At 35.5% G+C, this 72,089-nt stretch overlaps 2 protein-coding genes and 1 long non-coding RNA gene across 5 annotated transcripts; all 3 read right to left on the bottom strand.

Moving 5' to 3' along the window:
• Positions 1 to 2,421: 2,421 nt before the first annotated feature.
• Positions 2,422 to 3,128, bottom strand: LOC106669159. Its single transcript, XR_001340890.2, has 3 exons — positions 2,941 to 3,128; positions 2,840 to 2,881; positions 2,422 to 2,747 (listed from the first exon to the last, which is right to left on the bottom strand). It is a non-coding gene; the product is annotated as an uncharacterized LOC106669159 (long non-coding RNA).
• Positions 3,129 to 4,800: 1,672 nt separating this feature from the next.
• On the bottom strand, positions 4,801 to 6,992 carry LOC106669152 (MDS1 and EVI1 complex locus protein EVI1-A). Its single transcript, XM_014398455.2, has 4 exons — positions 6,711 to 6,992; positions 5,178 to 6,004; positions 5,006 to 5,119; positions 4,801 to 4,933 (listed from the first exon to the last, which is right to left on the bottom strand). Exons 1-4 carry the CDS (start codon positions 6,798 to 6,800, stop codon positions 4,846 to 4,848), a joined length of 1,119 nt encoding a protein of 372 aa, XP_014253941.1. The 5' UTR covers positions 6,801 to 6,992; the 3' UTR covers positions 4,801 to 4,845.
• Positions 6,993 to 10,124: 3,132 nt separating this feature from the next.
• LOC106669178 (radial spoke head protein 3 homolog B) lies at positions 10,125 to 45,296 on the bottom strand. Of its 3 annotated transcripts, XR_001340897.2 has the most exons (9): positions 35,068 to 35,757; positions 31,182 to 31,278; positions 22,308 to 22,478; positions 21,907 to 22,239; positions 20,855 to 21,017; positions 19,261 to 19,347; positions 18,767 to 19,009; positions 13,994 to 14,034; positions 10,125 to 10,218 (listed from the first exon to the last, which is right to left on the bottom strand). XR_001340897.2 is itself a non-coding variant. In XM_014398486.2 (8 exons), exons 1-7 carry the CDS (start codon positions 44,936 to 44,938, stop codon positions 18,783 to 18,785), a joined length of 1,215 nt encoding a protein of 404 aa, XP_014253972.1. In that variant the 5' UTR covers positions 44,939 to 45,296; the 3' UTR covers positions 10,125 to 10,218; positions 18,767 to 18,782. The 3 variants fall into 3 exon arrangements, 2 of the variants coding, with proteins under 2 accessions (XP_014253972.1, XP_014253971.1); XM_014398486.2 differs by lacking the exons at positions 13,994 to 14,034; positions 35,068 to 35,757 and adding an exon at positions 44,802 to 45,296; XM_014398485.2 differs by lacking the exon at positions 13,994 to 14,034.
• Between the last annotated feature and the right edge of the window lie 26,793 nt (positions 45,297 to 72,089).

A 72,089-nucleotide genomic window follows, 5' to 3' on the forward strand; every position in this document is an offset into this window, starting at 1 on the left:
AGAACGAGCAAAGTCCTTCATACAATCGCCTTCATTAGGACTTTGAAAAAATCGTTATACTATATGAACAGGTACATGTGTGGATATCGGATAGCTGGTAGAACCGCTCCATTATCCACACATGTACCTGTTCATATAGTATAACAATTTTTTTCGAAGTCCTGAGGAAGGCTGCCATAAGCTCGACAAGAAAATAAATGTTGTTTTTGTCTTCCTGGCCTCATCTCCAATCTACCTTTTGGAAAGAAAAATATTGCTTGCTGAGAAGGCTGATCAATCACCAAAGAAAATATATTGGTTCTGTAAGTTGATCCTTATCAGTTTTCTTGGTCTTTCTATCTACTATGGTTTAGTCTGTCAGATGTGTTTCAACATTTTGCCGTCTTCAGTGTCAGCGTGGATAGGAGGACAAGATGGCAAGGGTCAATTTTCAGGTTCATCACTCCGCAGACCATAGAAGGATATATCATGATTTAAATTGATTCTTCTTGATCCTGTACTCCTGTACCTACGAGAGACTTACTTTTGGCAAGGACTTCAAATGGAAATTTCCCTTATTAACAGAATGCTTGCCCTAGTCTTGCTACTCCTCTATAATAGACTTTTTGCTGTAGTGAGCAGTTCTGCAGAGGGAACAATGTATCTCTTATAACTATCTAATTCAGAGGTTTTCTTTTGGCTGCCTGATCCTCTTCATCGTTCCCTAGCAGTCCACAGTGCAACTGATCAGTGGTTGGCTGGCAATCATTCATAGCTTTAAGTATTCTGTGGATGCGCTCCCCAGCTTTCATATGCAATGTACTTCATTTCAGATTAGTTAGAGTTAAGTGCTTTTTACTAGTAAAATCTTATGTGTGTTCTTATTGAACGTTGTTTCACAATTGGTTGAAGTCGTGAGAAGCGGTCAAGAATGAGGTATTTTAGAAAAACACCTTTTTCATTGTTTTGCCAACGTTTCAACATTTATTCGGGGCATCTTCCGGGCATAAAGTGTGGTGCTATTATTGTGGTGTCATATTGGTTTTGTCACAACACTTTCACACAAAACCAATATGATACCACAAGAATAGCACTACTCTTTATGCCCTAAAGATGACCAGAATAAAAGTCAAAACGTCGGCAAAAAATGAAAAAGGTGTTCTTCTAAACTACCTCATTCTTGACGACTTCAACAAATTGTAAAATCTTATTAATAAAATGCGTTTTTAGCCTACCCTTTGTCCACCTTCTATTTGTGAACAGAACTAAAAAGCATTATGTAGGTTAATTCTATCCCAAGTTCAGAGCCTTGTGCAGTGAATAATGTGTGGTGATTATTGACCGTTAGTCGATAATTATTCAGAAATCGTGAGATGTGGTCTGGTGTGATATAGGTTTCAGAAAAAGATTTTCTTTATTGTGCCAACGCTTCGATCTTTATTGAGATCATCTTCAGGGCCTGGGATTTACAAATCATTGTTTAATACAATACATTGTTTAAATTTAACAATACATGTAAGATGTGGAAAAAGTGAATTTATACAATGCAGAAAATATATTTTTTATATTCAATCAAAGTATTTCTACTCACTCAAAGTGTTTGTTTTCTGCGTAAATGTGCCATTCTTGCGTGCCATGTTGAGACACTGGCACTCTCAACACGACACGCAAGAATGGCACACTTACGCAGAAAACAAACATAACTTATGATTTTTCCTTCTTGAAGGTGGGATAATAGGTCATGATAATGACATAATATTGACCTATTGCCCCACCTTTAAGAATGAAAAATCATAAGTTAAACTGTTGAGATAGAAAACAAACACTTTGAGTGATAGAAATACTTTGATTGAATATAAAAAATATATTTTTTCATTGTATAAATTCACTTTTTTCCACATCCTACATGTGTTTGTAAATCCCAGGCCCTGAAGATGATCTCAATAAAGGTCAAAACGTTGGCACGATAAAGAAAATGTTTTTCTGAAACCTACATCTCACCAGACCGCATCTCACAATTTCTAAATAAGCAGTGAATAATTTCTGTTTGAAGAAAATCTATTGCATCTTCTAGTTTAGAAGACTTGACATACAAAAGAAATTGGTTCATTACTAATTATAACAACTGTCTCTTACATCAAGCAAAACTACCTTTTCAATAGCCCTCTCCTTCATCTCATGAGGACTGCAAACTGTATCTTATTTGCATTTCATAACCTCACCTTACTCATGACAGAATAAATAAATATTAATTGAATGTTAATGTAAATAAATCAAAAGAGTTTACTACATACTTACAATTACCAGGTTGATGCTTTACCATTGAATTTTATTAGTAGTATTTTTAATTGATAATTGTTGGACAGTATTGCTGAGAGTAACAGAAGACATCTGTGGACATGTAATTAAAAAACATTATGTACTTTAGTATTGCTTTATTTCTCAAATGCAAATACATGCAAATGGATCAATCAACCATAGTCTTCTTGATAACCAAGCTTCACCAAAAAGTTAATTTCAATTCTACCCCTTTTAATTTTTGATTTAATATTTGAGAACTTCACAAGTTATAACTCCAAAAGATCTGACTTTGTTTTATTAATTCTGGAGTTCCACAGTGGTCTATCTTAGGTCCTAGTAAACTATTTTCCTTGTACAATGTACATTCTTCTTTTATTTCCCTTTCGTTCCATCTATATGCAGATGATATCAGCTATATTACGCTGGTCTGTCCCTCTTCAATTTTAACGTTGAATTTAGCCACATATCTGAATGTACAAAAATAATTTCTTAAATAATTATCCAACCAGAACAGAAGCAATTGTTGTTTATAATAAAAAACTCATTATCGGTGACTTACCTAGGATTATTATCCAAAATATTGCAATCTTTTTCTGATTCTCTAAAGAAACTTGGAAATATGTTAATTGATCAATTAGTAAAGCATTCCCCTCTACTTACAAACTTTACTTATAAAGTCTCTGATTTTTCCATTTTTTACTTATGGATGCCGTTTATTTATATTTTTATTTTGTATCCCTGTAATAAGTATGTAAGATATGTTTTAAACTTAGCCATGAGTGTAGTAAGTACATGTGTTTTCTCAATTTAAAACCAATTTTTAAATTTATTTATAGCAATAAATTTTTTGTATATTCCTATTTAGAAAATAATTTAAAATTTAGCTTATTAATAGATTTATAATGCAACAACAGCAGTAGATTTGATTTGGTCAGATGGCATTTGGGTCAATAAAATGGACTTTCTAATATAGATATTTAATTTTGTTTAAGAAATTATTTATAAATTAAAATATTTATTTAGTTGTTACAAGTTGTTATATATATATAAAGCCTATTTGCTGAGGGCAAGCATTTAGCCCTCTAGTTTAAAGTATTCTAGCTTAAAGGCTTATCGCTATGCAAGGCTGGAATGGCCTTCCTTTGGCACTGTGATCATTGCCTTCCAGCTCTTCAAGGCTGCTGTTATAGAAATATTAAGTTATAATCCTCCATTCTTCCTTTCCTTACTCCCAACCATTTCTCTTACATTTTCCCACATTGTCAGGTCACTTTATTTATTACATTTTAAACTTATATTAAACTTTCACTGTGAAGGGTTGTCACTATGTCCCTTAAGCCAAATGTCTAGGAGATCATGCTTCCCAACCAATATGGGTTAGATTCGAATGGGGGCTTTCAACAGTTAGGTCATTTCACATGCAAAATATAATCTAGCCTAAAACTAACTTCTCTAGTATAGTCACTCAAATAAATTCATTCACATCTATGAACATATGCACTCCTTATTAGTTAATGGAGTACTCGATATTCTTCCTTTGTATAACATTAATTGAAGGCATCTAAGCAGACACTAGGGTGGAAGCTATATTTCACCATCAGCCCCTCATCAATCACAGTACTCGAACAAAACACATAATCACAAAACACATAAAACAGAACTATATACAATAAAAAATCCATACCATCCAAAAAGAGGAACCGGATCCAGCAACTTGCTACTGTGCTTGAGAACTATTCATAAATTCGGCAGCATGACTTCATGCTCCCTGCAAGGAACCAGGGCATGACAAGCTTTTATTATGCTGGACACGTCAAACAACCTTTCTTTTTATAAGGGGCACTTACGCATGCTCTGGTCCAGGAGCAGGGGTCCATGTGTCAACCACATATGACTTATTTTTAATTGGGTAAGGATGGTTACTCATTTCTGGCTCAGGTTCTCTGAGGGCTTTAAACTTACATTAAATACCTATATTATTTTATATCACACTTTTTTATTTTACTTTGCTCTTTAGTATAATATATGAATGTTACCTTTTAAATATCGATATATTTTGCTTGATTTTTGTCTTGGTCAATGTTCATAATCTTATTCATAGCTACACCAAAAAGATTTTAAGACTTATGTATTTTGTTATTATTTGCAATATGGAATGAAGGTCAAATAATTGCATTCACCCAAATCATACATTATAATCAATTAACCAACCACTCGGGGTTATTCTGTCTTGGAACTTGAAAATGCGTATATGTAGTCTAGGTCCTTAGTTGCATGCATTACTTAAATATCTTTTGCTTCTTCAGTTGTTTTTGATATTAATTTAATAGCAGTGAAGCCTGTCATATTTTGCCTTTAAAGAAGTAAATAAGCCAATGGAAAAATAAAAATATTATAATGGAACGATGATACAGGCTAATTTATAAATTATCATAGTTATATAAAAAAATAATTTCTTTGATAAAACTTTTACAGTATTTACAAATATTCACTAACAAAGACTAGTATACAAGGAATCACTGTTTGTTGAGTTTTTGGTGGTTTAGACAATAATTCATTTTTTTTTTAGAAATCTTCTTCGACGTCATGTCTCGATTTCATGTGCCTTTCCAGATCCCTCCTCCTGACAAGCATTTTTCCGCAGAGCCTGCATCTGGAAAAGTACGATTATAATTAGCTCGCCTGAAAACAGGAACAAATTTTGAATATTAACCATTTCCTGTACCTATACGGAGTATCAGTATCTGCATGCAACCTGACGTGCTTATTTAGGTTACTGGGGTCCCCGAACGGCCTCAGGCAAAATTTACATTTGAGCGGTTTAAACCCCGTGTGCGTCCTGCAAATTTTATAGATATAATATTGTCTTTGTTTTGGTTTAAGAGTTTTTAAATTACCTGATGTGGATTTTTAGCCCGTATTTTCTTGAATAGATCTTGCCGCAGTAAAGGCACAGATGGCCTTGTTTCGACTGGCCGAGGTTGCTCACGAGCGTTTCGATTTCGGCGGCTTGTTGGTTTAGGTAGTGCTCTTTGGTGACAAGCTCGGGAATTTGGACTCTTTCCACGTTCATCATGGGTTCTTTTTCAAAAAGGGATATTTCTTTGAATTCTTCAGTCGGTGGAGGGTTAAGATAAGGTCTGAATGCCGAGCTCCTGGGCGGTTCCGACGAGGGGCGTGTCTCTTCGGTCTGAGGTTCGCATCGGTCCGGAGACGGGTTCGAATAAGAGCTGAAGACGGGCGAAGGCGATTTATAATTTTTGATATCGCTCAAAGCAGGTTTTCTTTTTTTGAGTGACAGCCTGAAAATAAACTCTGGCCCTTCTCTCGGGGCATTTATCGACAGTGAAGCCCGTAGTCTTTTCCATAGATCCCTCCTTTTCAGAACGCCGCAGTCCAGGCCCAGGTGGATCTTGAGGGGGTTGGGGAATTCGAATGTCCTCCCGCACCGATGACACGTGTAGTTCTTCTCGCCTAATATGTTTATCGGGTTAAGGAATGGTATGTCCATTGCGGCAAGGAGGTCCTGGGTAAACCACATGTACATCTCGTCTCCTTTCCGGATGGTTCTGGTCGTGTGCAATCTGACTGTACCTGCGATAGATCCTCGCTCAAGGACACAGTTGCAACCGTGGATGTCGTCCGAAAATTTTATGTGGTGGACCAGGGTTTCATCATCACCGCATGTTATCCTTCCTTGAGCTGTTTGCTTAAGGGTAATAACCTGAAAACAGAATAATCAATATTACATAAAATAAACAAAAAACAGTGTTTTACCGATCTACTTACTCTTAGCCTTATCTAAATAATTTTTGATTTATGAAAATTCTTTACTAGTAGATTAATTTGGTCCTAGCATTCTTGCCAGTCTTCATTTATTTAATATCAATAGATTTGTGTAAATATATGATTTCATTGCAAATCAACAATCTTAAAGTTCGATTTGAAGTTTTTATGCAAAGTAAAGTTTTATCCCAAGATAATTCACAATTATCTTAATACTGTTGTGCACGATCGCTTTCAGAATGTCTTTGCAAACCATAAAACAAGTTAGCAAAGTTAAGTTAAACAACAACCTAGGTGGCCCATAAAACAAATTAAAAATAAGTAAAAAGCTCCAAGTTTATGTTAGATCAAATGATAACCAGTTAGTGTTCAGATTTTTTGCCAGCTAATCGACCTTGGATATACCGGCAAGACCAATCCTAATCCTAACCAATTTTGAAGGAATCCCTCAAACTAAAACCATGAGTCTACAGAGCTTTCTTGTGATATTGGACATTACTGACGTAGTAAGATGACCATAGGTCATACCTTAAGCTATTGCTGTAGAAACCTACAATATGCTTGAAGGTTTCAATTAAGTTAAAGAAAATGATGACTTGAAAACTGAGTGGTTGAAAGTGCTTAACGAAATTTAAAGTACTTACTTTTGTTGTTAATGCAGATGAGACGGGGTTGATAGATATGTCGTAAGAGGTCGCTCCTTGAGGTAGATCCTGACCCGCGACGACTTTCATTTTCCGACCTGCGTCTGGACGCACTCGTGACAGATTCAAGAATGAATACGCCGCCCTATACTCAGCTCATTATATATTAGTTTGTACAATTACTGTGGAGGGGTGAGGAGGTGCTGTACAAGGGGGTGAGAGGGCATATTGTGGTGGACACCCCACAGCATCCGACCAACCCTCTTGCTGTAATAGTTTTTAATAAAATAAGCCCCTCCCCTATACACTGGATCGGTCGGTGACTAATACCGATGCACCTGACTTAATCACCGCTTTCTTTCAATATTATCTGCTTTTGGGATCGTCCAAATTGTCAAAGGAACCCCCGCTCTTTATAATAGGGAATCACACTTAATAATCAACATACTCACAGAAGTAATTCATCGTGAATAATAGAGCCAATTGCAAAATTATTTTCTGTGAATATCACTTGATGGTATTTCAAGTTTTATTCACGAAAATCAGTTAAATCGTAAAAGAAAATAAGAGTCAGCGAGGCGAAAAATAGATTCAGATCAAAAGTTTGTAAAACTGAAGAGTTTCATGCCATCGAAGCGTAAACACACCTTTGAAAACACAAATCAAATTAAAAAACGTCGTTGGGTATACAAAGTATCGTGAAAGAGGTCAGGACATAAGTGGTGCGGTACAAACAGTCTACAAGCTAGCTGCTCCATTCCCGAAGATATTATTCCTTGGATTGGAAAGTGTACTAAACTAATTGTTATGACTATCAATGTATGAAATGTTTTTAGCCAAAAAAGTGTCATTGCTTGAAAGGGGTGGCATGACCTCGAAAGTGGCGGGTGCGGTATGCAGTCTACAGGCTGACGGTACCCCTTTCCTTCTTGGATTGGATTGAAAGTCTGCACGACTACCAATGTATGAATGTTATTTACTTAAGAAAGTTACTCTTTGTTGGAAGAAGTGGTAGTCTGAAGGGGCGACAATAGAACAATCCTCTCCGCGTCAAGAGGAAACAGTTCCATTCTCTGATACCTTTTTAAAAATGAAAAACCTCCTACTCCAGCTCTTTCTTCTACTAATGTTTGCAATTGTTTAACCAAAGAAAGGGATTAAAGAACGCAGTGTGGAGGAGTCAGGCTTTTTTTTTAGCTTAAGAAAGGGCCATTGCTCAGAAGAGGTAGAAGTCTGATGGAGTGTCGACAGAACAACAGATAGTTGCAAGGAAACTTTCAATCCCTGATTTCATGGCGATAACAATCATTGCATTTTCAATGAAAAACAAACCCCATACTCCGTTTTTCGTCTACAAATGTACGAAATGTTTTTAAATTAAGTCATTGCTTCAAAGCGATGGTAGTCTAAAGGAGCAAGGTCAGGACTTAGGTGAATGTAACACAAGTGCCCAATTACATGGATTGGATTGAAAGACTATTCATCAGTTGTTCAATTGATTCCCTGGCTATAACGATCCTTGTATTTTGGCAAAAATTTTAATATAAGGGATTTTACATCTACGAATTTATGAAATGTATTTACTCGCAGAGAGAGCCCCATTGCTCAGAGTCTTTAAGGAGCTAGGACATGCCTGTAGACTGCTTAAAGATGAGCTGTTCAATTTGGCCTATTAATCCTTAATAAGATGGCCATTGTTGAACTTATTAAATCCGTTATATTTCGTGGTCCGATTGACCACATTACTTCTTTCAATTAATTAATGTTATGTAAGGTATTGGTTGAAATGAAAAGTTAGTGTCACGATCGGGATTCGAACACGACCTTCGGCTAAATACGCCGCTGCTCTACCACTTGAGCTATCTGACTTCGATCCACTCGGATGAACCTTTGACTGAAGGTTAACAGCGGAACTTAGTGGAACCAGCAGAGGAATCTTAATTTTTTAAAAATTAATATGAATTAATAATAAACTTGTTTGTAACACAATATTTCCATCGTGTGACAAGCACCAATAATTGAAGTTGAAGTAAAAACAGCGAGTATAGACGGACCGTGTTGATTACAATCTGCAAACCATAATCCGATATTTTCCTTTACTCGTTTTACTCGTTAAACAAAACACCATCGGTTTATTGGTTTTGCCCAGACGTGGAGCCGGAGGTACAATGGATACCTTCACCTGGCTGATCCGAGATAAGGGGACATTCAAATTATGTATGGCGGAAGAAAGAATGGGCTTAATTCGGATGGAGCACTTGTACCCCTGCGACGGGGATTATGCACAATGTGTGTGGGCGAGGCGTCAGCTGCTTGCGTCAATCCTGCCTAACGCGCCACCCCTAAATCCTGCGGGCAAATTGGAGAGGTTTAAAAAAAGAATTGATATACAGATCCGCCGATGGATTTAGTATAAAAATTATTACGTCAGAATTTAAAAAATGCACAACTTTAGGACGTCTAACAACTATTTTGATACAATCTATTTTATCTCTAAACAAGCTAATTTCATTACAAAAAGGCCAGTAATTTTACGTTGGTTTATCATATTTTAATAGGCAGAAAATGTATTCAGGTGGTTTATGTCATGAGGGTGTATTCCTTAAGCCATGATTACACAAATAGAAAAATCGTGCTTACAAATTTTTAGTTAGGAACATTTCATTTATGACAAATATATGATAAGATGGAGATTAACGTGGGATTGTTAACAATAAGACAAAAAAATCAACCCACATTTTGTATGGATATTAACTAAGTCTCCCCCATCTGGGTAAATCTTGTTCAGTCCATCTTACGGCATATTTGTCATAAGTAAAATGTTCCTAACATATTGGAAATTACTTACGATTTTGCTATTTGTGTCATGGCTTATGATTATGAATATTCTTCAACTCTGTATTATAATTCAGTATTCCCCCTTGATTTCGTCCCGGGTAGATTTTCTTTCAAACCGTGTACCATAGAGACCTTTCTCAGTTATACAATTTAGCACAAGTCATCCACGTCGATCTTATCGCAAGGAAGGTTTAGCATAATACACTCTTAGAATTACAGGCGAACCACTGATGCCATATTGTGTTGTGAGCTATTAGGCCAATTTGTGGTTATTGTATTTGAAATGAAGCACTTGTTGTCGGTTCTTTGTTGGGTGCGGAATGCCGCTGTGAAGCATATGCCGCATGGGGTGGCAGGCACGTGTCTTCCACTTGATACATCCTCTCCTAATAGCCCTGTAAAACTGTTTTATCACAGGAGGTGATTAACTTCGAGTAAATTTTGTATTTATTTTTATTAAATGTGCGCGTACATCTAAAATCACTAAGTCTGAAAATATAATGAACGATCTACATTTTTGATTTTTTTTTGGACAATAGTTAATTTTTAATATAAGATATAATTTTTAATACAGTGTAATATAAAATTTATTTATTTTATAAACTATATAGGCACCAGAAATAACAAAAGGGAACGGAAAGTAGTGTTTAATCCATGTCGGTATTATCACCTGAAACAGAAAAAATGTATAAGATTATCGGATTGCAGAAAGTAGGGGAAATAAACTCTAGACTGATGAATTAAATATAAACTTAGCAAACACAACGTTTAAGTCATTCACGAGAATAGTATTCCTCTTAACGAAGGGCTAACGAACTTTGCTAGGCAACCGACAAACAAACTGATCCGAAGCTCTAGGATGAAAGGAAACCCTAATTACTAATTAATTATTCTTTATTATCAATTTATAAAATTAATTATGTAATTAATAAATTTTAAAGTGAATAAGACTAGCGCCGGGAATTGTAAGTATTTGTATATCTATCATCATCTTTACTGCTCTATTCCCAAAACCGCAAATCAAATCATACACTAGACGAACTTGGTTTATCAACTATCAATTATAAGAGCAATAATATTAAATTATTTGAGGACGGATATCAAACTTTTGAGAAAAGGAAAGATTACTTTTTTTTAACAATAGATACGCATTTTACGATAAACCATTTCTCTCTCCCTCTCTCTTTCACAAACACACACACGCACGCACACACACGCACGCACGCACACACACACACACACACAAACACACACACACACACACACACACACACTCACCACACCACACCACACCACATACACAAAATCTTGTACTCTCAATTAATTTGTCAAAATCACCCAAAGATTTTTTTATCTCTCCCTCCCTCCTTTCACACACTCTCTCTCTCTTTGAGTCTTCCTTTCTCTCTCTTATACAATCTGACACAAATACGCACACATACACAAAATCTCGATGCATTTGTCAAAATTTCTCTCCAACTCTGTCTATCTGTTTTACTCTATCTTTCTTTTTTTCACGCCCCTTCTCTCTTTTACAGTCTAAAACAAATACCCAAAATCTCTCTTTCTCTCTCTCTCTCTCTCTCTCTCTCTCTCTCTCTCTCTCTGAATCTTCCTTTCTCTCTCTTATACAATCTGATACAAATACGCACACATACACAAAATCTCGATGCATTTGTCAAAATTTCTCTTAAACTCTATCTATCTGTTTTACTCTATCTCTCTCTTTTTCACTCGCCCTCTCTCTTTTACAGTCTAAAATAAATACCCAAAATCTCTCTCTCACTCTCTCTAACCACACACAACTCTGGATATTAGTTTTCTTATATACTTAATTGATATATATTAACTTAATCATTGTGGTGTATTGTACATCTTAAAACTATCTAGTTAAAATTTAGGATAAAGTAGTAACTTTTATTTACTTTGTATGATTTCTATGTCTTACAAATAATTGTAAAATTGAATATTCCAAGAATTTGCTTTGTGGTTTTAGGAACTTACAGGAACAACAACTTAGGAAGTTAAAGGAATGAAAATCACACAAAATGTCGTAAAATCTAAAATTGTGTTAATTTAGTGATTGTGTTTGCTTAGATGCTGGCTTGTTACTTGTTAGAATAATTCAAACAATTCAGTAAAAGTTCAAAGATTTGTAATCTGTACACAGTTGTAAAGAAAAAAAATAGGGTTTAATATAATCCGAGCTTATTAGCCAGTGTTGTTTCAGCGAGAGTATCGTGTAATATCCATCTGTGTTTACACAAAGGGTGGTTTTACAACTTAAAAATATTTCCCTTTTACTTTCGGTATTAATTCAAATGAACCCGCTTTAAATTTGAATTTAATAAAGCCGGCCGGGCGGGTCGGATCCCCGTCAGGGGTGGCGGAGAGAATGCGGTCGGTTACAAAAGCGAGGGGCGATACGCTAAATTGAGATTAAATTATATCCGGGTTTTGTGGGTGTATTGCAGCTGCACCTTGCGGCCCCTCAGCACTTGTGATATGACAGCCCTGCAAGTCGGCAGTGGAAAAGGGTGCCGGCCAACCCCTCCTCCACCGGCGAGAGGCGTCCTTTTAATTGAATTAGTCAGACTTTATCTCGACCCACTCGAGACCCAATCCAGTTCCCCGTTTGACGGGTTTTTGGGTCTGATTGCATCTCCGATGTCGGCCCGAGGGCCAGTTTTATTAACTGTCAGTCTAATTTCGGCCTATTGATTAAATTTATAAAACGCCTGACTAACAAAACCACGCGTCCCAATTTTATCCGCATCCTCTATTGGAAAAACAATTTAAATTCCTATCATCATTCCCACATATGCGCACGATACAGTAATTTTGTCTCCTAACCTGAATCCTATTCAAGTAACCTCTCTAACACTGTCGGAAAAAGTGAAGGACAGGACTGAAAGAGGAAAAAGTACTGTATATTTCAATTGAATGCACAGTCTACTTTCTGTTACCTCAACAAATAAAGAAGGTATATTTTAGGCCAATACAAGCTCGGGGTTCCACAAGGGAGCGTTCTTGGTCCCATCATGTATACCAATTAAATTGTTCACTAACACCATCCACCTATACGGATGACATTGCAATTCTGACTTCTTACCCGAATCCAATCTAAGCAATCTTCAACATCCAAAGACAATCAACCAGATACCTGCAAACCCGTCATATCCCTTTAGCAGTTCTTCAAGCGATGGAAGATGACAATAAACATACAAAAATATGAACAATATTGTACTATGTAATTACGTTAGTACTCGGGTTTGTCTGTAGTTTGATCGCATGTGACAAATTTTTCCAATGCTTATAGAGACGTTGCGTTAAATACAGTGCTCGAATAAACTTGTTTTGAAAGGATCGGCACTTCGATTTTAAATCCGGTCTAAAAAGTTATGATTTTTCAAAAACACAGAAAAGTGTTTTTCTATTAAATTTTAAAAACCAAAGTAAGCACTAGGCGTCGCTTGTTTGTGGGCCGGGGATTCTAAAATTTAAAGCTTACTTCATTATCTGTTTGAACAATTAAGTAATTCCCTTGATTTAAATCCAAACCGAGGAGGGGGTTAGGTGGATTAATTTCAATAGTGATTGACACAATGCGTATTACGAACAATGAACTCGTTGAAATGGGGGCCGGATGGATGTCTCTGCCCAAGTGGTTTCCGAGGGGTTTCGGACTAAGAGATTACACGGATGAACGAATTGTATCAGGCACTTCATGACCCCCGGTTCAATAAAACTGGCCCTTTCGACATTCCAGGTGTTGAAATATTAATATCGAAAGGGAAAAAATTGGTCGAACCATGAAGACAATCAAAGAATGGTTGGAGTTTTGCACGTTTTACACTTGCTTTCACTCCTTAACGATTTTCCACGATGAATGGGCAAATTAGAATGCCGACCTGGGGCTAACATGAGGCTAGGATACACGCAAACTTCTGCCTTATCTGGGATAATTTTCTCAAAATGTTTTAAACGTCAAATTTCCTTTTCTGCGTGATAACATTCTAGCTTATTTCAGATAATTAATTTAATAGGTCTGTTAGCCAAAGCCATAGAATTTAGCACATTCTTCATAATAATAAACATGTAAATCTATACTGTGTCTATACTTGCGAAATGAATCTTTAGGGCTGTTTGCTTAAACAAAAAGAAAAAATGTACCATAAGGCATTTTACATTAACATTTCGAGACTATTATCATTAGCAACTTAAACAAAAATAGAAGAAAAAAAATACTCTTTGGTACGTTCAGACTTGCAATTGATTTTTCCGCTTGTCCTGTTGTTTGTGCAGTTTATGTATTTTTATAGTTAAGACGCTAATTCGTTTATTGTTTATTATTGTGTTATAGAATTTTAATATAGATATGGTAATAGCAGATTTTAACATTCCCTTGTCTATCTATACGTTATCATTTACGTTTAGCTATTTACCATGTTCATTGGTTGTCAACATGTTTCCCTCGTGCACCCACCTTAAGCAAAAATAATACAATGTAAATGAATAATTGTTAAAATTGTAGTTTTATATTTTAATGGAACGTGATTTAATAATATATGTATCGTATAACCTTTCTTAGATTACTTGCGTGGATCGTCATATTCTCATCAATTGGCTTTTAATTATGATTTAAATTAGTAAAATATTGATTTACCGATAAGACTTTTTATGATGAATCGATGACCATAACAAAATTTAAGCTACACATCACTTTCCAAATCTCCTGGACTGCCTATCATGGCTGGTTTAGTCTGTCAGACGCGTTTCGGCATTTGCCATCCTCAATGGTTGATTTGTGCGATTTTTGTTTGAGTTCGAATCCCGGCATATCCCATGGAATTTTAATTAAGAATACAATTTAAAAAGTATTAAGTAAAAAGGAGGGAAAACTCATAAGGTGGGGTTGAGATGGGGAGTTGATGTCCGAGTGGATCGAGGTCACGATAGCTCAGGTGGTAGAGCAGCGGCGTATCTAGCCGAAGGTCGTGGGTTCGAATCCCTCTCGTGCCATTAGCTTTTTTTCGTCTCAACTAAAAACCTTAATTAATTTTAAAAAGTACTGTAAACTAGTTTAACCCCTGTTCGGGTCAAAAACAACTGATCTACTTTTTTTGCTACAGTTTGCGTATTAAATCTTCTTATAATGTGGTGGAATATGATGTAAGTCCATTCTGAAATGACTATAATCTTGATATTGGACCATTTTATGCGAATAATTACTTTTTAAAGTAATAAAATGTCTGTAAAGGCAATTTGAAAGATCAAGTTTAGGCTGATGCTTAACGGGGTGTGCCTTATTTATTGATGTGTCCTTGTAACAAAATACAATCCTATCTATTCGTGGTAGTTAAAACCCTTTTTTTAAGAAGACGAGTTTATATAGTAACAGTCAGTTCTCATATAGTAATGCCCAGATTCTGGTACTACAAAATCTGGCACTAGGTTGCGAAAAATCGTTACCTTCCTAGTCGTGACCGTCTGCCCAATAGTTCTGCGGAGGCAACTGCTTCTTTAATCTCTTGGGAAGATTATCTGGATAGTACGGGATGTTAAGCTTAAAGTCAAGGAATTTTGGTATAACGAAAGGGATTTGTGGAATTTTATGTGTCAGGATTTGATGACATCTTTCACAAAAAGAATGAATGAACATTGTGGATTGCGTGATGGGATACATAAAGAGCTTTATTTTCTTATATATGAGTCGTTTGTTGTGAAGCCGTTTTGATCCTTTCTCTAGAAGTCATGAAAGTGTTTTATAACGTCTGGTCAGTTTCCGCATTTTTTAGTGTAGTATGTGGATTCCATGTTAATCTTTAGCCGATATATTGCACGAAGAAGTGGGCAAGACAAACTAAAAGTGGTAACGTATGATGCCTTGTTGGCTTTTGCAACATTTATTTCAATCAGCAAGGATCTGTATTGGAAAGGTGAGCTTGTACGGAGCGATGTGAAAGAAAAGTTCTTGGGCTTCCGCAGCAAACCTGTGCCAGACCCTATCAACGACTTGAATCACTTAAAGGAAAGTACCCGAAGAAGTCTATGTAGTCAATAATGTGTTATGTAGTTATATCTTAGATGGCAGAAGAGTCCTTTAAATTGTAATCGATTCAAGAGTAGTTAAGAGCTTTTTTTTTAAAAAAGTAAAAGTGTTTTAGTAATCGCCAGTTACCATCATCTTTGCTAGTGGCATTGTCTATGTAGTTACCAGCAGCGAAGGTGGTGTCATGCCAAAACGCGTCTGATGGACCAAATCTGTGAGGATAGGCATACCAAAATGATCGGAAATGAAGCTTTCATTAATTTCAATTTTATTTAGCTAGAATTGTCTAGCAGTTTAGTAACATCAGAGGAAAGTCGGCTCTTCGTGTCTGGTCGATAAAAATTAAAAGCCCACTGACAATTTGTAAGCGTTTGTTTACGTTTCCTAGGGTGGGCCCGGAAATATGGCCAAGGACGGAAAATATTGATACAATTGGCAAGTGTCGGCCTCTCCCTCCGTCGGTGGGAGGACGGCCTGGTGTTTGGCGAGGGTGGATGCAGTGAACGGTCAATTAAGACATTTCGTCATCGGCCGGGGGATGGAAGCGATGATGGATGAATGGGACAGCTGAGGTTTGGGAATGGAGACAGGTGACATCAATGTTTGCTCAGCCCCTCGTTAGAATTCACCAGAGATAACATCTTCTTTCCGCACTGCCGCACTTACTTACTGTCCCGGCCAGCCTTAGTCAAGTGATCCTCTTGTTTATCTGATTAAACGTTTATGACCACTTTGTATTTCAGAAAGGGAGATTTCAAGCTCCGCTGCGGCCAGAAATAAGCGTCTGCTATTAATCTTTAATCAATAAATTTTTAGATATGAAATATTAAATTCATTGTCACATCTTTATACATTTAAACAAAAACACTTGGGTGACAAGTCATCGACAAACTTAACATTTTCATGTGAGATTTCATCGTAGGGTCTGCGAGGATATGAAAGCATGTTTCTTATTTTTACGTAATAAAATAGTCGTTCGTCATTCTTTCATGGCTTATTGTTTAGTACTAGATCGCTGAAAATGTGAGTAAAAGTGGCAAAAATACCCTGGCTTGTGTATATTGTGACTTTTTGTATTGAGACGAGATGTTTTTTAATTCCGTATTACTGATCATGGCTGTATTGCCGGTAGTAAGCACTCATTTTCAGTCTGGTAAATCCTTTTTCAAGTTCGTCTTTCTTCAAGCTAAATAAACGATAGTGAATGTTTAGTGTCACCAGCTGGTTTAATCAGGTGTATGTTCAAAAGTAAGATTCCTGAATAAAAAGTAGTAATCACAACTTCAGAAGACAAGATTCTGAGAATGTCTGTCGACTCATGATCCCAAATTTCAGATGTAGAAAGAAATTTCAAATTATAATGCTCGATAGAGCAGACTGGTTGAATGGCTCCCACACCTCTATGTCTCGAAGAAAGTGTATAGATAAGCAAGTTTCTTTGGAAATAAATCAAGTTCTAGAATTAAATCTTGGGCAATATTATATTGTTTTTCCAGCGGAGACTTTGTCTATTGATTACTGCAGATGGAAAGGCAAGAACAGAATAGCTTTGCATTCGGACAGCCTGGCAGCACTAAAATAGTAACTGACTGTAACTGCAACTAGGGCACAAAAGGCAGATGGGTAACCGGCCAAGTAAAGTTTGATTAGGACACCTAACGACCCTTTTGGGGCCCAAAAACGAAGGTTCATGAGTAAATGGGTACAATATGTTCTCGGTTCAATGAGATGTATGAGAGTATCGGAAAAATTGATTAAAGGACCATCGTAGAAACTAAGGTCAGAACAACTAAACGTATGATGTGTCAGGACTAGAACAATAATCAACAATCAAGTTCTTTTAATTTATATTCCCTTCATGCAAGAAGAAATATGTCCGATATAATATTTATCCACGGTCTAATTAATAATAATAATATTGACTCCCCAGAATTGTTATCGTATCTCAGTTTTAGGTTTGTGAACTAGTCATTGCCACGTTAACGTTAAACTGCCTTTACAGTTCATTTACATCAGTTATGATCAAGTCAATATAACAATTATGATAGATTTTCCAACGCTCCAGGAGCGCGTTTTCGGGATCAAATCCTGGTTCAGCCCATGGAATTAATAATTATTGGAATTAGTGGATTATTGAAATTATTGTTATTGGATTATTGAATTATTGGAATTAATAATATGTTAAACGCGTTGTAGCACTTCGTCCAGGACACCCAATATTTTATAACTATTGAGAGAGGGGGTTTCTATCTGTTCATTTATTTTATATTGTAAGTGAACTAAAACTTGAACCCGTAATTTCTGAAAAAGAAGTAATTAGCAGGACCAACTGGTTTGGAAAGGTCATCACTTAATCAGCACCTACTCAAGTCAGCTTAAAAAAAAAGATATCCATCATTACTGGATCTCTTAATAGATATTTTTGGTTCACATAATGGTTAGAGGCTATTATTGTTGATGTATTTTGATACTGATAAAGAGCATTATTTCCATTACATCAGTTATATCAAGTAGGTTTTCCACCTCTCCATTTATTTAGAAGAGTGCGGTTTTCGGATTCAAATCCCGGCACAGCCCATGGAATTTTAATTGATAATATGCTAAAGGCACAACCCTTTCGCACCAAACCAATATGACACAACAAGAATAACACCTCACTTTATGCCCCGATTAAAGGTCAAAACGTCGGCAAAAAAAATGAAAAATGTGTTTTTCTAAACTACTCATTCTTGACCGCTCCTCACGACTTATACAAATTATGTCCATTAGTTTATCATCAAAGATCATATTCTCATGTAATATTTCAAGAATTCTCATAATGGGTAGGCGGAGACGATTTATGTAAAATATTTTTGCAATTTGAAAATTTAGTAATAAACTATTGTCGCAATATCTGCTTTAGAGGGCTTGAAAGACGATCAGGGACTTTTAAACTTTTCATAAAGCCGGCATTATTTACCAATGGGTTTCGAGGGTGGAAGGTCCCTCGACCAGATATTGTGATAGAACCATGACGGAGAATCTGTCCGTAACAAATCTGCACGTGTCCCAATACAATACTCATAACTAGTCGTATCCACAGCATGGCGTCACCCTCCTCACATGGTACACCCCAACCCAAACAGAAAAAAAACCAGAATTAATTTCTAATTTGGTATCAACGTACCTATCTTCCTCGGCTCCTAAGCCATTGTCGGTTTGACGTCGGCGTCCGCAGGCTGGTTCTCTTCGTCGAGAGTCTCTTCTCCGAGGCCTTCTTCTTCGCCTTCTTCTGCCATTTCTTCAAGGGGCAGAGGGCCTATTTCTTCCTCTTCGGCCTCCAACTCCGGCATGCCGCGCATTCTCTCTTCTCGTTCCCCGAGAGCTTGGTAGACCTCAGCGCGCGTCTCGATTATCTCCTTAAGTATTTCTAAAATGGAGGGTGAAAAACAATATATTCGTTAATATCGTCCGTCATAAACGGCCGTGCGTGAATTCGGAAACATCTGCCTCCGTCTAAATCAGGAAAATAATATTCTCCCCTTTTATCGTTTACCGTCATTAGTGACGTTATGTCCGAATCGGATAAGTGTATATTATTCTCCCCTCGGTGGTACATTACGTTAACGACTCACAGAAAAATTGTTAAGATGTGGAATAACATTTTTAAAAAGTATTTACCTGAGAGCAAGTCCCTATTCTCGACCATCTTCTGCATTTCAGTCTTAACCTCCTTCATCAACCATGGCATGAATTTCTCGTCCACCTCTGCAACAGAGACAAAATAGGGTTAAATGAATCATATAACACTTAGAAAATATGAATTCTGAGGTATACAAATGTACTCTTTTGGTCTTAAAATCCCCACAAATTGCAACGTGTGTTTAGACTTAATTACATTAAAGATTAACCACATTCAAGAGAAGGCAATGTGGAAATTGACCCAAACTTCTTAAAAATATATCTTGAATTATCTTATTTAGTATAGCGCAGTCTTAAGCAATACTGCGCCAGTGGAGAAATTTGATTATTAACATAGTTTTGCCACTTTTGAATGAAATAATTTGCCATTGTAGCAAAAAAGCCAAAAAGATACGCAGGTTTTACGTGTAAATTCTTAAGTTTGCGCCTGGTTAGCCTAATATTATCGAATTTTAAAAAGAAACCTGATTGGAATGAAGGCCTGGCCAATTCCATCGTGTGTTCCATCCTTCTTACAGCCATTTTTAGGTCAATCGAGTTGAGTAATTCAAGTTGACAAACTCAATAAGTATTATTTCGATAAATAATATGTTTTTTTTAAATATTTTCTTACACCTGATGTTCAAATGATATTGATATACATAAAATGATAATGGTTCGCAATTTTCATTGGTTTTTGTGCAGAAAGTAGACAACCAAGTAAAAAAAAACCCTAGCTCGAACCAGCAAGAATATGGTGAAATTGATTTGAATTCCATAGTTCTACCAAATCCATTTTGAAAAGATTTTAAAGTTAAAGGATTTAGATATCTGAGGATTAATAAAGAAAAATTGTTAGGCAGGTGGCACATAAACCACTGTCTCGAAAGAGACTATTAAGAACATGACTAAGGATATATACAAGTAATACATTAATATAAGGGTATGCGCTATACAAGACAAACACATAATTAGACTCGTATGCTAAACAACTAATCCGTTAAAAGGATAAGACATTTCTTATTTTTTAATAGCTGCGTTATAAACGCTACACTGTACCTCCACTGGAAACATATACAAGAAGAATAGTCCTTGTTTTGTTTGTCTTTTCATGATTTGTCTCGTGGACAAGTAAAGACCACGGACATGTTTTAAAAAAATGGAACGAAAGAATCAGTATTTTTGGATTTCACTAATATATTTCGGGACTTCCTAGTATATTTCCTATCATTCTATCATCATCTATAAATTCGTAGAAAACTCTGCTACAGACAATTGGGTGATACCTTTAACCTACACAAATACACTTTTCTTTTTAGCGGGATAAGAAGACTTAAAAAATGAAAATGATAAAAGGGTTGGTTATCAACCTCTGGAAAAAATCTGAAGCGATTTTCTTACAAATAGTTGTTTTGCGTTTTATATCGCGTGGTGTCTGACTCATTGCATTCCCGTTGAAATCGATTGAGCATTCTGTCTAGAATTGCATTATACACCGACCTTCTAACTACGTGTCATCAGTATTCTATAAACTGCGGTTAATTACACTTAAAACTACGTCCGTAACAAATGAATTAAGATTAGTATTAAATACCTTCTTTAACCTCGTCGTACAAGAATCCCCCTTTGCTGAGGTCTTTGATGACCGATGGAAGAAGATCGGAGATGTAGCCGGTGGTGAGCACAGCAGCTGCCACTCTGTCCTCGGTCGCTCTTTGGTTCCGGATCGCCTCTTCCTGTTCCAGCACTCGCATTTCCTTGTCAAAATAAAACAATCGAGTAAGGAAACTATGATGGACTTTAAAAAAATAAGCCTAAAAATACGTGAGACATTGGACGTCTAGTATTTCAGTAGCAAATTTGAAATTTGTTAACTGAAGAATTGGCAAAATTAAAATTCGGTTCGATTATTAGGAAACCGTACAGTAAAGGCTATTTTCAAAGTTACAATTATTACAAAATAGCTTATATTAAACAGGAAAACTTTGAAGATTTTTTTCAAAGGCCGTAGATAGACAGATGAAATACTTTTGATGGGTTCTTAAAACTCTTAATTTAAAATTTAATGATTTTAATCTACCTACTCAGTAAAATATTGTATTATTTTAATAAATTTTCCGATTTTCTTCTCTGAAAATAACTTTCTTTTTATAAAATCGATGCTTAATTAGCATTTAATGAAGATGGGAATAAGTATGAAATTGCTTTTCGGAAGAATGCCACGGTTACGCCAGGTTTTCCCCATTGTGAAGGGATGATCGATGTGCGTGGATTGCTTGAACAAACATGACATTGCCTTTTCACTTATGGAAAAACATCGTTTAAAAAAATTAAAATCAGCTAATTTTGCAATGTCGGGCGATTTCCTATAGACTAAAAATGTCCAAACTGAATGCTTACATTATATACACTGACGTACATTTGTAAAACAATTTTTTCTACTTTTTAAAATAAGGTTTTTAACAATTCTTTCGAATAATAACCCGCCCCACAAGTGTTTATTGATCATCCAGTGGCGATTTTCGCGATTGCAATCTGAAGAATCGAGGTCGGTTATTGTTTTTTTTTTACGGCGTTTACACTTTTGTTTTTATTTTATTGATCGGTACCATAACACAATTGCAACCAAATTATTATTCTACTTACGATTTCTCTTCGTTTGCGCAGTTCCTCTTCTTCCAGGCGGCTCTCCTCTGCCTTTTCGGCGTCCCTGATCTCCTTGAACCTCCTCTGTTGTTCCCTGATGGCCGCGAGCTCGTCCTCTTCCATGACCTCGACCAGCGCCTGTTCGACCGTCTTGCCTACCAGGACTTCCAGGACGGGCCTGACCTCCGTGTCGAAGTGGAAGAGTTCCCCTGGGTAGATCTGCGTGCCCACGTCCATACCGGACTTGGCCGGGATGAACTTCGGCGTGGGCGGACGGTCTACGAAGTAGTCGGTTTGCGTGTAGACCGTGTCTGTCGCAGGGTGTTCGAATAGCTGGAATGTTGTTGGGTGTTCGAAAATACATGTTCGAATGTATTGATGTTATCGGTTTTTGATGTTACCTCTTCGAGATACTCTTCGGTCTGGATATCTTCGTGTTTCCTGCCTTCGATGGGAGGAGGCGTGCCTAGTCTAAGCTTGAGGTTTTTGGCTCTTGTGTTTTGGGCTTTTCTCCTCGCCATAGCCCTTCTTCTCGCCTCGGCCTGTCTGGCTGCAGGGGTTTCCAGGCCCACCTAATCAAACAAATGACTGTTAAATTAGCATGTGAAGTGACCTACTATCCTAAATATCCGCCTTTCGTTCCTTATCGACAAAATCGAGTTAGGGGTCAAATCACTTCACAATACTTTCTTCACAGGGCGTCGGTGGCTAAGCTAAATGTCCCGGGGCATTCGAACCCGACAAGCATACAAATGGGCTTTTTTCAAAAACACCGACACCCCCATAATTGATATGACCTTTATTGTTTCAAACCCTCGTAAAAAAGACATAAAAAGAAAAATACTTTCTTCACAGTATTACCCATTATAATACAATGTGCTATGACAGGATTCGAACCCAGGACTGCTAGCATGACAAATACAAACTATAATTCCTTGACCTCTGTGTACCCTCTGTTATTGAGTATAATAATCTCATTTATATGCAATAAAAATCCTTAAATATATAACACCATCTAATAAATTCTCAACACTGCAAATTTAATAGTTGTAAAAGAACCCCCATCAATATGCCATATCATTTGCAGTATAATAGTCAAATGCACAGAATGAATTTAAAAAACAACACCCACATAATAAATTAGTTATTTTCTTACCTAGGATATTTTTTGTCTAGTATATATTCAGAAACGAAACAGGGCAGAAAAATCTTAGTCGTTCAAATTATTTTAAGAATTTAAAATATAATACAAAATAAATAAGTTAAAGTCAAAATAATCTCAGTTAAAATTGACAATGAGAAACATTTGTAAGTAAGTTTCATCAAATATTTGTACCTTGAAAAAGACTTTTCCGTTAACTGAGGTAATGAAGAGCATAGTGTAAGAGCTTCGAATAATTATATTGTCGATTCTCTTTATTTCAACAACTTTATAGTTTTATTACATACTTATTCTCTACAAACTTATACTTAGACTATAGTCAATCTTAACATACGGTTTGTTGGTGTGGGGTCACTCACCATCGGCAAAAAACGTCTTTGCTGAACAGAGAAGAACAGTCAAAATTTTAGATAACTTAAAGAATCGGAAAGCTTTAAAAAATTGCCTCTTCGTATATATATATCGTATATATATCGTATATATATATATATATATATATATATATACGTAGCTGTTAGGCCTATACCTATTTTAATATCTCTTTTCTTAATGAGACTAAATATTTGAACGATTTCAGCTATGTTCACATTACATTAATGTAAGAAATGTGAACATAGCTGAACTCGTTCAACTATTTAGTCTCATTAAGAAAAGAGATATCAAAATAGGTATAGATCTAACAGCTACGTATGGATGAATAGAGGTTTAATTCTTAGTAGATTGTTATTTTTTTTATATATTGTAACGGCAACTTAGAAAAATTTAAAACGATTAAGTGTTTATGTAAATTGGAGCTATAATGGTCGGTTGGTTAGCGATGGTTCGTGAGGATGGGTTACAAAACGGGAATTTTTTTTAGTGAGACCCCATAATTTTCACTATGTTCTTATTATTGACAAATGGTTCCAGCCTTATAAAATATACACTACTAAATATGTTAAAATGGACTCCAATATATTACAAGAATACTGCAATAAAACATTTACGAACTATTTAAAGTAGAAAATATAATGTACAATTCAGCAAATAATAGACAACTTATTTCCTCATATACTTATAATTTTGTAGTTTATTCATTTCCAGAAAGGTTTAATTATTTATCAGATTAATTATACTAGCCTAATATAAATATATTTTTAGTAAGGAACGTTTGACTTACACATCTTGAGCATGTTCGTCGCAGTATCCCCAGTTTTAAGGAGCTATTGAGACATTTTATCGTGTTGAAATCTTACTTTGTCCTTCGTATTTATCCATCGGCAGAGGAGGATTTCGGTTCGTTCCTTACTCTAAAGGGCACTGATTCGAATACTAAAAATAAATGCCTCGGAGGAGGGGAATAAAATAAAAGCTAAACAACACACGCAACCTGTGACAGCGTCTTCTGCGACCCCAAGGCTTTTTGTTTGCTACAACACAATCTCAACTACTTGTTATAAAATAAAACACTTGCGTAAAGCATCGAGAGAAATTTCTATATGAAATTAATTCTAGTATCGCGTGCATTGCGACATCGCGGTTTTCATCCCTTAACGTTTTCAAGGTTGCCAACTCATTTGGGGGAAAATTTCCATTTCGTGGAAACCGCACGTGTGAGCCCTAGTCACACCGAGTGACTTTCTCGAGATAACGAATTGCAAACGAATGTGGCTAATAAATATTTAATGGCTAATTTGGAGAAATTAGGTTGACATTGGGCATTTCGACCTTTTTCCAACCACGAATATTCATTTACTTACCGGCAGAATAGGAAAAAACATATAGCTGAAGTGTTTATGAATTTTCCACATTATATAAATAATATATAAAGTATTAACCACATAGATACAAATTCCACGATTTACACCCTATAAGTGCTATAAAAATGGCATTTTTGAAGAAAAAAAGTTAAATAGTAGATGTCGGGGTGTTCCAAAATAGGGCTCAGAATGTCTTCACCTTCATTATGACAGTGATTTTCTTTTAAATATTTACAATCTGTTTTAATTTAGAAAATTAAGTCACGTTAAGGGTATTTGACCTTTATCCATCTTTACAAATGCTCATTTATTTTTAGTTACGTACGATGGTGAGGGCAAGCACGTATTCTTAATAGATATATTCATAAACCGTTTTGGATTAATAGGTAAAATAGCAAATATTTCATTAGAGTCAGATAACATGAACGAATAGATATATAGAGATATATAAGCAATACGATTCTTCTCTTTTGTCTTATCCATCGATCATGTTATATTTATTCAATGACGGGAAAAGAAATGAACTAACTATATACTGGGACTTTGAACAGTTAATTATGAGCACTACGTATTGTCAAAGATTCAGTACAAATTCATTAGATTTCGTAGTCCGATTGACGAAATAACATCTTTCAATTAATTAATCTTTATGTAAGGTATTGGTTGAAATGAAAAGTTAGTGTCACGATCGGGATTCGAACACGAGCTTCGGCTAAATACGCCGCTGCTCTACCACTTGAGCTATCGTGACTTCGATCCATTCAGATACTAACTTCCCATCTCAACCAAACCTTTCGAATTTTCCGTCCTTTTGCCATTTTTTTTAAAATCTCAACCAAACCAAATAACATCTTTCAATTAATTAATCTTTATGTAAGGTATTGGTTGAGATTAAAAAAAATGGCATAAGGACGGAAAATCCGAAAGGTTGGGTTGAGATGGGAAGTTAGTGTCCGAATGGATTGAAGTCACGATAGCTCAAGTGGTAAAGCAGCGGTGTATTTAGCTGAATGTCGTGGGTTCGAATCCCGCTCGTGACACTGACTTTTTTATCTCAACCGTACATACAGATTATTTTTACAATTATACAAATTTAATATTCAAAAATTCGGATTTACACAAATATTTACATACTAGGTAGAATTACTTATCAATGGGACTTAAATTAAAGTGGTAAAATCTAAAAAAACACATTAAAATCTTGGTGCTAAGTTGTAAGAATTTGCAATCAAAGAAATAAAACTTAAAGCAATTGTTCGTGGTTTCTACTAGGACTTCCAGGACCTCTGAGTCCGAGTGGAAGAGCGTCTATTGAATGATACGCGTGCAGGTGAGGATCATATTTTTATATAGAAAAAACCGCATAGTCCTTATCGCAGATTCAACACGATTTTGATCTTTACGAGGAGGGAGGAAAGCTGTATTCCAACTAGGCATAGTAAACATTGAGATATCTTATGTCTGAGTGAGTTATCTCTTCTGGTCATCGATTGGTTACTAATTGCTTAATAGAGGCTAGGTTAAAAGATGAACGTTAGGTTCTATGGTTCAATTACTAATTATTTAAAAATGTAAATAGCAGTTCTGGGTTTATGGTGATAGAGATCAGAAGGGAGGGAGCGAGCTTGACTAGAGGCCATATAAAGGACTTCTGGTTCAATTGGAAGAGCATGTTCATTCCAAACCTGCCTCTACATTTGATCTGAAGGTGATGAGATCATACATGTAGGAAGTTATCAGTTACAAAAAAGAATCAAGAAAATGCATGCGGTAGGAAGGGTATAAGTTGGTGGACATATCATCCATGTGATCACGTTGGACAGCCAAGGATAAAACGAACAAAAGAATTATCTTGACCCCAGTGACCCCACAACCCACCAAAGGGGAGTAAGGGAGCTAAGGAGCTTATGCGTACTTTAGTGGACAAGGTAGCTGGCACGACCCCCATGGGATTCAGGGAAAGGTCGAATCAAGGACGATCCGAATATTTCTGACGGTCGGACGGAAGGAAATAGCCTGATTCGGTAGATGGTTGTAGGCTGATGATTATCTCGATGACCAGTATTGTTTACAATAACATTTAATATATTGTTAGTTCAAATATTGATTTTTTTACACAATTGTACCTTTTTTAGTTCATGTTTTGTGACAATATAATTAAAAATGAAAACAAAATATTCGGTGACACTATGGTATTTTAGGTCTGACAAACTTCGAACTATTTTCTTAACGTTTACCAGACAAAAGGCATTCCGAGTTATTTCAGAGGTCACGGTCGAATCTCACCTGTCATACCGTGGTACAACAAGACGTTTGTCGGAAAACGAGAAGTTCCCAGCTTTATTAAATCGGAGTAGAATTGACAGCTGTCGGATCGTTATTGATCCCCGTGTCGGCACAATCTCGCCGATTTTTATTCGCGTTCGGTCTTCACTAATTCTAATTGTCAACGAACAGAATGAGATATACCAATCAATGCTGCTTATGTAAATATTTGAACATACTTCGAGTTTTCTTAGCAAAAAAATCATACCAAAGCAAAAGAAAAATGTGTGGTGTTTAGTGATCGTTAGGAAATGATAATTCGGAGATCGTGAGATGCGGTCTGGTGTGACGTAATTAGTAATTAGTAAAACATTTTCTTTATCGTGCCAACGTTTCGATCTTTATTGCGATCATCTTCAGGGCCTGGGATTTATAAACGTTGTTTGCATTTTATGTATTTATGATTTTTTACATGTATTTGTAAAATTTAAACAATGTTTATAAATCCCAGGCCCTGAAGATGATCACAATAAAGATCGAAACGTTGGCACGATAAAGAAAATGTTTTTCTAAAACCTTTGCACACCAGACCGTCTCTCACGATCTCCGAATAAGCAAAAGAAAAAGATTTTTCCATTAGTGAAATTAACTGTTTTCCAATAAAACAAATCTAAGTAAACAAGATAATATTAATGTTTGTAAAAAATTACGTCATAGCATGATAACAATCGTTGAAAAGGATTCCCTGGCTAAACCTTTCTTTTCAACCATGTATAATATTTATTACGCAATCGGAAATTAATTAAGCTTACTAATAATTTTGTATATTATACGTAATAAAAAAATAGAAAATTTATTATAAAACGGTTAACAAAAATAATTGCGGTCTGGCACAAAATTACGGCGCACATGGTCTACACTACCGCAAGACCAATCAGTTTTCACGGATTTAGTCTAACTGCTGCTGGTTAAAATACTGAAATTTCTTGGTTACTCTAATGCTAAATCTACTCCCAAATATTATGAATTAGAAATAATTTAATTATAATAATAACAATAAATCGTCAAAATCATTTGACCTCTTTACGTGGCACGGATCGCTCAGGAGTTAAAGCGCAGAGGGAAACATCGATGACCACTTGATGTTTCAAAATATAAATGCAAATAATGCATACTTACACATTTGACCTCTCGTTTCTTTACAACTACAATTTTTTTTCCTTCTGTGAAAGGATTTATGTCTAACATCATAGTTCATATAGTTCACGCTAATTGGTTTACAAAACTTTTAGGCAATAAACACAACCAAAAAATTATAAAATCTGTGTACTAATCGGTAAATCTGATTCATCCAAGACTCACCAGGGGACCCTGGAGTCTACACCCACAGATTTCTAGCGATCCAAGGTTCAGAACCCTAGCCAAGGTTAAATGATTGATATTGTTAACCAAATTTTCCTGAATTTGTTTCATCTAGCAAACTATTCATTTTAATTAATATTGCTCCGATCAAAAAGCAGACAAAGCATGCTAACCTTGGCAATTATTAATAATAGTTTCACAGTCCTAGTGAAGGGTGTAAATTAGTAGAAAGCTTGACGAAGGAACGTTGTGTATTTATTTCTTTTTTATATTGGTCTTATCTTTGATTTTTTTCATAGAGGATTAAAATATTAAAGACCGATACTAATTAAATTTAGGAAAGAAGTTACTGTCAGCGACTTGATAGTATATATTAACAAAATCAGCGAAATGGACGAAATAAAGACACAAAAAATTGAAACGATATGCAAATATCCAACCAAAAATACCTGTTTCAAAAGGCTTCAGCAAGATTGGCGGACAAAGAAAATTGTCTATGCACATTTGCAGACTTTGCTACAATGACAACAGTTTACAATATTATCTGTACAAGATCGGAATTAAAGATAGTCCGGTGAATGTAATAGCAGAAGAAAAAAAGAGTTACTGTATTTTTCTATTGTGAAAAGTTTCCAAGTTACTTGCTCAAAAAAAAAATAAATAAATAAAATAACATAACATCTCCCGAGTCAGTCTGTGTCTGTTTAGTGTTATTGTGGCAAATAAATTGGTCGTTTAATTAGGGGATGAGGCGGTTGGTGGCGCTTTGAGACCCGGTTTTGCATAGCACTTTAAATGATATAAATGTTTTTTATCCACAAGAAGTGGAATGTTTTCACATAAATTTTTCTTTTATTTGTGGAAATATTGCGCCATGCATTTTTTTAAAATATTCTGTTGTTCAAAATAATTAAATTTATTGGGTAAATGAAGTCTAAGAGAGATTGTTTTTAATCTTAAACATTTACTTTGCATGCAAACACAAAAATGAAACTTAAGATCAATTTTGCATAAATAATACAATCTTTTTAGTTTAAATAATAAGTTTATAAGAGATTTGTATTATAATCTGTAGGGCAGATAAATTTTAAAATTTTGTCGGCCTCTGTTCTTCACGGCGAAGGAGGTTGAGATAACACAGATTTGTCAACAAATTGGCACACCTCTTTAAATAATGGAATGCAAATTTTTATTAGGTCGGTTCACTTGACATGCAACGGACTGGAAACCCGTCCTTGAACTTGTTAGGAAAAGAATTTGAATTATTAATTTGTAACGTCACTTCTCGCGGTGATAAATATTTAAAACGTACGGATACACATTGATTTATTGTCACCTAGTGTCTTTGAGACTGTACTAGAAAAGCCTTTGAGTAAAATGCTAAACTTGTTTGGTGTTTAAAAGCCAAAGCAAGTTATAAGGAAAACATTATGAAATCTAACAAGAAAAAAAAACAGTCGTAGGGTCATTTTATGTAATTATTTGATATATTGACCACAGATTGACCTATTCAACTCACATGGTTTAATAATTAATAAATAAAATTCGAGTTTTTCATTAATTATTGGAATTACTAACAACACAGCAGTTAGTCGTTTATACAAAACGTCCAAGATTATCTATCTCATTGATCCAAATTAATTTTTTAATCAAGTGCGGTTGGTTTTAGTTTCTGTCATATGTTTATCGAAATAGCATCTAATTCGTGTTTATTCTATTCTTTTTTGATACGATAGAACAGCACACATTATCGGATAGGAAGTTTCAGATAAAAAAAGTGAAATTCCTTCCATTTTTTAGAAAGTTAAAAAAAGAGATGAATTATAGTAAGCTTTTCAAACAGATAATTTTATTTCTAATTGTGGCACTCAGGTTTTCTTTTTCTTTGTTTCACATCTACTATCTCTTCTGAAATTCTCGGTTAAATTGGGAATCGGTATCATGCGACTTAAAGCTAGCGTTCCGCAAGAAGGTTTCCTAGGACCAGTCATTTATAAAATTTAGACTGCTGACATACTCACACATTTTAACACACCATCATGGATATTTGGACAACAGAAGCAACCCAAGAATACCTTGATTTCATTACCGACTGGTGCACTAGGTGGAGCAAACAACCCATTTCGTTTACGCTCAGACATCAGACCTGATCACCAATGGTCGTAAAAAACAACAATATCGACATACCTTATACCCTTCACAATGAACGAAGCTAAAGTTAAAAGCAATTACGCTTAAAGGTGAAGCCATAACCTTCGCTAAAGAAACTACATACCTAGGCGTAACCGTAAACAAAGGCTCAAGTGGACAAGTCATATAGGCAACATACTACAACAAGCCCCAGGCACAACTGTGGTGTAAACCCAAGATGTCGTATTGGTTAATCACCACAACGGTCAGGCCTCTGATCATGGAACAGTGGTTGGTTGACTGTTGAATGAGGTTTCCAGGACATTAAGGTATAGAAGGAAACGAACAGGCTGACCAACTAGCCAAAACAATGGCAACTCTCTCACCCATAAGCCCAAAATCAAAACTAGGCAAACCGGAAAGTAGTAAAGTTGTAGGTAAAAAATGGCTTGAGAAAGAAAACTTGAACATCAAATCATAAATCTCAAAACTGATAGCCGCTGTCCTTTTAACTACCATCTAAAGATGAGCAAAATAGCGACTCTTTTTTGGGAAAAAGGACACTTTCTGTACTATCTTAATCTTAGAAGTTTCTAATAATTAAAAAAATTCCTTACCGTAGGAAGGGGATGGTGCATGAAAGCCGGTCCGCGTACGACCCTCCTGTCGTACATGACATTTCCGTAAGGTATGACATCGGGCGAAGGTTTATCTCTGAAAACCAAAAAAAAATATAAACAATTTAATCATTGCTACATTCAATAACAGAATTTTTAATAAGCCCTGAACAAAAGATAATAATTTAATTAAGAATAATTTGCGCTTATTTAAGCACAACAGCCAAAACCCAGTGAGCTTTAATCTTATAGTTTGAAATGTATAAACGCTATGAAACCAATTTCACATAAGCAAATTTTATCCTATGTTTACTTTTCGATGTCGAATGTACCGTTTTAGCCTATTTTAGTACAGGCTTGGAGGAGGCCATCGTCAATTAAGGTGACGTGGCGGGTTCTTGATGGGAATGAAGAGCAAGGCCTGGTATAGAGTGGCAGTAGAGTTAAGGTGTATCAAGAGGTCGGTGTGAAAGTTTTTGAATCGGGAACGGATCAGTTCGTTGATAGAATGAATGTTAAGGTCGTTGTGGAAAGTGGGGTTAGTTTCGTAGTAATGATTTGTCTGAGGACTTTTGATTGGTAGGATTGAATGCGCTAGCCGTTGGCTGGCTTGGCATAACCCCAATATGTCCAAAGTAAAGTCTTGTATAAGGTTGATTTAGCGTTGATGGTCACTTCTTAGTTGTCCAAGTCTTATGTTAAATTGTTGTCTATTAGGTCTTGTGTGGTGATACACATTAATCTACTGTCTAGGAATAACCCTCAGTATCCTAAATTAATGTGTCAAATGCAATTGAGAACCTGACTATGGATGTTAGGGGCTTTTCAGTTTAGTAACCTCCTGAAATATTGATATCTGATCGTATGGTACCTTGTAATCTGTTTATTATATAATTCGTGATTTCAAACGCAGCAATGCTTATGATAAAGTTCTAATAATTTTAGCAGCACAATACAAGCCCGCTTGAAGCACGTTTTTTACGTATTTCATAAAAAAAAGTGAAGTGTTGGAAATTATACAGTCAGGAATAATCCGAACGAGCTAAGTTTCCGCTTGAAAATTACTCGTGAGTTGAACGACAAAAGTTTCCCTGGAGAGCTAATCATCTGCAATCTCACAATAGATTTCGTTTAGCTTTAGCTTGACACCAAAAGGTGAATTGTGAAAACGCGCTTTTAAGACGTCAAACTATCTGCTAGTACATCGAGGTCGTACTTTTGATTCCCAAATACATTCGCATTTGGATTTTCTAACCCATCGTCGCTACGTTAAAACGTTGACATGGCATTTTAACAAATGGAATGTTCCTGGTTCGAATTACATTGACCCTGAATTCTTGCCGACCCCTTTCGAAAATGGGTTTCTTTTTTGTAGGAACATGAGGCGCCCTAGTACAAGATGCAGTGCCCAGGGGATTCCCGATTGTTCATAATCCATATCGACAAAAAGAGCCAAAAGATGGACTGGGCCAAATAAAAAACCTAGGATAATATATAATTGTTAAGTAGTTTAAATTTGTTAATAAAAAACATAATAAATATAAAATAGGACAATATGATTCAATGTACGAGCTGTATCGCTTGGTCAACTTATGACGTCTTGCTTTACGCAATCCTATTTTTAACAGATGTGTGCACGCGGATATGCGTTCTAGTGTGTGTATGTAATAATGTAATTAGTGTATAAGTTAAGATAGCTGATCGATATGATCGAACTGTGACAGTTTTTCTACACGTCTGATACGTATGTTGAACTCAAATGTCTGGATATCAATAGACCAAAACAGCTAAAACGGACAGACGGAAATGATCGTAAACGACTGAAATAGAATGAATAAACTGATGACAGGCAGTATTAATGGATGGCAGGAGATTAATTTTTCTCGACAATAGAGTCATCGCAAAGATATTAAAATGGCATTAATGATTTTTCAAATTAATTTGCAAAAGTGTCCACACACTATGACAGTTATCTGAGGCAGTTGGGCCACTTTGTATAATTGTTGTTTGAACAAATATTCGTGTAAATGGGTGTTGTGAGGGAAGTCGATAGAGAGCTTTTACAGTTCAAGGTTGAATCGTGCTGCGTCGCTTCGCAAATTTATGGCTTCTTGCTTACTCGTTCTCGCCAACTTTGGCCGTCTCGGATTTAGCCTGGCGTGCCAAAACGGGCTTTATCTCTCCGCGTTGGACGGGTTTAAAGGGATGGAAGGCTACAACTGGGCAAAGATAGCCTCGGGTTTGTGTATTCTTGGCCATCTCGTTTCGCTAGTTTGTGAACGCTAGGAATCAATGTTTATTTGCTAATAATAAGTTCAAAGAGGGTCAAATGAAAAATGATTTTTGATGTTATTTAATTTATTATTTTTCTAGTCAATCAAATATATATATTATGATCGCGTACATATTATTTTAGGCGAGAAAAACGCTATATTATTTGAACTAATTTTTGACCCAAAAACATCAATTTCATCAATCAAACACACACATAGTCACAATTTTTTTCACTCTAACGCTCACTCCCTCTCTCCCTCTCTCTGTCTTTCTTCTTTCTCTATCGCTCCCCCTCCCTCCATCCCCCTTTCTCACTCATTCACTCTCACTCCTCTCTCTCTCTCTCCTCTATGTATCTATCTCTATCTACCTATCTATTTATCTGATAATAATTTCTAATTTATATAAATTTCTTTCCCTTTTATAATCAGTTTAAATTGTTTTTAAAACGTATAATTGGAGAAGAGAAATTTTTGAAAATAATATTCTATTAAAATAATAATTAAAAAATTACGTAAAATGCCAATACTCAAATAAATTGAATGTATACTCCTACCACTAAGTAAAAAATCTGTTTTTTTGTGTGTTTATTTTGGTAATTTATAAAACTATTTTTGAGCTCACAACTCCTGCTCTCAAGCACAACTTAAAATTACTGAGAGAGGTTGTTCATATAAAATTATTTTGTTCTACATAAACATTTAATTTTTTCCTCAGAATAATGTATTCAATATTCAATGAACAGCAAATAAATTTATCTTCGTCTTTGTCTATCTCATCGGATGTGATTGTGGTCAAAGTTGACCAAATCATTGTGTCTATAAGTAAAACATTAATTCTCTCTCTCTTTCTCTCCCTCCTTCCCTCTCACTCTCCCTCCCCCCCCCTCTCTCTCTCTCTCTCTCTCTCTCTCTCTCTCTCTCTATCAAGTTGACCAAATCATATTAATCTCTCACTCACTCACGCTCACTTTCTCTTCCTCTCTGGGTTTGAGTCTGTTTCTCTCTCTCTATCACTCTGTCTTCTTTGTGTCTGTTTGTATTTCTGTCTATATCTGTCTCTGTTCCGTCCTTACTCATGGTTAGATGGCTAAGGAGGAGTCATCTCACTTCAGAGAGTACATGAAATATATGTGAAAAACCATGGTGCGGGGATGGTCTTTGCCGACGTAAAGTCGCAGGGACATCGTACCATTACAGAAGGTTATGGAATGTTAAAACATAGATTAGTATTGTTTTAGAAATCTTTTCTGCTTTTTTTAATAGGTTTTCAAAAGAAAAATATTCATGGATAGCTGTTCGTCTGATTTAGCCTGAGCTAGCCACCATCAGTTAATAAAAATTGAGATGTTCAGAAGCAATTTCTTTTACTGCAGATAAACAATGTATTAGGATTATCCAGAAGGAAAAGAGAAAATGTGTTTTCAGCATGTTTGGACTAATGAATTTAAAAATGTTGAAAGTGTTGTACTTTTAATGGTAGCAAAAGATTAAAAAATTTGTTTTAGAGTATATAATTTGAACACTTGAGTTTGCTAAAGCGTTGGCGTGTAAACATGCTGCTTGGCATTGGTCGATATGTGTTTTTTTTTCTTGCATAATAAATAACTTACGGTTTTTTCGTTAAATTGCTATTAATTATTTCTCGTTTGGGTCGGATATTGTTTTTGATCTGCAGCCTCTCGTTGTTGGGTTGGTTTATCTGCCTATCGTTGTTGGCTTTCGGCTTGGCTCTATTGTTCAAAACACGTGGCTGACTGGAAAAAGAGTACATGAGCCCATCGCTCGATTTGTCTGAATTGTTGCTCCCAGAAGACTCGCCGGACCTTGGATAGCCGAGAAGCGCGGCTAGCTCGGGAGGAGGATCGAGAAATATTCCAGTTTTGACTGTCGTGATGAAAAGGGGCCGTGAGTCGGGTTGCTGTCTGTTCTTGCACTTTTTCTTTTTAATCGAATCCTCCTCCAGGTCTTTAAGCTTCTTGTCGAGGGTGCTTGCGAAATCGTCCGTCATGTTCGATCCGTTCAACCCGGCGCCTTTCCGGCCGTTGTGAAACTTCCTTGCCTCGATGCTTCCATAACCGTTGCCTGTTTTCTTGAAACCGTCCGACGGGTAGGAGTTGCGTAGGTCGTAGCCGTTCCCTCGGATCGGCTCGCCGGGCGAACCGCCGTTCAAGACGGAAAAAGCTACATCCGGGCCCGGTTCTTTGCCGGGACGGTCGATTTTGAGGATGTCAATCTCTCCTGGCATGTCGTGAAGGGTTCATGCTGTGTACCGGCTCGGGCGCAGGCAGCGACTGAACGGCGAGCCCCACTGCTGACCCGCACTGACCACTCACGTCACTATATCGAACGGTTCTGTGTCTTTGAACCCTTTCTCCTTAGCCGGGCTGAACCGTCGCTTCGGGAGAAATTCGTTAACATTTAAACCGACAATCAATTCCCAAAGTATTTATAGGGTCACGCTTTAAAGCATTTAAGACACCGGCATTCGTCGAAGGTAGTCTGATTCAGGGTGACGTACTATTTTTAATTAACACCCTATCAATTTCAACTCAAATTTACAAGACTTTGTAAGATAAGTGTTGAAATTCGTATTTTGTAAAAAAAAATACTAAAACGGACATAAAGGAACAGTAAAAAAATGTGTACCGCTAGGAACGTCAGAAGGTTTTTCTACGATAAAAGTAATCCCATTCCTCCTTAACTAAAAAACACTAAAGAATACTTGCATTAGTAAAAAATGCCTCAATTATTAGTGCTAGATTAATCATGGGATCCAGTTTCCAGCTTTCACATCTATTTAACAGGATTGGGAAGACTTCTCAGCAAGCGAATTCCAAGTTCCAGGTTGAGGTCTGTTCGAATTGATCCTTACTATTAAACGTGGCTTTTACTTGTTCCATTCTGCCTTTTATGTTTTTTTATTGTTCTGTTTTACTTGATTGATAGTTTGATTTGTATTAGTCAAAGTAGGGCTCATCAGTCAAAGCAATTTTTTTTTTAAATTCACATGTTCGGTCTTCGGACCTTCTTTAGGAGAAAAAATTTACAAACTCACCACGGATTGTCAATCCAATAAAAGTATATTTATTGTTTTAAATAACATTTTTAGTTTATTTCCGTACCTAAATATTTTATCAACGTGATTTTTGTTAAATCATAATTTTTTTTCTTTTTTCTTTATGACAACAAAAGTATACCTTCGGTTCTGTTTCATAAAGAAATACAAACTATTACTATTAGTGTAGTAGCTTGTAATTTGTACAGTTTTGCTTCATAATAAAACAAAAGAAAACGTACAATGTAACAGTTGTAAAATCGAAAGTACAAGTACTGTCACATTATTTTAAATACAAGGAATTCCGTTTCATAAACGGCCACTAATTGTAAAAATGTTTGTACTGTTATTACAAGTCTTAGACGTCTGTATTATCAAAATATTAGTGCAAACATTCAAAGGTTAGGTTACTTTGGTTCCTGCATTTCTTTACAATGCTAGAGGATTTACTTTTCAGTGATGACGAACAAATTACTAACTATGGCTCGACAAAATGTTACTAGACGTAGAAAACCTACAGAACATGGATCAATTGTGGCTTTACAAGTGTTTTTGAATTTAAAGAATAGTTCAGAATGTCATATATGTCTAGTCGCTTCTGATGGAGATAGAACTACTAATAGAAAACACGACGAGAAAAGGGAGCGCACTTTCGGCAAGCAAACACTGCATTTTATTGCATTGGCTGGGGTATGCATGCCAGTTGCACACAGAACGTGACATGCTTGGTGCACTAGTGCTACCGTTTGTAGGTTTGTATAAAGTATGGTGAACGCAGTGAATACTGGGTTATTTCACAGAATTGTAGCATGGCCAGAAAACGTCACCACTATTGTAAATGCGTTTTTCCATGTAGACCATTTTCCTCATGTTTGTGAAATAATATGATAGATCACTGATCCTGTCTTAGAAATGAGACCTTTTGCTAATTTTTAATAGGTCGTTAACAGCAATAGGCAATAAATAATTCTCTGACTAAAGCAACTTGTGTTGCTTGAAACAACAAATGTGTTTTCCCCCTTTAACCGTACAGCTGACTTTCTACTTTTGTAGTTTTTTCTCCATTATTGATGCCTGTACTTTGCAGTTCGTACATAGTTTACTAATACTATTAGTAGCACTATGAAGGCTCCAGGCTGTCACATTCGTTATAGAAAACCTAAGATGACTAATCGGTCTAGCGTAGGCATCTAGAACGAAAAGAAAACAATCCAGCCTGAATTGGGTGAATAAGTTTTGTATTATTTTCTTTGTTAAAAAGATTATTTATAATTCTATTAGGTTTCGTGGTCCGATTGACCAAATAAATTCTTTTCAATTAATTAATCATTAAGTAAGGTTTTGATTGAGATAAAAATGTCAGTGTCACGAGCAGGATTCGAACCCACGACCTTCGGCAAAATAAACCGCTGCTCTTCAAAATTCAAAAGGGTTGAGATGGGGGAAGTTGGTGTCCGAGTGGATCGAAGTCATGATAGCTCATGTGGTAGAGCAGCGGCGTATTTAGCCAAAGGTCGTAGGTTCGAATCCTGCTCGTGACACTGAATTTTTTATCTCAACCAAAACCTTACTTAAAGATTAATTAATTGAAAAGAAGTTATTTATAGTTATAAAAAGCCCTTTTCCTTAATATTTAACATTTATATTTCATAGTCATTCAGCTTCTCGTTTTCCTTGGTTATTTTATGGAATATAGTATTATTTTAAACTTTTTCGACCGATTAATTTGTTTAGTTCTGTCCTTTACCCATTAGCATTTTGGGGCTCAACTGCCAACCACATTTTGAAGTTCAAATCTTACTCCAGGGGTAAAGTTGAAACGTACAGAAGTTGAGAAGTTCAATAAAACGCCACTATAATTAATATTTTTATTGTATCAAACGGATGATTATTTTTTGCTTGGTTGTAAAGCAAAATTCAATTGTTTTAAATGTTAAATCGCGAAATGACATATTTCGTAATTTTTTAAAGTTAAAAACAATACAAAACGCTCCATAATTATATTTTGTGGTTCTCAAAAAAACCTATTTCCTTTGATTCGAGTCAAAGAGCCACTTCATACCCCATCTTGGGACATAGTTAATGCATGCTACTTCTACTCTATTAACACAGTGTATATCGCCAAAAAGGACACGGTCATCTGCAATCCATTGATTCTTATGCCTGTCAGATAGTCAAACGTCATTAATAGCTAGCGATTATAAATTAAAAATCAAAAGTTACACTACACAGGATTGGAGAACTCTCTTCTTACGGTGGAACTTTACTCTCCCCTCCTTTCATTGCGACCTAAAAGATCTATTGTGAAATGCGCCCTTTTTCCTTTCCACACTCCAAGTGCACTAGCTTTAAGGTAGTTAAGCAATTTCCAGACTCTCTTGTTCTAGGCGTTAGTTCCTTTCCGAAGAGGCTATACTGTTACAACGTATCTGGCTCTTGCATGGTATGGCATGTCTCAGGTTTTAAATTTTTTGAGGTGTTAATTGAATGTACAATGGTCAGTGTACAGACCTATTGTTTTACTTAATTCTTGCCTGCTGTGAGAGAGGTATATTTTTGTTTTCCTGGTTGAGCTTTTTGATTGTTTTGCACCTCATAATCATTTCTTTCTCCATCCATTTGTTCCGCTTTTAGTCCTTTTTAAAGGCGAGTGCCAATTTGCGGTTCTTGTCCAAAGAGTGCCAGGCTTGATCCGGGCTTTGTTAGTTTGTCCTGGTCCTACTCTTCAGAGATTTTTTTTTTTTTAAGGTGGAAGTGCGTTAGGCATTCAAAGACAACCTTTAAGTTGAAAATGAAGGAGTTCAAAGCCTTTAGTATTGCTTGACTGTCTGAAAATATGTGTATTTGTGCACCTTTCAATCCATTTGATGATTTGGGGCCTAGAGGTTTCATTAGGTCGTAATTCGGACACCTGCCTCTTGGTTTCATTTTAGATTAGTCTGTATACCGTAATAAAGGATCCATTTATTTCGAAAGGGTCTGTCAAAATAATTCATTTCAAATATTAAGTCTTTATTTTATTGTATGTATTTTAACGTTTATTTTAATTATTATGTTTTATATTTAAACATATTTCCAATCAATATCAATTAATTATGCACGGGGCAAAGATCTCGGAGTGGATAATTTATCAATGCCATTTTTTTTAAATATTACACGTGATTCTTGCCCGTTGGCGGACAAACAGTGGTAAATCGCGTGCCTAGGGAAAAATTCGAGCCAGGTCCGATAATAATTTAATTGGCCATTTCTATTTCTATAGGCGAAAAATGCGAATGGAATCATTTATGCGTGTTGACAGTGATTTTACTAGAAGATGAGGCCGGTTTAAACAATTGTTCAATTGTCTTTTTATTTTGTGCGCGCGCTTGTGTGTGTGTGCGTGCGCGCGTGTGTGTAGATATTGTGTAGGAGATCAAGGGAATAGGTAGAATATATAATATTTTGTCCTGCAGCTTTATTGAACTCAATTGAGACAATCTCGACCATGAGACCTCAATACATAATATTTAGGACGGTAGTGTACTTGACTGAAATGTTGAATGACCGAATTTTATTACCAATTACCTGAAATTTTGCAACCAGACGTTTAAACACTTTCGTGTAAAAAATTGTTTGAATTTTGAAATATACTTGATTTACACGCGAAATATCATCAATCAGAACAAGCGAAAATAGACGTACCATGAAGTTAAATTTAACCAAGTGGAAGCCTACTGAGGTGGGAACACCGATTTCAGTTAGTTTAGGTTAGGTCAAAAAATATTAGACGCATGTCCGAGCATTCTTCCCAAAGGGCGCTAGAAGCCGAGAAAAAAATTAGTTAATTTAAATGAAGTTTTGTTAAGTATGGTTTTCTGACATTTTTGTGTATGTATTTCAAGTTTTTTATATGTTAGTGGATTTATCTAGTAGCCAGGTTATACATGCCATTTTCAAACGTAAATATGAAGGGTTGGAATGCGGGGCCGCTGGATTCGAACCCGGGATCTTCACAGTACAGTGACGAGTGCCGTATCAACGCTCAACCGTTGCGGCCACCGACGCTCCCAAATAATGTTTTTACCTACTTAACTGATAGCAAATTTGCGTTTTTGTAATTTTTATGTACACAATTTCATTTAATACGTTCCTGCGTATTATTTTCTTATCCTACGTATAAAATCGAGTCGTCTATGTAAATTACTTAAAATATTTTGGCTTTGCTCATTGACAAGAACGGTCATATATGTGTCTAATATTTTGTGACCAAGTATCACCAAAAAAGTTTCATTGAAATTGGTGGTTCGTAGCCACCCCTTGTAAAATTTTATTCTTGTGAAATAATATAGATCAACTGATTTTTCAATTGTTAACCAATTTATATGATATTTTTCCGTGCGAAATAACGCACATGAATTATTTCTCTAACAATATTGACTTTCTGATAACCCTTGATATAATATTTTGGAAACTGTCAAAGCTAAAACTGAAAAGGGGGTATTTACTACCCATGATATTTACCGTCACGGCAGATAGTATTTTTCACGGCCAGATAAGTTTTTCCACCTTGAAATATCCGACCCCTGGGAGGCAAAGGTCAAGCTTTACACGAACACCCGAGAGATATTGGCACTCGGTAAAGTATTAATCCATGGGATTCGATCCCACCCCAAGAGTCAATCGCGAGGTTTGACGACCTGCCCTAACGAATATTTCATTGCGGCAACGCGGAAGTCGTTTTCTGAACAAGGCAACAACATAATCCACAAAACAAAGGGAATTCAAATGCAACTACAAAATGGGAATTTGGGTTACACGAGTAATTTTATATGACAGTGGCCCATGTACTGAAGACTCAGTGTGCCATCATTTTTAGCATTTTGGGTCCGTTGATTCTCGCCCCAAGGTTTAACCATCACTATTCACATCTATTAAACAAGCGTTTGGTAAATTTTGCCTTCAACCCCCTGATTTTGTTCTTTACTACCCTTACTAAAAAAATCGTTTAAAAGCATCGGATGGTGAAAATTACGAAACGATTAACCGTTGTGATCACAATGAATAAAGAATTTTTCTCTAAAGCAAAGCCCCTTTAATAAAGTAATAGTTAAATTGTTTACTAACAAAAAAATTACCTAAAATATTAAATATTGAACAGTATAATTTAAGTGTTTTTTAAAATTTAAGTATAATTTAAATTAACAATATATGATAGTCAAGGAAGGATAAAAAACTTCCTTGGGAGAGCATTTGCTATAGACAAGGAGTCAAGAAATATATAGAAATTTGAGGAGGGCCTTTTCTGTCAATGATTCTACTTAATATTAGAAAGCCAAAGCAAATAACTTATTATAGGATAAAAATGAGAAAATCTTATAACGTAATCATAAAAGGATTTTTTGTTTTTCATCTGTTAACTTGTATTTCCTCCCGATTAACTACCTTCCTTTGAAATATTGTGTCAAAAGTCTGTCTTAATTCACGTCATGCCCTAGAATCAAAATAATAAACGTCAATAATGTCCGAATCTATTCAAAAGCCTGAAAAACCCCCAGCGATTCTCAACCGGCTGCTGATGTTATAATCGATAACTCGATTTCTCGTAATGTCCGGCATTGACCGCTATGTCCAGACGAGTCGATGGTTAATGGTATACGCCAGCATTTGCAAACTGAACTATTTTCCATGACCTTAATAATAAATAGGTTCTATTAAAACTTTCCATCGCGATTTTCCGAAACGACCGTTTTTTCTTTAAACCAATTTATTGTGTACTACCTTTTATGATAATCACACTAAATTATTTATTCATCTTTAAAAGCAGGGATAACAGTTTTTATTTCCAAAAAAATGTTTTAGATATACGTGTTCCTTTTAAAAGGAAGTCAACTTTCTAAAATTCGAGATTCAGATTAACAAAATAGAACAAATCAAAATAAAAGCACAAAGAAGATTGACATAAGTGGAATGGAAACCAAAATTTACGCTTTCCCAGAGTAAAAGTGCTTTGTCAGATCAGTGAAATGAACCCATTAACTTCAAGGTCCCCGGCCAGTTTTTCCATAACGGCCAATGCAAATTCCGTCGGATTTTATCGCAGGGGTAGCCCATGGCAACAAGGAAAACTTAGGGGTGAAGAGCCCCGGGGACGATTTGGCCTTTGCAACTGGCGTGTTTTACTCTGCCAGGGGTCCGAGCCATGTAGATTATCCGGATTGCTTATCGCCGTATGCAAATTTTCTCAAATAAACATGCACTTTTTGGCCGGGATATCATTAATTGGCTTATGGATTTGCAGCTTATAGATAAATCTTGACCTTGTCACTCAGCAACAAGCACGACGCAAAAACAATCACAAATTGGTGTAAAAGTTGTGGAAAATAAGAAGAAATAGCATAAACTGACGGAAAGAAAGCTCAATTGATTACTTCAAAAAATAAGTAAAAATAAAGAAATACTCTTTTACTATACAGTACATGATTATCTGTAGATGCTATCCACACCATTATAGGAAAGCACTGTCGAAATTTCAGCTCTTTAATTCCAGCGGTTTGGTCTGTGCGTTGTCTGTCAGTCTGTCAAGGAACTGTTTTGTGTATATAGAAGATAAGGATGGAATTTCATAAAATCCTTTCTTAGTGGCTATCCATGCTATTATAGGAAAGCACTGTCGAAATTTCAGCCCTTTAGATCCAGCGGTTTGGTCTGTGCGTTGTCTGTCAGACAGTCACGTTACTGTTATATATGTATAGATTTGTCAAAAATCCTGATATACTTTCATGAACACGAACACACACGTAAAATATATTATGCCATTTTTTATTGATCACATTTAGTACGGAAATACGAGGAAAAGCTTAAGTGTACAATTATTTAAAATAATTTGGTTGTTTGGTCATCCTGGTCTGCCTATCCTCGCTGGGTTGTCTCAACATCATCAACAGTCCATCGGCTATGATACAACCCATGAGCACAGTAGTCATATTGATGAACGCAGTTCAAACAGCTCTTTAGCCTTAACTTATGAAATACCAAAAACAGCGAAGATAGACCAATGATCGGAAACGACTAAAGTACTGTCTACGACTATCAGACAAATCTGGAGCAAAAGTTTTTTAGGTACACGTAGTGCAAAAATGCAAATGACTCTTTACTCACACACCTCACAATAACCCAGCTTCAAATTTCCAAAATGAAGTAAATATTGCATATAATAACAAATAACTAATTCAGTTATTTGATTGAATGATAGATATCAGATTGAGTGAGATTTACACATATATAAAAATCCTCAATAAAACGGAAAAGATCGAGAATGTATAGGGAGAAGGAAACGACCAAACTATTGTTAACATTTCCTCGACTATCAGACATCCAGGCAGCTAATCTCGAAAATAGTCCACATAATGACTAATAACCAATACAAGTTATTTGACAGAATGATAGTCATTAGTTGGTAAGTGAAATTTAGATAACCATGAATTTTAAGATGTTGCGATTAAGAGTCTAACATTCCTCCTTCCTTTCACATACCTATATAAGAACCTCGGGTAAATGGAAAAAGGATAATTTGCCTTCGACCAAACGAGGATAGGCGGGTCAAAATGATCGGAAACAACCGAACGACAAATTGTCAATAGTCCATCGGCTATCAGACAACCCATAAGTCCAATATTACTATAACGCAGTGCATAAGGCCTTTCAGCCTCCTCACACCAACCATATAATAATTAACGAAAGGTCCTCGACTACACCGAAATCATATAGACATAGCACTGAAGATTGCGTAAAGCTGAGACGTGTTTAGGGTAGTAGTACGAAACTAGGGTAGGATGACCAACACGGTTGATAAGAGGCAAACTACTGTCAACATCACGTCGATCTTCAGACAGCCCAGCATCCAATTTACAAAGTTGATCTTGTAATCGTAGTCAATTAATCCTCAATAAATGGCTTTGTGTGGCCATAGTTTGATAAATCAACGCGACGGTGAACTGTTAAACCAACTTGTAAGACGCGATCAATGAACGTTTAACTACCTTTGTACACGTGACTATATTAAAAAAAGTAGTGTATGATTCAAAAGAAAACAGCCGTGCCGTAGAAACGAAAATCTTACTCATAGTAATGCACCGTTTCCGGTGCATAGCCGTGCAAAGAACTAAATATGATTCTAGAAAAGCTTCTTAGGTTCACAAAGTTTTATCAATCTTTGAAATTTTAAGGAACAGGTTTGTGTATTGATGTTGAATTTTTTATACTTAATAATTTTTTTTAAATTTGTTGGGGATTGGTGATGGTACTCACTCCGGCCTGTATTTGGGCTTCCAAGGCTGCTTTGGTTTGCTGTCAAACTTGTACGTACTGACCGCATGACACCCTCCTGGGACGCGGACGTTCTGCGCCTGCAGCCCGTTGGGCCCCATAAGTGCTACCTTGTGCATTTCTGCCACTACTCCCTTTCTTTGTCACTCTTGAAAAACAAACGCGCCAACATAAACTAAATTAAATTATGTCCATCTTAAAAGCGGACAAACGGATTGTTTATAAACTCCGCCACGTAACTACTGGAAACGCGTCAACATCTGGCCGATTTCGAAGTTCTATATGGCCCGACTAGATTGAAGCACGTGCTTACAATTTTCCTTGCGTTTTTATTTGCACAGAAATAAAGTCGTGTTGTCCACTTTTATTTTAAAGCTTTCTGTTTATTTTATACATCAATGAACATCTAATTTGCCTATTAAAAATTGACTCTATTTAAACAATTTTCACGTACATTGGACGATGGAAATTACCGTCCTTTACCAATTTTGTTAAAACTGAAGTTCTCAACCATATGTTCACATTTAGGACGAATTGGGTTCTAATATAATTAAGTGTATACTAGGTTTTATTTACAAAACTGTGGTCGTGAATTTATCTTTACTTTTTTATCTAAATATGGACCGTATTAATCACCTGAACGCAAATTTTAACCAGTCTAAACTGATGCAAAACATTAAAAACAGTTTTTACACTTGTAAAGTCTTGAAGCCCACAAAAAAGTAAGCGAATAGCTTAATCATAGTAGAAAAATAACTGGAAATCGTAAAAAGAACTAGTATGCTAGTAGTAGCCATCCAGGAGAACACAACAAGGTTTGTTTGAACACACCTATGAACTCTTAGAAAACATCTAATAACCCACACAAGAAGAAGTAAACTAAATATAAATTACTTGAATGAATGAAAAAAAAAATGAATCCATAACGTTCTCCAAAGAAACTAAGTACCTAGGTATGACCTTTGACCAAAGGCACAAGTTGCGGAGTCATATAAGCAACATACCACATAAAAGCTCTACTAAGCATTGCCAGAGATTATAAAGCAAAAACTGGGAAATCAATGATAATGGATAATGAAAAGTCAGAGGAGAAATTTGTTTGCCAAACATTGCAGCAGGACTTGATCTCCTAAGGAGTGCTAAGTCATTGATTTTCGTTGCTACTATTTCTTTCCCTGGGTTTTCTCTTTATCTAGGTTATGTCTCCATTGAGCAGGGACTTAGCATTCAAAGAAGTTGTGTGGGAGTTAGTTCCTCATCATTGCATATCGTACAAATGGGATCATCATTGAATAGGCCCATGTTAAGTAGATGTTTTCTCAGTTAGCAGTATTATCACTCCCCTGAGATCAGCCCCTCCAACTGTAGCAGTGAATTTGTGAGTATTGGTAATGTTTGTTTTAGCATTGGATCCATTATGAGATGGAGGATTCTGTGTTTGCTCCCCCAAGAATAGGTTCAGGGCTTATATATGATCTGAATTTGCTCATTTTTGGGCTTGTACAGAGAATGCCTTCTTTGTTTTGGAGCCATCAGTATACCAAATCATATATGATTTCCTCCTGAAATTTTCTCCTTTTTTGTAGGCTATTTAGAGGTTTTTATTTTTTAGAAGGGTATCTAATTTTCTTAATTATTGTTGTGTGCCTGAAGTATTTCTTATTTGTGATGAAATTAAACAAAGTTCTACAATGGGATAAACCCAATCATCTTTATTTTAATTATTTTTTGTTATGAGGGTATTTCAACTATGAGGTTATTTGAACAAGGTTATGTATAACCCTGGGTGCGGTGCTTTTTATAAAAAAACAGTGTAAAGATGAGTTCGAATTCCGGGCCGGACATACAAATGAGCTTTTTTGTTTTTTTATAAAAAGCACCGCACCTAGGATTTTACATAACCTTGTTCAAATAACCTCATAGTTGAAATAACCTCTTATCTTATCGGTTCATTACATTACAATTACAACAGTAAAAATGTTATAAGCATAATGGTCATAAAATACGAAGTCATTATAGCTCAAGTGATTAGAGCAGCGGTATATTGAGCCAAAGGTCATGGGTTTGAATTTAACTAGCTTTCAAACTATACCAACCAAGACTTTATATAAAAAGAATAATTAATTGATATAAGAATAAAATTGATATGAAAAACATGTGAGGAGAAATTGAGCCTCCTTCAGAAAAAATAAATATAACAACTTTTCAATTTAATTCATCGCTTAGGGCATCATGTGGCCATCAGCATCTCAGTCGACAGGAAGGATTATCTGGGATGGTAGTGGAACTGAGCTGATGGACTTGGAATGGGGAAAGGGATTAATGAAATTTTTTGTAATAGATTTTCGCTTCTGGAACAAAGGGCATATTAAAGTCACGGAGTAGGGTGAGGTTGATACTTAATAAGAGAGTTAACAATTTTTCTTAGGATTTTAGAATGCCATCTTAATAAAAATCTTCAAAAATATCAGGCCTTAATTACTTTTGGGAATAAAGTTGAATATTCAGATGATCTTAATAATACCGTTATCCCTTTTCACGATTCAGTGAGAAATCTTGGTGTACAAATTATCTGTGAACTCTCATGGCAGCCATTTACATAAACTGAATTAATAGCATCCACCGAAAAGCTATATTCTCTATTTTGCCTAAGATGGTGTTTTGAGTACTCCAATTCATTCAAATATGTAGTCCTTTTTATTTAAACCCATTTTATTTCCCATTTAGAGCATTATGTTGTTAAAGGTAATACCTTATCTGGCAAAAGGCTTTCCTGGAAGCCTGTATGCATGGTTTGGTCATGTAATTTAATTTTTATTATTTTCAAATTCAGAGTTCTGATGACTATATAGTTATCTGGTTTAACAATGTTTTATTTTTTGGGAACAAACCTTCCATTGAGTATGGCATCTGGGGTTTTTCTCCGATTTAAAGGCTCTTCTCTCAACCTGATCTTAAGATCCTACTTGTCCGATAGGTGTTACCAAGTCAGACAAGGTGCACATCTTTCCTCTTTCTTCCTTGTCAGGGCTGGAGTACCGCATGGAAGCATCCTAGGTCCTCTCCTATATATACTGCTATATCCCTCTAAATCTTAACAAGTTCCTTGCTGCATTCGCAGACAATACACTTATTCTTTCCTCGCATCAAAACCCAGAAATAGCTGCCTCCAACATCCAAATCTATCCAAACGATATCAATGAACCAAAAGACAAGAATTAAAAATTAATCAAAATAAATACAGACACACAACAAGTACCTTCTGCCATGCGACATTTCCAACACTCTACTTTAACAACATATCTATACTGACAGCTGACAGTGAAATATCTAGGTATGTTTCTCGATCAAAGACTGACTTGGAACCCCCACCCTAAACTGAAAAAACAGGAACTTAACCAACGTTATAAATTTATTATATGTATACTAGACAAACAAACAACAATTTCCCTAGCAAACAAATATACAAGACAGTACTCCAACCCATCTAGACCTAAGGAAAAGAACTGTGGGGTTCAACCAAATTCTCTCATTCCAAAATAATTTAGTCACTGCAGTAAAAAATGTTCTGTAAGAAATCAATGTTCCTGATTGTGCTACAACAAACCTTGTGCTGCACATTGATCTCCCAATTCCTGTTGTCAAAGGACTCATCCTTTCTCATTACACAAAATTCCAAAACTCCTGAAGTATACACATTAATCCATTTGTCCAACAAATATGCTCCCCACAAAATCTCGTTGGGTCAGCCCCCCATCTAAATCAACAGTGGCCAAGGAACAACTTAACAACAACTAGGTCAGGTCTTCATTGGGCTACTTACGTTTTCCAGCATTAACACTAGTTTCGATATTATATATGTATGTAGACCAAATGCCACAATTTCAAAATAATTCAGTCACTGCTGTCAAAAATGATCTGTAAGAGATCTTTATTAAGTCATGAACCTTATGCTACAATTGACTTCCCAATTCCTTTTGTCAAAGAACTCATCCTTTCTCATGTATTAAAATATTAAAACATTTTCTTTATTGAACATAAGGGCTCAAAGTGTTTGTTTTTTGTGTAATTGTGTCATTCTTGTGTGTTCGGGCACTCTCAACACTACACACAAGAATGTCACAATTATACTGAAAACAAACACTTTGAGCCCTGAAGATGATCTCAACAAAGATCAAAACGTTGGCACGATAAAGAAAATGTTTTTCTAAAACCTACATCACACCGGATCATTAACTAACAGTCACTGAACACCACACATTATAGCATATGTTTAGACTAGATTAATTGTCTCCCTTTTGAGTGAAAGTCTGAAATGTATTGGTGTTCTGAGATGTTGAATTTTGGCCCTAATAACATTTTGTATTCTAAACTTGTCTGTGCCAACAGATAGAAATTCTAATACATATCAACCATTATGGCTATTTTGCAAACCAATTCCTGTTTGTTATCACTCACTGTGCTAAATGTGACTGTGCATTATTCTAATTAACTCCTACAATTTAAAGGCTGCATTGTGGTCGAAGGTTTTTCTTTGCTGCTAGTATATTTTTTGTTATAAGTATATAGGACAAGTTGATTGATGCGCTAAGTGTTCTTAGTTACTATATGCCTGTCTTTCGTGAGTTACATATGCCAGTCAAATATGAAGACTTCAAATAATACAAAAATAAATTCTACATTTTGCTACCAACTCTACCATGAATTTTAGGCTGACAGGATTAAATGGAATAAGGAACAAGTCGGGATTAAGGAGGCAATCCTTAGAGAACTTACAAACATTTTCAGGCAAATCCCCCATATCCTCATAATTGATATCTTCTATTGGGTTCAACCTATTAGAAACACACATAAACCTAAAACCTAAAAACTAAGCCTTTGGGAATGAGGTGTGAACTCCAAAAAGATCTGAAGGGGTCTGGCAGCCAAACCCTGAAATGTATAGCCAGAAAAAATCAATTTGTTGGAGAAGTTCAATAATACATCTAATTATATTTACTAAAACAATCAAGAAAAGCCTTTGTTTCAATTCTAGTAATGAAAATACAATAAAATACATAAAGTAGATATTATTCAACTGCTAACGAATCTGGCGGAACTCATGTACAAAAAATGCTGGCCTTTGAGTTATTTAATATTTTATGCTAAAGGTTTAGCATTATTAGATGGTTTCAGAGCTCTTTGAAATTTTTTACAGGACAGGAAAATGACTTAAATATTTTTATTTATCTTGTTACTAATTTTATTAAATTTATCTTCAAGTGGTGTTGCATTTCCCACCCTGTTATTTAGCTTGTCCTTAAGATTTAGGCCTTTTAAGGAAATGCTGAATCAAAAAGTATACTTTATTAGCATACTTTAAAAAAAATTAAAACTGGTCTTTATAGTACCAAACAATGTTACATAATAAATATGTACATATTCTTATAAACTAATTGGTACAATAAGATTTGCATTTCTCTAATCGCTAAATTATTTCACTACATGAGTTTTATTCTTTTCAACCTTCTGATGATGCTTCAGCATTGGAGTTTTGTCGCTTCTACATTCTCATTAGGTAAAGGCGAGGCGAAATTGGCGGCAAATCTTTGGATTTCTGCTATGACTTCGTAACGGAAACGTAATATTATATACGGGATCATAATATTACTTGACCATGTTAAAAATAATGTTATTTCAGTGGGTCCACATAGGCTTTAGGACTTGATTGTATTTTGCATTGCAAGGTTTGCAGCTCCAATCCTATCAACCAGTTAAGTTGTCTAAACCCTAAACCTATTTCGTTTATTTCATTTCTTCTCTCTTCCCATCTAGGGTCACTCCCATATATACTTAGCTGTATCGGTATATGGTATAATAGCTCTATCAATGATGACAAACCAAATATGTTCCAATATTTTATTTGTGAGATTGGAAGTGTTGATTTGGCCTGATTGAATCTAGATCTAAATGTTTTTCTCCACTTATTTTTGTTATTGCAATCCTTTTGAGTTGATCCTGTTATATCCTGTTGATATAGAATTCTGCAGAAATACTAAACCTGGGCATTACCAACAAAAGTATGGCTATTTACTCAGCCAGCCAGGTGGCCACACTATCAGCCATGGCCCAGTTTTTGAATATATTTTTTATGTGAAGATATGGGATGTCTAGGAGAGTTCAGAGTTGTGAAGTTCTGCATTGTAGTCTTTTTAAAATTTGACTCGCATTGCCTCTAAACAAGAGTCCTTTATTGAGAATCACTCCTAGGTACTTAGCAGAAGAAGAATTGGGAATTGGATTATGCATAAAGTAGAGCGATGTGTTTGAGTAATTGTTTTTGTATGTATGTCACAACTTTTGATTTAGCTGAATTTATTTTAAGCCTCTATTTTGTTCACTATTGTCCAACTTTTTGGGAAATCCTTGAATCCATTCTATTGCCTGACATGAATCGGTATGACAAGTAGAATGTACAAGATCATTCGCGTATAAAGTAGAAAAGTCATGAGTAAAAACTGTATACAAGTACGGATCAAGCATGTTTCTCTGCCTGCAGCTTGTATATTTTTTGGTGAAGACATATCTTATATGCTTACTTAGTACATCCTTTCTTGGATGTAGTGGCTTACGAGGTCAAATAGATTATTTGGTAGGAATGGGTGAATTTTGGAAAGTAAGCCAATGTGCCATACACAATATGTTTTTTGGGTATACCAAATTGCCCAAAAGTAAATCCATAAGATGATGCATTAAGAATAAGTCTCTGTTCAATGAGGTTGTGTTCCAGGAGAGAAGCTTGTGCAAAAGACACCAAATGTAACCTTAATCTCATTGATAGTAAAGTCCAGAGGCATTAGGGATTGCATGAACGCCCTGTGAAATATTGGGAACATAACTACCCTACAAAACCCTGGACAGAGGGGCAATTAGGAGGCAAATTAGATGAGTATTTGTGACATACCAAATTGCCATAGATCCATAAAAAATACATTAAGAATAAGTCCTCTTTTCAATAGGTTCTGGTCTAGGACGACCTAGATGCTTGTGCAAAATTTCATTAAACTAATGGCAGAACATCTAAATCTAGAATGTATTAGGTGGTCTATAACCATAATTGGATTAAGGCAGACTCTGAAGGGATATACACTGACTTGAAACAGTAGAAACAAGCCTGGCAGATAATGCCAAGAAAAAGAAGAAACAGCGGAACATGTCCTTTGTACGTGCAAAGACTGTAATTCTGTCTGAAAATCTATCTCGCTGGGAGGGAAAAGCTAAAACTTGAAGGATACACATGTTAAGCCTATGCTTAATGAAAATTAATAGTAGAGATTGCTCAATAGATCAATATTGGTCATGGTGCGTAAGATCGCAAAGAGGCCAATTTCTTTTAACCTCAATCTGATAATAACACTGCTCATCTGCAAACGTTGCAATTTTTATGCTGTCCATTTTCTTTCAGAAAATCACTGGAATTTAGCAAGTATAACTGCAATTTATTTGTCTTAAGTTAGTTTAGTTCTGAATATTGAACTGCTTGCCAAGTAGGAAGCGATAATATCTATTGCTTTTAGTAGCATCCTACTTAGTTTACTAATAAGTTCTTCAAGTACTTGTCAAAAGCCTGTGAAGCATAAAGGAAGATAAAGTAGTTTTTCATAGTATGATTTTTCCATTATACCCATTACTCAGTGAATTTGTTCTTTTTTTAAATGTTTTGATCAGAATACGAATGCGGGGTCTGAGAATTTTTTCCTTCACCCAACCCATCTACTTGAGGACTGGAGAAAATTCATCAAGGTTTTAGTTCATCGCTGATAAGTTCTGAAAAGGTGGGATGAGAAAAAAGTGGCAATAAATAGTGGAAGATTCATATATTGTTCATTAAATTTGTTCACAAGTACATGAAAATATCTGATTAAATTTTATTGTATAGAAAGTTCTGTTGTTCTCAAGGTACGCCATCTTTCCTTTCTTATTGATTAATATTAAACTTTATTACTGATAAAGCTATTCATAAATCAAATTCCGGCTTTATATCCGTGTTTTTTGTACTTTATTTTCGTTTGAAACAATACCTTCTCGTCGAGGACACTACAAGTCGCCTTTTTCTCTTGACAGCCTTTCTTCACAATAACCACATGCATATTCATACTGTGACGAGTTAATTTATTCCTTTCGTTTCCATTTTCGAAAAGTCACTCGTAAACAAGTAATTTCTGTATGACGAAGGTAGTTTTGTAAGCGGTTTTAAGAATTATAATAAAAACGGGTCGTCGAGCAGGGTTAACGGTCAGTCATCGGACGCAGTTAGACAATTTCACACCATACACACACACACACACACACACACACACACACACACACACACACACACACACACACACACACACTCCAAAATTTAAAAAAATATTAGACGTGTGTCCGACTGTTCTTGCCAATGCGCCCTAGGAGGAGCCGACAAAAAATATTTCAAGTAATTTAATATTTTAAAGTATTCTTTTCTGCCTACGTTGTGCTTGTATTTTATGTAGGATAAGAAACTAATATTCAAGAATATATCCAACGATGTAAAAAAGTTGCAAAAACCAAAAGGCGCTTCGAGTAAACCATAAAAAAATGTTTTTTTTCTCTACAAATTTTGTTCCTTGCCAAAAAAATATTTTAACGAATATTGCAAAGTCATCAATAACTAAGACTAAGGTGTATCTGCAGCTACCTACCCATAGGATGGGAATCGTTCATATTGAAATACATAATTTATGACCGAGCAAATTAGTAAAATAGGCTGAAATATTTTTTCAGCCAAAAATCAAAATTGATAATCGCTTTTTTCCACCCCCAAAAACCCTGAATACAAATTTTACTGAAACCTTTTCCTCCCAAAGGAACGTGGGAATATAAATTTTAATAAATAGTTACTAAAATAGTGCGGCACTCTCAACACGACACGCAAGGATGGCACAATTACACAGAAGACAAACACTTTGAGCCCTGAAGATGATCTCAATAAAAGATCGAAACGTTGGCACGATAAAGAAAATGTTTTTCCGAAACCTACATCACACCCGACCGCATCTCACGATATCTGAATAACTATCGATTAACGGTCACTAATCTCTAATCTCTACACAATTTTAATAAAACTTTTTTTAGTTATTTCTTGTATAATATGTAATACATTAAGTTATTTGTAACTAGGTCAAAAAATATACTTCTGTCCCAACTATCTTGCCAATAAGGCCCTAGGATCGGAGACAAAAAAAAGTAATTGTTAAAATTTATGCCTTTTCTTACTTTGCTGGGCATTTATTTATAGTTAATGACAAATAAGTAGATTGGCTTTTGGTCCAGAACAAAAATGTCTATAATAAAAAAATCTGCATTTAAGGGCATTAATAGGGTATTTAAAATAAATAAATGAATCTTAAAAAATATTTGGTCTACTTTAATTTTTTATGTATCAGATCTTATATAGCACAACCTTACATAATATTTTCTCATCCTAGGTCGAAAAACGATTAGACAGAATATAATTATATATTATGTATTACATGTAATGTAATATATAATAATAATGTAATATTATATATTACAGAATATAATTTTTTTCTTGCTTTACTCGATGTGTCTTTTGGTTTTTGTCAAATCTACCCTCATTTAATCCAATTTGGTATGTCACTCTTATTCTACGTAAAAATAAACTTTTACGTTTACATAATAACCTTGAAATATATGCACAGTAAGGGCAGAAAAACCTATTTAAAAAAAGTTATTTAAATTATTTAATTTTTTTCGTTCGTTGCCTCCTCTTGTACCATTTTATTTCTTTGATATAATATGGATTAAAGTCTTCCAAATCAATTTTTTTTCAAAATCTCAAAAATGATGATAACTTTCAAATGACTCAACCTATCCTGAAATTTTACAGTCGTATAGAACATTGTTTATTATATATAATACCACAAACTTTGTCTTTATGAATAATTTATAACCGGAAAAAAATAAAACTTTTTTTCTGTTTCTGTTGATTTCATCCTTATTTTTGTCATTTATAATGGTAGAAAATATAAAAATTTATCGACATATTCTTAAAGAAGAAATATTCCGCTTTCCATCGGATGTGATAACGTTGAATTTGATTGAAATCCAGAGGTATGAATTTTTAAATGGGTACACCAAACATCTGAGAGAAAAAAATTGACCATGGCTGATCCAGCTGATAAATGTCAATTTTTTTGTTTGCTATCAAAATTTTATTTTTACGGGCTCTGAAGGGCAGTTAGGACGAATCCAAACGGTTTTATTTTAAAAAGAATTTTTTTGGCAATCTTTACTTGATGAGTCTTTTGGTTTTTGTAACTTTTTATATCTAACCTCACTTATTACAATTTAATAAATTATTTTGTTATTTTACGTAAACAATAAAATTCAACTGGTATATAATTATTTTAAAATACATGTGCAACAAAGGCAGAAAAATATGGTTTAAAAAAATTACTTAAATTATCTAAAATATTTGTTCTTGACTCCTTATTTACATTGACAAGAACACTCAGATATGTTTCCAACACTTTTTGACCTAGTATGACTAAAAAAAGATTAATTGAAATAATTCCTAATACCTCTCTTTTAAAATCTGTATTCCTGTGATATGATTTTGATAAAAAGGAATCTTCAATTGTCGAAATGTTGAAATTTGCTTTTTGCACTCAAAAATCTATGAATCCTTTTGAATTATAAATCAGTTTTCTTCCCTCGAAAATAACAAAAGTGGTGATAAGTTTCCGACGACTTCACCGATACACAGGAAGTGCTACAGGGTATTTGAACCTTAGAAACTACACATAATTTCGACAAAATCCCCTCGGTACATAAATTAAAAACTGAAAAAAAAATTAAAGTCTGAAAAGTTTTTGTTGATTTGTGTCACTTATGTTGGCCTCAAAATTCTCAACGTTGACTTTTTCTGAAAAAAGAATATTCAGTTTTGCAACCGCTTGTGAATGCAGAGAAGTTTTGAATGTTTATGTGGAATACCTGAATTGAGAGACAAAATCGACTTCAGCCTAAGCTTTTATTATTTGAAAAATAAAAGATGTAATTCAACATAAATAAATATACTGTGAATTTAGACACAATTTTTATTTATTAACGATTTGTTTGAAGTACATCATGCTGGTGGGAGAGGAGAACCTGCCATTTAACTTACAAATACGCGTAATTAGGGTATTCCAGAGATATGGTTAAAAAGGATCTAATATCGAAATAACATGGAAACGTCCACATATCAGATCTTACTGTGGATAAAACCAGGCACACTTGACTTTCCCTCGACTATGTATGGACAAAAGTTGACGAAGTTTGGTCTGTATGGACAATATGTTCTTTTAAAGAATTTCCTTTAAGTCTCATATAAAGCGGAAAAACAGTAGCTCCGGAGAAAAAGATTTTTTTTTACTATGCTATGAAATGTTCATCATGGATCTATGTTTAAGAAAAATATAGGTGCAATCAGCAAGACGCGCTTTTTGCTTATCTGATGCGTGCATATAACTTGTGGGATGGGGGCTTAGGGTCGGCATCTGTCACGGTCCAACATCCCTCTTTCAAACTAAGGGTTTTCTCCTTATTTACAAAGGATTTCTATTTAGGATTTTTTTCTTAGTTTTTTTATATAATAAAATTCAAACGGGCAGTTTGATTTTGTAAAGGAGATAAGAGAAGGTTTATTAACCTATTTTTGAAAATCGCCGTCATCGCTTTGATTTAAAAGATTTACTTCTTTTTAATTTACAACAAAACATAAAATAAAAGTCCATTTTTACGCGATGTCGCGCGAGTAAATGTTCAAAATCTTAAAGAAAGGAGCTATCATGGACTTTCCATGGTTCACCGTACGACCATTTTGTGTTTTATGCGATCTGAACGAGCTTTTTTGATCGTTTCTCTATAAAATGGTGTCGAAATATAAATAATTAATATAAGACAAATCTATTGTAGATATATCACTTCTGTTATTCATTTGGAATAAAAAAATATACAAATAAATTATCGCTGTATTGTATAAACAGAATGTATATTTAACGGACCTTTCCAAAAACAATAAACCAAAAACCAAACAAAAAATATGTTTAATACAGTAACGCAGTTTTTAAATTAATGCAGCTTTTTTATGAAATTTAATGAATTCTCTGATTGTTGCATAATGTACGTCTATTTCACATTAGTGGTTTTGAGCATTACTTTGCACCAGCATCCCATAAATATATTCAGTTATGTCATCCTGTCTTAGTCATACAAACGTTTTTATTAATTTTTTAAATTTGATTTTAAATAGCTTTTTCCAGTTGATTATAGCCTTATTAGCGACGATTTCGCAGTTTGTAGGCAGCTAATTAATTTAACTTTAATATACTTTTCATAACAGATGAAAAAATGAATAAATAAAAACGCTTAACACCATTTCCTTTTTTCCATTATTTACATAAAGCTCTGTCTGTCATTAACGTTTTACTGAAGCGATAACGTACATTAGAATGAAGTTTTGGTGTAGCATCAATGTACATTTATTTTTATCTCTTCTATACTTTTGTTAATATTTCATTTTACCAGACCAATAATGCTATGCGTTTTACTCAAAATATAAATTAGTTAAGTCCCCATTTAAAAGCGCGGTAGGAAATATTTTCTTTTCCCGGATCCATTTAAATTGTTAAAAAATTTAATGCCAAATGAGTTTCGTTTTTACTGAAGAAACGGTCAAACTATATCTTTTATCATCACGCAGACCCCAAGAAGAAATCCTCCAATTTTTATTGGAATACCTGAACTTGTTCACTTGACTCCGAGGCGAGTAAACTTCAGACCCATGTGTTAGTGGCTCAACCAGGTCTCAATCAAGCTAGTTGTATAATTGTGTTTTATGTGATTTTTTTTTTTTTATTATCATGACGTTACGGAAGCATTTGACCGAGTATGGCACCCTGGCCTCCTTAATAAGGTAAAACGTATCCTCCCTTATTCCTACTATCTTATCCTGAAATCCTTCCTCTCGGATCGATGGTTTAATGTGAGAATCGGCACAGTTGTTTCACCCATCGCGCCAATCAAAGCCGGCGTTCCACAAGGAAGTATCCTAGGCCCAATTTTCTATACCATCTACACAGCTGACATATCCACACATCCAAACAGACAACTCACACCCTACGCGGATGACATCGCAATCTTATCAACGCTCTCCAATCCTATCCTAGCAACAGAAGCAATCCAACAACATCTGAACCTCATTACCGATTGGTGCAATCTGTAGCGGATTAAACGAACAAAAAAGCCAGCAAGTTACGTTTACACTCAAACGTCAATCCTGCCCACCAGTACATTAACAACAGGATAGTAATGGCCTTTACTTAGATAGTAGACTTACATGGAGCCCATAAACAAGATTAAAACGGCAAGAACATAACAAAAGATATGGACTACTCAGACTCCTACTGGGGCCAAAATCAACACTAAGCACACATAACAAACTAACCGATTACAAAAAAAAAACACTCATAAGACCTATTTGGACCTACAGAGTCGAACTGTTGGGCTCGGCCAAATCATCCATCCAACGAATTCAACCTTCTCAATCTAGAGTTCTCCGCTGTAACCTCAATGCTCCCTTCTGTCACCAATCAATCGATCCTTAAAGATTTTAAAATCCCTTTCGTGAAAGATCTTATCGGATCACGCTTCTTCAATTTTCACTCTAAACTATCCCTCCACCCTAACCCACTTGCCCTAACTCTTCCCTCAACGTTTCACCCTTACAATCCTCCTCGCCGTTTAAAACGACGATGACCTCGTGACCTTCTAAACCACCCAATTAAATAAAAGAGAGTTCCAGCACTGGTTGGTTTCTCTTCCCACTGACTCCTGGTCTAACAGATCTGTTAGATTTGTTTATACTAAACTGTTTGCTCAATGTGTGGTATTTAGTGTCCGTTAATTAATAATTATTTGGAAAACGTGAGATGGGTCTGGTGTGACGTAGGTTTAGAAAGATTTTTAGACATTTCAACTAACTTAACATCATCATATTTTTTTAAATAATTTATTTTAGTATATTTATTGTTATCGGTACAATATATACATTGAACAAATAATTATTTGAACATCGTGTGGTGCGATCTGGTGTGTCGTAGGTTTCGAAAAATATTTTCTTTATTGTGCCAACGTTTCGATTTTTATTGAGATCATCTTCAGGACTCAAAGTGTTTGTTTTCTGTTCGTGAGGCACTCTCAACACGACACACAGTAATGACACATCTACTCAGAAAACAAACACTTTGAGCCCTGAAGATGATCTAAATAAAGATTGAAACGTTAGCACAATAAAGAAAATATTTTTCGAAACCTACGACACACCAGATCGCACCACACGATGTTCAAATAATTATTTGTTCAATGTATATATTGTACCGATAACAATAAATATACCAAAATAAATTATTTAAAAAAATATGATGATGTTAAGTTAGTTGAAATGTCTAAAAATCTTTGCGCAAGCGCCCATCAAATTAACTATAATGCTCCTAGTCTTATCAGTTGTACCTTCAGGCTTTTTATTAGTTTTGGTTGATTTACGGGAGTTGAGCTTTTGTTTACCAGCGAATACAAAACCTTTTCCTATAATTTGTTCTTTACTGATCATCTTACTCTGCCGATTCTCGCTAAGTTGGTGGACTCGTTTCGGGACTTGGTGGACCTCAGTATGTCTTTGTTATATCAAGTCTATTTTATAAGGTTGCAGGGATTGTTTGTGAGCTTGTAGATTTTTTAAATTTAGGGCCTTCACAGTAACATTCATAAACATAATGCAGATCTTTATCTTGGCTGATTTTTTTTGTAGGCAATATTGCAATATTTTCAAATGCTTACTGGGTCAGCAATGTTCAGTATCAATGACGTTAAGACCTGCATATATTAAGCTTTGTCCGGTTTTGCTGCAGCAGGTCTTGTTGTATTTAAAAGAGGCTTTCTTGTAATGTTGCAGAAATTAGACGCGAAAGTGATTTTTACTGTTTCTAGATTTGCCCCGTACAGTGCTGTTATGTCAGCTGTTGGAACACGACGATCAACTGAAAAGAAACGAGATAAATAAATTCGATTTTCGAAAAACGCGCGTATTCGAATGCAAAGTTGTATCAAAATTTCAAATCAATCGACCGGCCTTTTTCGAATTTTGCCAGCACCAACATACACAGGCTTATTTTTTATGTATAGATTTTATATATTTTAATGGTGCAAACGTCGTTAAAAAGCTACGTTCCTCTTCTTTCCAATAGGATGTGTTATTTTTTCTCTAGACCGCGGGGTCTATAGCCGTTTATGAATAGCTGTTTCAATCAGATATTCCGATGACTTCTCCAAATTCCGAAAAAATTTTGGAAGTGCGTTCAGAAATTTGGACACCTCGAACTTCTGAAGCTGATGAATCTCTGAAATGCATATAGCGAGTGATTGTCAAAGACCCTCCACGAACGACAACCAACTCTGCGCGACTCTCCATCGAAATTCCCGCCCACACCATCACTGAGCTACATTGAAAAGGTTGGCTCTGGGAGAATTTACAAGATTCGTACCTTTCATTTCGCCTTTGCCTCTTTCACGCCCATCTGGTGATCGTAGAGCAAATCTACCTGTAAAAAAGTACAGCAGACCAATCTGCCAAAGACCAATGGCTTTGTTCTCCAGCAAATGCGAGCCGTGCAACTTAGGGTGTTATGGTCAATTCTGGTCCATTTACGGTGCGAAAAGCCATCAGTCCAAGCTGATTTAATCTTGTTCGAGCAGTTTCAGTCAGAAATTTGGACACCTCGAACTTTCTGGAACTGGAGAATCGCTTGAACAATGTTAAGGTGCCGGTTTCGCAAAATTCTCAAAGTCAAACATCGGTCATCCTGTGGTTCTGTTACCCTAGGGCGTCCAGAACCGGGCCTTCTGGTAGGACCCATTTTCCTGGAAACGTCTAACGGCGTCCCGCAGTGTTTCGCAGGGAACTCCGATGGCATTAGCCGCATACCTGTTGGAACGTCCATCATCAATAAGTGCCACACCACGCGCAACACCAGCACTAAGTAACATTTTTGGTTTAAAAAATGAAATTAAGTAAACAAAGGCGAAAACTTTCAGCTGTTTTTTCCATCTCTAGTTCACGTTGTATGCATGTTGTTTTCTTGGATGCTCGGCCGCCGTTAAACTTACGCTTAAAATTGTTTCATACTTCTTTATATTAATTGAAAACTGATTTTGTCCCAATTTTTTATGGCTCCAAGCTCGGAATAAAAATTATCCCTTTAAAAAAAAGGCAATGAAATATAATTGTAGCGGCCACGTGTCAACCCAGATAAGAAGGAGTAGGATCTAGATCAAGTAGCAAGGGCATTCAAAGCACGTGGCTCCTTTATTATTTAAAATAATATTTATTGCAATCACGAAGACCGTGGAAAAATAATTACCGTAGTTGGGCGGGTGGCGCGATTTAATTTACTGAGGAACAGATAGAAGAGGGGGGCCCAGAGCAAAGCCTCCTTTAATTGCTTCGTATATCATGGAGCCGGTAACGCCGCGTTATGAGATCTACAAGCCAGACAATTATTGTTTTCAGAAGAATCCCAGGTGGTTTACCTGTAAATTGCCGTGCTTAATCAACAATCCATTGTCAGCCGGCGGATGGGAGTCGTACGAGAGGGAGTTAAAAAAGATGTAAAATACGATTTCGTTTCGTAACTCATCGCCTGGCCCTCTTTGGCTGGATTTGCATTTATATCGGCATCAAGACGCTGATCTCTCTGTATTTCGCAAATTTGTATTTACAGTTTTCAATTCGAGCCGTCGATTCTGTAATCGATCTGACAACAACATTAATCGACTATTACTAAACCAAATTTCAATTAACTTTTACTTTTTTATCAATGGAATGATATCACATCTCTTCTGACTTCTGAAAAATATACGATGTTATTAGCTCAATGAACTTGAAAATATTAGTTTCAAATTTTGTTGAAATCGTGAGGAGCGGTCAAGAATGAGGTAGTTTAGAAAAAGACATTTTTAATTTTTTTTGCTGATGTTTCGACCTCTATTCGGGTCATCTTCAGAGCCTGGGTAAATTACAAAATATACAACACAAAACATAAACACGTCAATATAACACCACAAGAATAGCACCACACTTTATGAGAGTTTGAAATACTTGGTTCAAAATTTATATTTACATCTTAAATTGTATTTTTTCCAATCAACATATGTTTTCTAATTTACCCAGACCCTGAAGATGACTCGAATAAAGGTCGAAACGCCGTTAAAAAATGAAAAAGGTGTTTTTCTAAACTACCACATTCTTGTCCACTCCTCACAACTTCAAAATGTAATGGATTAGCCCAATTTAATCCCATGAATTTTTTATCAACTTTGTTAACTGTCTCTTCAGACTCTGGTGGCATGTATTAACTAACATATTGCATACAGGTAGGTGTGCTTTTAATCACCGATGGTTGTTTTTTAAAACGTCAAATTGAAATTGTAAAAGAGTATAAGTATCTCTCCTTGTCGCCACGCCGGTTTTTAAACCAACACATCAAGAACAACTTATCCTCAAGGAAACAGTAAAACCCTAAAGCTCTAAACAGTATTGAAATGACTATTCCACAAAATATGATTTCCCTTCCAGCCAAAGTAAAACTTAACGCGGTATGTTCAACTCTCTATTACGCCTCACAAACTTGGAACCGTGAAAAATTTAAGCTATTGGAAAACACTAAATTATTTGCCCTGTGCAAAAGTACTACACTTGTACCTAGAGACCTGTATCTGTTTACACTGCAACACCATTTCAATTGTATTTTAAAAGTTATGAAACACAAGGGCTACCGTTAGTCATTTTTAGGTTCAATGGTAGATACCAGTTTTCGTAATATTTTTTTTATCTAGTATGATGAGCCGGCATCGAGTCACATATTGGGTCCATCTTCACTCGCGGTTTGTGAACTACCCGTTCAGCGTTGGGCCATCTTCAGTGAGGAACTATTATTAATAGTGATGTATAGTTTGTTAGTTTTATTACCTTTTAAGTAACGTAGCCTAACTGGCTGTGTTACCGTTGATGCTGGGGTCTGCCGTCATTGCTGCTGAACCGGCGGATCAGTTAATGGGTCGTCTTGACTAGTGCGTTTGATGCGTCATAGTCAGTGATTAGTCCATGCGTTTTTTTTGTTCTTCTGGTATTATAAAAATATGGATCCAATAATTCACCTTTAAATATTACGCAATGCCGACACGCGTTTGAGTAGTTGAACAAACCCGAGTGTGAAGACAGACCCTAGTGATCCAAAGCTGGTTCATTATGTGTTCACAGACTCGAAGACTAACACCCAGCATCTACTCTAATTTTTCCAATAGGTTCGTATTCACCTGAAGACCAACTGGGTTGTTCGCTATAAGGACAACATAATCTGCATATAACAGTGATTTAATATTTGAGTTTCGATAGCAAATCATTCACGAACAAAAAATATGGGGTTTGAAAGACAGTTTTGCCTTCTTGTGCCACGCCCAGTGCCTACTTGAAAAAAATACGAAATGCGATCTTTATCTCTTTTCGGCGGAACAAGCTGCATAACACAATTGTTTTTTCAAAATACGGATAAATTTAGAAAAGATGCCTGTATTATAAGTCTTTAACATGACCTGGATATGATCAATAATAAAAAGTAGCCTGAAAAAATATTAAAAAAGCAATACTGTTTTTGCCCTTTTTGGAGGTATTTGAGAAAACTTTTAAACCATTTTTCTTATTTATATTCCCCCTGCATTTTAATTTTTCTTTAAGGGTTTTGTCACTTCTCTTTTCATCGATTGGTACATGCTTTAGCCATGCAGGTGTTAAGACGTAGGATTCTCTGTTTGATCCCTGGGGTATCTTTTCTCGCTATTTCTGTTGAGAGATGGATCCATCCATAGGCAATTTGGCCCCAGTGGAAAGCTTGCTGTATTTCATTTCTAATTGCGGTTTTAACAGAACATACAATTTTTGACATCTGGTTGAAAGTTTGGTAAAAAATGTTGACCTGCTACAATTTTTTTTCAAGTTGGAACATATTATTACTTTTCTAAAAATCAATCTCTTTATGTTTTATAGGCAAAGGTTTCAAAAATATTTAGACAATAGAGTGAACAGGAAGTGTACCTGAAAGTGCGGAAGTCCAACTTTCCAGGAGAGCGTTATTAGTCTTTAATATAAATATCTAGTATTTACCAAGATATTTTGTGAGTCTATTCTAATAAGCAAATATATAATTATCATTTTAAAATTGTGATGTTATTTACAATGTTGTTAAAAATTAATTCTGAGCTCTCGGGAACTGGTTTGACTTCGTAAAATATTTTTTTAAAGAGATGTTATAAAATATAACCCATATAATATTTATATCAAAATGACCAGGATAGTGTCAGGAATTTTTTATTGTTTTTTGTCCGGTCTCCTCTTAATGATAAAAACCTTAAACTTAAATTATTTTGTTGCGTACCTAAAACATGTAAAATTAATGGTAGGACAAGTTTATTTTATTCAGTTTTAATAATAACAAAAAGCCACTATTTTCAGCAAATTTTTTAAAATTTAAATTTTCTAGATTTGTCTCTCGTTATGATCTTTAAAATCAATGTTTAATTTGTTTGAAACATTTCTTTATGCGGTAGTTTTGATTTGAAGTACTTAGTATAACAGCTACTAAAACTATCTGGGTTATCTCGATCGTTTGATGGATAACCCCGGCCGTTTCCACTCCCTTTCTCATCCTTTATATATTATTTCCGTTTTTACGTGATGCATTAAAAAGGGCGGTTGTAAATTTCGAGTTAAATTTCCCCGACGTAATTCTCAAAATGGTTTTAAATATCGGGGCGGGGCATAAAAATCGTTTTCGGGAAAGAACCCGAGGATGATCTTTCGGTGCCAGACTATAATAACTGAGCACTATCACTGTTTTTTTCACCGGCGGCGATGATCACAATATATTTTTTTACGGGCCTGACGTCTGAGGGGTCCATAAAGGCGAGAGTTATACCCGGGCGACCCCTCAGTTTTAGAATCCATATTTCTGTCCTGACCCGACTCTCCCGACTGATTTACTCCGAATAAAAGTCCCGTCCTGGTAGCGAATAGTTTTCCGTCGGAGATAAATCAAAGCCTCGGTTCCTCCTAATTTCTGTTTGCTCCTCCTGCTCACAATTTTTTATTCTCTTCGTCTTCCCTTCACTCCTTTTTATCCACTTTATCCGAAGCGGATGAAGCTTTGCCTCTTGTATACGTCAATTAGTTTCACAGCTTGACTTCTTAACGGGAGAAGCTGATTCATGCATTTATCGTTTGTCGCTCAATTTGACTCCGTCGGAAGCCTAATTTGTTTATTTTTAATAGGTTAAGTTGTGGAGAATGAAGTTTCTTCCAACGGACATAAACTCCAAATTTCTGAAGATGATCACATCATCATATCGGTCGTAACCTTCTTTCCAACAAGAATGTTATGAAAAAAATAATATTTGTAAGACAACTCAGATGAAAATCAATTTCCCAGACAGATTAAGAAATATTCTAAAAATAAACACGCTACTTACTTGTTGAGATCTTTGGGATGGAGAACTTGTAATTTGGACGTTTCCTATCATCCTGATCCTGGTCATCGTTTCCAACCCGCAAATCTACCACTGAAGTTGGCGAAGTGCCGAAATGCACCTGACTGACTAAAAGATCAAAGATGTGTAGAACAGAAAACTCAAAAATGCGAAAAAAAGTTTTCTATTCTACGATGTAATTTTCAAGGGTTAACATTTAAGTTCAAATCATCCAAGGTGTCCTGATTTTATCATGTCGATTCGAATCGTTAAAGTATTTAAGAGTCCTGACTATTGTAAAATCAAGGGAGATTCGAATAGGAATGCTCTCACACCCTTTCTCTTTCTTTTCTTTTCATTTGTTCTTTTTCTTTGTAATGCCGGATGACAGCGAGTTAATCATATTTCGTGTGCAATCACAACGGGGTTTCAAAACGCCGTAGTAAGCCGCCGGTTCAAAAGGCTCAGTGCAATATATTACCAGGATCAAGTTCTAATGAGGCGAACGTATTGTATTCCAGCTTGGCGTCAAAATCCATTTGATCAATTGTGGTCAGATCTAATGATATATGAACATCCAACATTTCAAATTCCCAAATCTTGGTATGTAAATTCTTATTATACTCTATAGTTCGCGTTACACCATTTATAACACTTCTATTCCATATTTATCATTTTATTTTTGTTAATCTAGAATAAATATTTGACTTGAACATTTATTGTTAATCATTAAAATATACAATAAATTGTATCGTAGAATATAAACCTAGATTAACCTCATTCGTTGGCATCAATGTTGCCGATAGTGTTACCCACGAAGGTTAATGTTAAACTTAATCTTTACCATGCGCTCAGCATTCAATATTGTCTGTGCAATTTCCATTATTCTATAGAGTTCTTCGTTAAACACATAGCTTTTTATCAGATCCCAAAAATTTTTAAGGATTCCTGTGTGTATGCTTCAGGACTGGGCTTTACCCCTTCCAGGAGTACAAATTTAGCCTGCATAGGACTTGGCACCAACGTAGGACATCTTTGCTGATTCTTCTTTCTGGCAATATCTGCACAGGCTTCTTTCTGCTGCTACGAGACATACGCTTCCTGAGCCTGCCGAGTCCACTTCAGTAGTTCAACAGTAATTCTAGTCCTAACACGTTCGTCGGTCATTTGATGAACTTTTTCGTATAGCTCTGTTCTGAAATCCCATTGTTCACAACTTATTTTTAACCCATCGTCTGATGAACCTACTTATATTGGCAATTCGGTATGCCACAAAATGGGCCAGGACCGATAGATGACTTCATAGAATTTTCTCGGCTCTGATTTTTATTACCGATTAGGTATTGAGAATAATGTAACTTTACTGTTTTATCTTCTTTCTGGAATATCTGCACAAGATTGTTTCCGATATTCATATGTCTCTGGAGTCTGCTAAGTTCAGTCAGCAGGTCAGTAGCAGTCGTAGAAAACTTTCCGCCCAAGCTGGTAGTAACCTTTACAATTATATAGAAAAGATCAGGGATAAGGCTAATTTGAAAGAAAAGCACCCAGTCCATTCTTCAAGCTTTCGATGAAGATATCCCCTTCATTAAGTCTTCAAAACTATTATTAATGATTTAACCATTGTACATTAAACATCTACTTACAGTACTCGGAAATATGGCTTAAACAATAAGAAATATAAGGATTTTCCATTGAAGAATGGACGACACCTTCCTATTAATTAATACCGTTGAGGTCGTTCCTTTTAGCGCTGCCTGGCCGTCCGACTAGATTGCTATTCTTTTGCCTATAACAGCCAACCTTTGATCTCCCTGGCATACTGAACAATAGCCACCTTCTTCGCCTGAAAGACAGGTTATTGCCCAAGTATTATTTGAATTCTAGTCCCTTTCTCCCAGTTTCTCTATTTTGGGATCATGGCATCAACATGAATTCTCAGGATCTGCCAGAAGTAGTCCTCTTTTTTATGCGGTTAGGCTATGAAATTATTTGTCCCAGCAATAGCCTCTCCTTGGAAGAAAAATATAACATCAGGACTTTCAGGGAAACAGTGGAGGTCGTTCTCTTTGCGCGAGTAATATCCAGTAGTCTCCGAGCAGTATTGACTTACTACCTTTAGCTGTATATCTTCTTTAGCCATACATTTTATCATATTATATATTACATATATCTTATATATTATAATAAATAATCAAGTAACCAAAGTATCCGTTATTAATTTTTTTGCGAATTAAACTTCTATATAAATCGAAAAGAAAATTACATTTTAAGCGTTGAAATTTAACAATAATCAAAAATTGTCTACCATCTAGGACAGTTATCTCCCCATGATTCCAAGAATTTAGAAAAAGATCTCGAGTGTAAAAAGCGAAGGAACAGCTAAGCCGCTCTCCTAGTGGCTCGACCCTGCCCACGGGAGGTCTTAATGCGCGCAGTACTAAATGATTAACGTTTTAGTAAACTTTCTTAATGTTGATCCATTCCGTTCATAGCCACGGCTCGTGTGGGTTTTAATAGAAGTTGTGAAATAATTCTGACACGTAATAGCAATTAACTTAACGGGTAAGACATTGTCAACGATCCTTGCAATTTTACGATGATCCTACTTTAAGAGCGCTTATCTCTCTCTCTCGTGTGCAGTTGCGACTATAAAATCTTCTGCAGTTTTCCCTTCTATGTTGTTCTATTTTGTATAACGACTAACGTTCTATATGGCTTAAAAGCCAAGCAAAAACTTAGAAAGTATGTATTAGTAAGTTGTTCATCAAAATAGAGACCATACAAATCAAACTATTCCGGAATAAAGTAACTATTAAGTTATTTCTATCAGCTCCCGTTATGACTACAGGTTTTTCATAAATTACATACATGTAGATTTTGGAGTAATATGACATAATATTTGAGCACTATTGTATCTCCTATTTTGTACCAACCGCTTCCATTGATGCCTTGCATTCTTCTTTCTTTTCAAAACCCACGAAGATTTTTTGTGTGTCAAGTTTGTTTCATCGTTTCTGTACTTTCAACATTCATTTAATTAAGGTTTTAAGTTGAGATAAAAAAGTCAGTGTCACGAGCCGGATTCGAACCCACGACCTTCGGCTCGATACGCCGCTATTCTACCAATCGTGCTATCGTGACTTCGATCCCCTCGGGCACTAACTTCCCATCTCAACCCCATATTTTGAATTTTCCCTCCACCCCAAACTTTCAACATGTTTTCTTTCGGAAGATACTGGTTGATACTAAGGTTCCCTGTATCACAAATGGTTCCAGGACTTCTCTTATTCTGTACCTATAGCTTAGGATTCGGAGTTTCTACCTGCTTCCAATGATTCATTTCTATTGCTTTTTTCATTTCAAATCTAGCAAGGAATTTTTTGTGTCCAATTTTCCAGTCCATCGTTTTCGCATTTTCATCATCTTCTTTCCTAAGATACTCGTTGGTACTATGGTTCCCTGTACCATAAAAGGGTTCAAGACCAACCAGCAATGTAGCACTTCTCTACTTCGAAGAAATGTCTTGGGAACCATATTTTTTATTAAGACCTAACCTGTTTAATTTGATTTTGTAATTATCCTGTTCATCCGACATTTTTTTTAAATCCTTTATTTATATTGAATTGAGTACATATCTCAATACCATGGATTTCAGCAGAATATTTATTTTTGGGGCCAAATACTCTAACCCCTGATCGGTGAAACCCCATAACTCCTTTAGGGGGCATCTACTTAAAGAGGACAGTTAGGCCTTGCTCACAGGGGAGGACGAAAATAAGGAAAACTTCAATACCTGTCAACCATTCATTGTAATTGAATAAAATAGGACTCAAAACGTTAGGTTTTAGTGTTTATACCAATTTTATTTTTGGTAGTTTCTGAAAATTACTTGAGATAAGGCATTATGCAAGGCACTGGCAATTATTTTGAATACATCAACAAAATGATGTACCTAATTAACTTTTTTTAGTTCGTTACTGTATAGTAAAAAAAAACATGAAATAAAGTAACACCCAGTTTACATGTAGACAAAAAAAAAGAACATAGTTACAAACATTTTTTAAAATAGCGGTGGAATAGAGCGGGAAATGTTTGAAGAAAATGTTTTGAAGTTTTTATACCTAGATTCGAATTCAATGTTCGTGCCAACGTTTCGATCTTTATTGAGGTCATCTTCAGGGCTCAAGGAGTTTATTTTTCGTGTAGATGGGTCATTCTTGTCTCACAATAAACACGACAGACAAGAATGACACATCTACACGAAAAACAGACACTTTGAGCCCTGATGTTGATCTCAATAAGTTTCGAAACGTTGGCACTATAAAGAAATTTTTGTTTAAAACCTTCTCACCAGACCGCATCTCACGATCTCCGAATAATCATTGACTAACGATCACTAAACACCGTACATTTTTAATTAGTTATTTAAAAAAAAAGGACTGTAATTCATCTTGGGGTTATGTCCTTCCAATTCATAGGCAGATTTTTTGGGGAGCAGCTTTTTTGTTGCTTGTATTTGTGATAACTAATATCACCATCCGATCTGCTATGGAAGATTAATGTTTAGGTACATATAAAAATTATTTATGGGTCGCTCCGAGTGTCTATCACACACTGATTAGGGATAAACCAGTTTATTTTTTATAGCTATCATAAACAATTTTTCAGTGCTAAAAAGACATTTAATCATGTTTATAATTATTGATCCATTGAATTGGAGTGTTCAGCAAAATTGTTAATTTATTATCCCACATCTAGCCTTACTCTTGTTTCGATATTGTATTCATTTTTTAAAATTTTATGATTTCTGTTTAAGTTCAAATTTTTTAAACTTAACATGGCTCTAACCCGCTAAAGATTCCTACGAGAAGTTTGGGTGAAATATTTTTTTTTTCAAAGTTGAAAAACTTACTACGGTTATTCTATTATTAATATTACTATTTCCAAACCTAGAGATCAGAAAATTTCAAAAAACGCACTCCATTAAACATTCGTTTTGGTGGTGTAATTGATTTTTTAATTACTTTTCTCAAAGATGAAGTAATTGATGAAGGAAATGAAAAAATCCTTGTCTGCCTACACACGCTGATTTTTGTTAATTCATGAATTATACTTAATGAATTATAATTAATTATTGAATTACCCATTCACCGAAGATAGCCAGACATGGATGATAACTATCAAACAATTAATTATGCCTTTTTTTCCGTTTCTTTTTGTTATTTAAGTCTGGAAATTTTGTTTAATTTCAAACAATCTGTTCTTATCGTTCGTAATCCATGAGTCAATCTTCTCATTAAGATAATCTTGACTTTCTATTTATGTTTTAATCTTTTTGTTGTTCCTTCTTTGTTTTGTTAGTAGGATTTTTTACTGTCCTTAATTTTCATGCCAAGTATTTGCTTTATAACAATTGTGGGACATGTCCTCATCCCTCCAGTGATAAAAAAACATACGAGCCTCTGAATTTTGTTGAGTTATTTTCTTTTTGCTACATGTAAGTCAATACTTTTTCAATCTTTATTTCATCAATTTAACTGTAGAAATTTATTTAAAATTAAACTTAATCACTCACCAGTGACATTTGAATTTTTTTAATACAACGTTTGAATAATTTAATGATGGTGGTAGTTTTTCTACGTTTTTTAATAGGTTTTTTAACAGTTATAAAGTCGATAGTAAAGAAATAAAAAGTAGGTTAATTGCACCACGACAAAGTATATAACAGTCGAGAAAACCAAATTAATTAAAAATCATCGGTTCTATTTAAAATTGTAATTCTTGCTACAGTCCACCCACCGTTGCGCCCTCTCTCTTTCGTATTTGCACTGCTTTACATATCCCGGTGACGGGGCCTCCAGTCCCAATATTTAATTTGGATGTGAGATGGGATAGCGGATATACAAACAAGCTAGCGGTCCACCCACACGTACGTGAACGCTTAAATATCGGTTTTCACCGTCTAATAACTAGTTTGTGACGTCCTTCCTTAAGGGTTTATGTCCACCTTCCAATCTTGTACCTTGTTTACAACCGGCGTTGTAAACTACGGCGATCCAGACGTTACATACATCAACACCCGGTTCAACTCAACAATGGACGACTCGGTCTAATTCGAGGGATGATGTTAATTACAATCGACGCTGGTGGTTTACTGCCGTTTTAATGATATTCGATCGTATTGTACTTGAAAGGAGGGTCGATGGCACCTCATAAGCCCTGAATTGATGGTTTCTTCTTATATATATATATTGACCAAAGCACCCGAGAGGATAGTTAAACAAATATAAATAAAGCACTATAGAAATAGAGTCATACCATTTAGGACAATTACCTAAAAATTATTTGTTTGTTTTTATGATGCAGAATGGTATGCGATTTCGAATGCGGTCAGGTATTACGAGGCTACCATCGACAAATGCCTAATAATAATATAAGCACAACTAACATGCATCGGATAACCACTTAACCTTTGACACTCTATCCAAAATTACATCTTCAAGCAGCACGATTACCATCAAGTTTCAACTTGGTTTATAGGGGTATTAGCTACAATGAGAAAGAAGAAAATGTAAGAAAATAAACTATTTACCTAGGATAGGTAAATAGGCTTTTCCTTATACA

This window comes from Cimex lectularius, unplaced genomic scaffold, assembly GCF_000648675.2.
Source record: "Cimex lectularius strain Harlan isolate CLEC.00 unplaced genomic scaffold, Clec_2.1 scaffold145, whole genome shotgun sequence".
NCBI lineage: Eukaryota > Metazoa > Arthropoda > Insecta > Hemiptera > Cimicidae > Cimex > Cimex lectularius.

Excerpts from the sequence above, each read along its gene's own strand:
- LOC106669152 (XM_014398455.2), bottom strand. The coding sequence starts at position 6,800 with ATGAAAGTCGTCGCGGGTCAGGATCTACCTCAAGGAGCGACCTCTTAC. Across the intron at positions 5,120-5,177 it reads GGGCTAAAAATCCACATCAG|GACGCACACGGGGTTTAAAC; the intron begins GTAATTTAAAAA and ends TAAAATTTGCAG. Across the intron at positions 4,934-5,005 it reads GATACTGATACTCCGTATAG|ATGCAGGCTCTGCGGAAAAA; the intron begins GTACAGGAAATG and ends GTACTTTTCCAG.
- LOC106669178 (XM_014398485.2), bottom strand. The coding sequence starts at position 35,702 with ATGCCAGGAGAGATTGACATCCTCAAAATCGACCGTCCCGGCAAAGAA. Across the intron at positions 31,279-35,067 it reads AGCAATTTAACGAAAAAACC|AGATAAACCTTCGCCCGATG; the intron begins GTAAGTTATTTA and ends TTTGGTTTTCAG. Across the intron at positions 19,010-19,260 it reads GAATAGGGACTTGCTCTCAG|AAATACTTAAGGAGATAATC; the intron begins GTAAATACTTTT and ends CCTCCATTTTAG.